A 70,174-nucleotide genomic window follows, 5' to 3' on the forward strand; every position below is an offset into this window, starting at 1 on the left:
TCTAAGTCCATGTAGATTATTGTGTTTAACTGTCATGTGGTGCTTTCCTCTTTAGTCCCCTAGTGCTGGACACTCAGGCTGCTTCCATCCTGTCCCTGCAGCAAACATCTTTGTATGGACTCTTCATCCACTTGTCTGAAGACCTCTCTGAAACCCATACTTGGGAGCCAGTTGGAAGGGTTGTAAACACATACCATTTTTCCTTGACCACATACTGGCAGTTGCCCTCCAGAATGGCAGCCCCTGCCCACATCCCCACAATCAGTGCATGAGATCCACCAACCCCTCCACACCCCTCAGCCAATCCTCAGCACTCCTCACATTGTTGATTCCTACCTCAAACAGATATGAAGTAACATCTCATTGTTAATACTTCCATTTCTCTGATAACCAGTGACTCTGTGCACCCCTTCTTAAATCTCTTGTGGTTGATCTCTGGGAATTCCTAGATTATATCTTTTTGTTTATTTTTTTCTTGGGTCACCTGTCATTTTGTTTGTTGATTTGCAGGAATTCCTTGTATATTCTAGATCTACATATATCTCTGAACCTCTCATCAGAATGTGAATTTGGTCCATGGTATCTTTTATTATATAGTAATTCTTCAATTTTGTTTGTATTTATCCTTTTTAATTTTGGTTTTATGGTTTGTATTTTTGAGATTTTAAGAATTCCTTATTGCCAGGTCACAAAAATGTTATCTTCTTTGTAGTTTTTTTTTTCTTTACTCAGGCTGGGAAGGGGGTGGACTGATGGGGACAGTTTGTAAATGGGTACAAAGTTACAGTTAGGGGGGAGGAATAGTTCTGATATTCTGCACAATAATGTATTATACATTTCAAAATAGCTGAAAGAGAGAATTTTGACAAAGATATGACAAATGTTGGAAATGATGGATATGCTATTAAATTTACAGTTTTATCTTTTAGTTATGGGGGGAGGCTCTACCCTGCATGTGGAGTAGAGGAGGATTTAATTCTTTTTGTTTCCATATTGCCAGTTGTCTGAACACCTCCACCAGACCATATATCCATTTTCCAGGAATGTGTGGAACCTCTTTACCAGATGCTAAAGTTGATGTATCTGACTGCAAGCTCTCTACTTTGTTCTATGGATCTATTTTCCTGTTCTTGTTGCAGTACCATATATTTTTTAAAAACTACTTTAAATACTATACCTTTGTAATAGGTCTTAATAATGGGTAGATTAGGCTCCTCTTCTTTGATACTTTTATTTTTATATTGACCCAGCCCCTGATGAACTTTAACCCTTCCAATTGGAATAAGATCATTGGGCTGGGGATCTAGCTTAGTTGCAACAGTGCTTGCCTCTAATGTGCAAAGCCTTGGGTTTGATCTCCTGCACCAAAAATAAATAAATAAATAAAGATAAAAATTGTCTAGCTTAAAAATCCAACTAGATTTTTATTGGATCACATTGAATATATACTGATTTAGAAAGAATTCACACCTTTATGTTAATAGGTCATGCCTCCCTAGCATGTGGGTGAATCTTATACATTCAGATAACCTTATTAACCCTTTAAGGATATTTGTTTCTGCTTTTGTTCAGTCATTTTATCATTTTAATAATGCTTTCTTTCAAATATATCAATACTTTAAAGAGTACACTTTTGAAAGGTGTATTTTGCTGAGAAATATTTCTAAAAACACCAGGTCAAGTTTTCTTCTAGTATTTTTGTAATTTTGATTTTCTAATGTTTAAACCTTTGATCCGTCTGGGATTCATTTTGTTGTAGGACAGAGGGGCAGAGGGCGGTGGCAAGAGGGTTTCATGGGGCAGCAGTAAGGCTGGGGGAGTTTTTCTGTTTGCTCCTTGGATAATTGTTTGGGGGTGGTTCCTTAGGGACGACCTGGCCCAGTTGCCCTTCCTGACCATGTGCATCAAGGAGAGTCTGCGGTTGCACCCCCCAGTCACAATCATCTCCCGCTGCTGTACCCGGGACGTTGCCCTCCCCGACGGCCGGGTCATCCCCAAAGGTGCCCACAACGGCAGGGGGAGGAGACTCCTGGGCACGGTGGTGGTCTCATGGGGCAGCACGGACCTCATCCTGATTGTCCCCTCTTTCCCTACAGGGAACGTCTGTGCTATCAGCATCTTTGGGATCCATCACAATCCATCGGTCTGGCCAGATCCTGAGGTGCTGCTCCTCCTCCCCATTCCTGGGGCCTGGTGATGGGGCGCGGACCTGACCTGGGACACCAGACTCTGTGCCTCTACTGCACCTGCCCGACTTCCCCCGGGGTGGCTGGTGTGCCCCCTCCCAGCAGCCCTCTCTTGCCCTGTCCCCAGGTCTATGACCCCTCGCGCTTCGACCCAGAAAGCCCCCAGAAGAGGTCACCTCTGGCTTTTATTCCCTTCTCGGCGGGGCCCAGGTGAGGGAAGCGGGCATGGAGGCGGGATGGGTGAGGGTGTGCAGAGGGGGCCTCGTCCGAACGCCCCATGCCTGATTGTGGGGCGCGTGCGTCGGGGCTCGAGGTTTGGAACGGGATCCCAGGAAAAGGGTGTGTGTGGCAGAGTCCCCTCCCTGCTGCTGGTGCGAGCTGGGGCAGGAGTCTGGGCCAGGCCCCGGGACATGGGGACGCCCACAGTGGTCCAGGCGCGTCAGCGTCCCTCGCTGCCCCTCAGCTTGATCTGGGTGGGTGGGTGGGAGGTCCCCCAGCTCGTAGCGGTGGGATGCCAGCCCAGATGGGGGATCCCGACACAGTGAGAGTCCCCACCCCGCCCGCAGGAACTGCATCGGGCAGACGTTCGCCATGAGCGAGATGAAGGTGGTGCTGGCGCTGACGCTGCTGCGCTTCCGCGTCCTGCCCGACGACACCGAGCCGCGCAGGAAGCCCGAGCTGATCCTGCGCGCCGAGGGCGGGCTCTGGCTGCGCCTGGAGCCGCTGAGCGCGGGTGCGGAGTGACCCTCAGAGAGCTGTCCTGGGACACAACACCCGCCCACCCACCTTTGCAGATTCCCGGGAATAAGATGGTGATCACCTGTGCTTGAACTTTACCGAGCGCCAGCAGGGGGCGCAGGGGGACAGAGGTGACGGGGCGCGTGGGTTGGGGGGAGGCGAGGCTGAGGTCTTTGAGCCCAAGACCGTGACAGCGTCCCTGGCTGACTACAGCGCCCCGCGCTGATGGCAGGTTCTCCCGTTGCTCAAATATGGATTTCATCGTGTGGACCAAAGGCAACCATGGGAGGTGTTTGAGCAGGAGAGGAACCAGGATTGAAGGCCGTGTTGAGACTCTTGTAATGTAGGCAATTAATAGTACTAACATTTCTGCCATCCTGACTTTATTCTGATCTTCTTAATACACCCAATCTTTTCTCACCTCAGGATTTTTACTGTTTCTATGGTTACTAAATTACTATGTTTATTAAACCTAACAAGCCTGGTTGTTTTACAGTGTGTCTGATCATTGTGGTATCTGTGCATCTATTACATTGCCTGTCGTTTTTGCTGATTTTCACTCATGGGGGCCCTGATTTTTGTGTTCCTGCTTATCTTCGCCTGGGTATTTGCTAACAGATTTGAAAGAATATTTGTAGAATTTGAAAAAGGCAGTTTTCTGTAGAGGTGTCCTTGGAGCCCTTGTGCTTGAGGATTATGTTAAACCAAGTTCCGGGCTTGTGGTGCCCAAGGTCACTGAGGCCATTTAAACACAAGCTGACCAAACACTTGTGTGGCTTCTTGGCTTCAATTTGCTCTCTCCCTGGGAGATGTAGATCATTAAGGTTCTTATGTGAGAAGAACCTTCTTAAAAATTCTCCTTCTTGTATTGCTCCTTGTCTTTGATTTTTTTTCCCTTTCATCACAAGATCATTAAAACAGAGCTTCATATTTTATTGTTTAGTTTTCGAAGCCCCAGTTCCTTTACCACCTAACAGTACCCCACCCCACTAGTATATTCTGAAGATTGAACAAGTTTACATGCACAACACAACTGAACCAAGCATCCACATCCACATCTCTTAAGCACCCACAGTCCATGAAAATTAGTTTTCTTCTTTCTCTCTTCTTTTTGGCATTACATTTTAGGTTTTGAAATGTTTTAAAGTCACACTGAGCCATATCCTCAGCCCAAAAGAGGAGTTTGAGTTTTGAAAAGTGTGGCTAGCATCTATTGGAGAAAACCATTGGAATATTCAGTCAGCTTTTTTTTTTTTTTTTTTTGGTGCTGGGGTTTGAACTCAGGGGTACTTAGCCACTGAACCACATCTTCAGCCCCTTTTAATGTTTTATTTAGATACAGGGTCTCCCTGAGTTGCTTAGGACCTTGACAAGTTGCTGAGTTTGGCTTTGAACTGGTGATCTTCCTTCCTCAGTCTTCCAAGCTGCTAGGATTACAGGCATGTGCCACCATGACTGGCAAGTTTCTAAATATCTATATTTTAAATCTGAGAAACTACAAGTTGGTCTGACAAGAGCCTGAAGCTTAGAACTGGAAAAAATATATAAATATATTTTTAAAATATTATATATATGATATTTATATATAGATATAAATATATTTATATAATATATAATACATAATATATTTATATATAAATATATAAATAAAAATATATCTATAAATAAATATATATATATATATATATATATATATATATATATAAACATATATATTTTAGAGAGGCACTACCAGGACTTCCATTTCATCTAGAAGTTCCAGGGAGTAAATGGAAGTGGCCCTGGGCTTGATTGAATAGTGACCGCAGAGCAGGGTTGAGGGTGAGGGGCCCGACGGGGCCTCCCCTTCAGCACCAGGGACAGCGGCTGCCTCACGACTGGCTCCTCTGTGTAGGGGTCTTCATCAGGACACAGTGCAAAGACTGAGTGCTTTTCAGGAGGCCACAGATCCAGGACCTGGGAGGATCACAGGCTGTAAAATAACAACTGACACTGAAAAATGAGGCGAAAAAAAATACATAGTGTAAGTGGAAAATCACAGTCGTTTTTCTTTGCCTGTAGCAGTCTCCATTCAAGTGCTTTTCATATTCCAGAACAATGCCTATCCATAGGGGAAAATCCTATAAGGAAATGGAAGGAATAAAATCACCTACAATCCACACATGTCTTAATAATCACTGCTTGTATTCTCACACATACTTCAAGTTTCTAACTATCTGAAATGTTTCACAGGTGAAAATTATATTTAAGTCTCACATTACATTTTCATGTCAGAACAAAATGGCTTCGGATATCACTGTCAATTAAAAGTCCAGTTACTCTTCATCCATTAGCTTTTGGGCTAAATATTTAATTTTTATAGAAACAGGTGAGAATATTTTCATGTAAGATATGGGTGTGGTTGGACATCTTCCACAGAATAACTGTGGCCTGGTAACTCCACCGACACTGAAGTTTTGTTCCTATTCACAGAAGTAGACGCTGTTGGGGGGGGGGGACAAGGTGATGCTGCAGCTCCCCCAGCTGAACGCCCAATTCACCTTCACTTCATTCTTAAGGATGATAGAGAACAAATCACTTGCTCAAGGTTATTCAGTGTGCAGCGAGGTGAATTTGGTCAGGTTCCTACAGAGATCACACCTCAACCTACAAGTGAAGACATTTTCAAAGTGGGTCTCAGCTCCAGGCATATTAGATACCCATGGAACCATTCCAGAATTAGTAGGTGAGACTCTGACAGATGGGGCCTCAAATTATCAATGTAATAGTTTTTATAAAAATTTAGTTTTTGCCTCACATGTGCTAGGCGAGTGCTCTACCACTTAGCCACCACCCTGGACCTCAAAGTAATACTTTTGACAGGAAACATTCACTCTTGTAAGAAATAAAATGCACAGTGTGAAATATTGGTTCTTCATCTGCCTGTCTCTTCATTTATGTAATATATTTTTAAAAAATTGCCTGCCAGTTTATTTATTCATCAATTCAAGTATGCTTGTTTTCATTTCTTTTTTATTGATTCTTTTTAGTTATATATCATGTTAATATTCATTTGGACATAATTACTAAAGCATGGAATAGAATTTTCTCTGATTTAGTCTGCAGTGCTTGCCCTGTCTTTCCACTCCTCCTTCTGCTGTTCCCTTCTCTCTACTGATCTTCTGCTATTAACTTACAACTTTAAAAAAAAAAATAGGAATTTGTGGCTATACACAGTGGTGAGATTCACTATGGTGTATTCATATATGTACCTGGGAAAGTTAGGTCGGATTCACCCCACTGTGTTTCCCTTATCCCATCCCTCCTCCCTCCCTCTCAATCCCCTCCTCTACTCCCTTGATCTTTGTTCTATTTTGATGGATCCCCCTGCCCCACTTTTCTTTTCCTTTTTCATCCCCTCAGTTTGGACTTGCTTTCACATATCAGAAAAAAAATGGCCTCTGACTTTCTGGGTCTAGCTCATTTCACTTAGCACAGTGGTCTCCAGTCCCATCCACTTACTGGCAAATGCCATAATTTCATATTCTTCATGGCCGAATGATACTCCATTGTGTGTTATACCACTTTTTCTCTAACCATTCATCTGTTGAAGGGCACCTTGATTGGTTCTATATCTTGGCTATTGTGAATTGTGCTGCTAGGAACATTGATGTGTGTCGTGTATTTAAAAAAATATTAAAATCAATTAAATAAAAAGAACACCTAATAAATTCTGAAAAAGTATTATAAAAGGAAAAAAGTGAACATTGATGTGTCTGCATCCCTGTAACATGCCAATTTTCGATCTTTTGGATATATACTGAGGAGTGAGATAGCTGGGTCATATGGTGGTTCCATTCCTAGTTGGGGTTTGTTTGTTTGTTTGTTCAGGAAGCACGGCTTTATTCTGCAATATGGAGGAAACATGCTTTGCCCACTTGCTCCAGACATAAATTGTTACCACTCAGGAACTGGCCAGCAATGCCCTTTGTGGACTCCTTGCAGGGTTCTAAAGACAAACCAGAGCCCCAAAATTCTTTCTTCCCATAAACACACCCATATCATTATTTACAGAATTTACTTTTATACTGGTTATCAAAAATTATACTAAAAATTTATCACTTAACTAACTTTATATTTTTTTCCCTCTTAAATTTCTTTGCTAAATGTCTTCACTATCCCGGTAACCTTCTGCTTCTTATTTTCTTGGTGTACACTGTGTCCTTAAAAGAAGCTCATGAAAACCTCTCAGGAGATGGAGATAAGAAACTTGCGTCTAGGGGCAAATTCAGGGAAGAGAGAATGTGCTTGAGATCTGGAAGGTGGAATCAGATTTCTCAGACTCCCACTGAAGTGGCCCCCTCCCTCCACAGAAAAGCCCTCTTCACCATGGCTGATTTTAGGACTGTCAGCAAAAGAGTCTCTGTGAAAGAGTCCAATGTAGATAAACTTCCTATTTTCGTGTTGCCCTGTTTACTTGGCCACTGGCCGAGAAGATACACCCCCTTATTAGTTTTTCAGAAACATATCCAGTATAGTACTTGAAAGAACGAACAAGGCTTCTCTCGTCATCAGAGCAAATGCCGGTTTGTTGAGGAACAGCTCTGCATATTTATAGAGCCAGGGGTGGTTTGACAGTTGGCATGGGGTGCTTTTTGATTGGAGGGTAAGGATCAGGTGAGCCAGCAGGGCTAGTCTGATTGGAGGGTAAGGATCAGGTGAGCCAGCAGGGCTAGTCTGATTGGTGGGTAAGGATCAGGTGAGCCAGCGGGGCTCCCCACTGGACGGCTCTTCTTGGGGGATGGGGAAGTTAGTCTTTGGAGGGTGGGGGGACACACTCCCAACAGTACTTTGTAGAAATGTGCAAACAAGGCCTCTGGCCTTGAGCTGGGCTTCACAGAGATGTCTACATTTTTTAAGATAAGTTACAAATGGGCTCCACGGTAACAGCTGGCAGGGGGAGGAAAGAAAGGGGACAAGAAGCTCTCCCCTTCTCAGGTGTTGAAGGGTTAACTTGCCCAGAACAGTGAAAGAAAAAGCTGCTTTTCTCTGAACTTCTGCAGACTGTGAACTTCTGAGCCCCTCCCCTTACATGCTGGGTATAAAACTCTGAAACTCCCTGAACTCGGGGTTCAGGGGATTGATTGATTACAGCAAAGGCTGTGCCCTCTGAACCTGGCTGCAGCCAAATAAAACTGTTTCCTGCCTCGTTTGTCCCTACAACAACAGAGCAGAGGGTGAAGTGAGGGAGAAAAGCGTGGCAGTCCTCACAAGAAACCAGAAGAGAAAGGAGCAACCGCAAATTCAGACTTCAGGGGTCTGAGGTCCAGAAAGCCCGGCACGCAGCCTAGACTGGAGAGTAAATCTGAGCAGAGTCACTCGAGGTGCCAAGAGATGTGCAGAAAACTCTTCCTAGTTTTTTGAGGAATCTCCATACTGCTTTACAGAAGCTTTACAGAGTGGTTGCACTAATTTGCAACAATGTATGAGTGCACCTTTTCCCCACATCCTCACCAATACTTATTATTACTTGTATTCTTGATACTTGTCATTCTGACTGGAGTGACATCTCAATATAGCTTTGATGTGCATTTCCCTAATTGCTAGAGATGTTGAACCTTTCTTTTCCTTTATTCTTCTTTTGAGAAGTGTCTGTTTAGTTCTTTTGCCCATTTATTAATTGGGTCATTTGTTTTTCTGATGCTAAGTTTTTATTTGTTTTTTTATTTTTTATATATTCTGGATATTAACATCCTGAGGAGCAGCCCATTCTTTAGGCTCTCTCTTCATGCTCTAAATTGTTTCTTTTGCTGTGCAGATTTGCTTCACTTTTAGATAAACGCTTTCTGGTATATTCTCCCATTGTGTACTTAGAAAAACAGTATATAATATATGAATACAGTTGCTCTTTGTTTCATCTTAAAATTGCACCAAAATGTTCAGATGTACAAGTTGCGTTACCGTCTTGCAGTTCTGAGTTTTGACAGTGCCCAGAGCCATGTAATCACAACTACCAGAGTCACCTTTGGTAGCAAAAAATCACCCACTGATCTATTCTCTCTGCCTGTAGTTTTGCTTTCTTCATGTGTTTGTACAGATGGGTTTGTACCGTGTGCAGCTTTAGAGTCTGGGTTGTTCATCAGCATATTGCATTCGAGAGTCACGTGTTGTATGTATCAAGCCTTTGTTTCTCTTTCAGTGCATGGAATGAGTTTCGTTCACCAGTTGAAGGACATGAGGGTTGTTTTCAGTGTGGGGTTATCGTCAATAAAGCTGCTATGTATATTGTGTATAGGTTTTCGTGTGAATCTGTTTTCATTGCTCTTGGAGAAGGATGACTCCTTCGTATTCTATGTGTATGTTTCACAATAGAATTTCTTTCAATGCTTTAACAGTGTCGGTGCCAATTTGAATTCCCATCAGTAATGGATGAGAGGTCTGACTGCTGCATGGATTCAGCAGCACTTGGTGGTATCAGTTTTTTCGAGCCATTCTATGGGTGTGCAGTGGAATATCACTGAGATTGTAATTTGCATTTCCTAAAGACTAATGGTGTTTAACATCTTTTCATGTACCTAGTTATTTGGTAGAGTGTCTATTCAAATGCTTTGTTTGCTTTCTTATTATTGGCATTTGGCGGGAGGGGGTTGCACTGGGGATTGAACCCAGAGGCACTTAACCACTGAGCCACATCCCCAGCCCTTTTTATTTTTAATTTTTTGAGACAACGTCTCTAAATTTGCTTCTAGCCTCACTAAATTGCTGAGGCTAGCTTTGAACTTGTGATTCTCCTGCCTCATCCTCCTGAGTCACTGGGATTATAAGCATGAGCCACCACACCTAGTTTATTTTTGGATTTTGAGAGCTCTTTATATATTTGCATTAATACACAAGTCCTTTGCCTGAGGTATAATTTATTCATCCTCTTCTTTCTGGCTTGTGGATTGTCTTCTCAGAATCATCCTTTATTCATGGGGTTTTAAAATTTTATAAAGTATAATTTATCAACTCTTTTATTTTTATGAATTATACTTAAGAATCCTTGCCTAAGCCAAGACCACAAAGTTTTACTCTTGTATTTTCTTCTATTAGTTTCTATAGTTTAAGATTTTGTATTTAATGCTATGTTATATTTTATGTAATTAAGGTTTGTATAAACTGAGGAATGATTTGATTTGTCCCATTGTTTATGGATATGTGGATAGCTCCAGTACCATGTGCTGAAAAATTTATTCTTTTTGCCTAAACTGGCCTTTAATGTTTGTGATTAAAATAAATTGGCTGATTTTCAGTGGATGCATTTCTGGAGTTTCTCTTCTGTTCCATTAATTTATGTGTCTAATTTTTTGCCCAGACTCATGATTACTGCAGTTTTATAGAACATCTTGAAAAGGCAAAGAGAATTCTTCAACTACAATTTTATTTTTAAATAATTTTTGGCTACTATATGCCTTTTGCATTTCATGTAAATTTCATAACCAGCTTGTCTGTTTCTATAGAGAGCCATGCTGGGATTTAATATTTTAAGAAGTCTGTCAGTTAAACTGAGGAGAATTAACTTCTTAAGAATTCATATGCAGGGCTGGGGCTGGGGCTCAGCGGTAGAGCGCTCTCCTAGTACGTGTGAGGCCCTAGGTTCAATCCTCAGCACCACCTAAAATAAAATAAAATAAAGGTATTGTGTCCAACTACAACAACAAAAAAGAAATATTAAAAAAAGAATGCATATGCATACTATATATTATATACATATATAGCACATATATGTATTATATATCATACATACACACACACATACACACACACACATATGTATGTATATATTGGTAGTGGGGATTGAACCCAGAGTCACTGTACTAATGAGCTACATCCCTAGCCCTTTAATTTTATTAATTATTATATTATTGTGCAGTACTGGAGATTTAACCCAGGGACACTCTACCACTGAGCTACACCCCCAGCCCTTTTAATTTTTTTATTCTGAGCCAGAGTCTTGCTAGGTTTCCTAGGCTGGTTGCTAACTTGTGATCCTGCCTCAGTCTCCCGAATGCTTGGATTACAGGGATGCACCACCTTGCTCAGTAACATCTTAACAGTATTGATCCTTCCCATCCACAAATGTTATTCTTCTATCCATTTATTTGGATCTTTTTGGATTTCTTTCATCACTGTATCAAAGTCTCCACCATAAATATCCTGTGGGTTTTTGTTAGATTTACACCTGTGTTAGTACACTTTTTCTGGTGTTTTAAAAAATGATAGTTTAAAATATTTGTATTCCATTTGTTATTCATGGCAGGACTTGGCTAACTTCTTTTCTTTAAAGGGCCACATAGTAAATATTTTAGGCCTTACATGTCCCCATCCGGCTTCTCCTCTTTCTACCCCTCCTCTTTCTCTTCTAACCCATTTAAAATTTAAAAACTATTCTTAGCTCATAGGCCACACAAAAAGGGGCCAAAGGTTTTTGTCCACAGGCCTTAGTGGTTTGACCCCTGGAATATAGAAATATAGAAACAGAATTGATTTTTGTATTTTGACCAGATATCTTTCTCATTAGAGTTGAAGTAATTGTAGTTCCTCAAAATCTCTCTCTCTCTCTCTCTCTCTCTCACAAACACACACACACACACACACACACACTCCACACACTCCTTCCCTGGTCCTCACTTTCCCAACAGCCAATACTCTATTTTTCTGCTTCACAATGTAGCCAACTCCTTCAAAGTGTCATCTACATTTGGTGTTAAATGTCTCTTTTTCTGCCTGTAATCTCAGCGGCTGGGGAGGCTGAGAAGGGAGGACCGTAGGTTCAAGGCCAGCCTCAGCAACTTGGTGAGGCCCTGTCTCAAAATAAAATATAAAAAAGGCGGGATGTCTCTTGTTAGTAAAGTGTCCCCAGGTTCAATCCCCAGTACAAAAAAAAAAAAAAAAGAATTTCCTTTCCCAGCCCAACAGGAGTCTTGGAGGTTCCACCAAGGACTATGCAGGTCAGTGAATGGAGTGATGAAGGGTGGTATGTGGGTCCCTGAGACTCTGGCACACCTGCCCCTGTAATCCCCCAAACTCACCCAGGCCTGGTCTTGTCACTGGCTGCTTAGGCCTCTTCCTCCTCTGAACGTGAGGAGGCTCCCTCTGCTGGGCCATTTGGGGACAACGTGCTCTAAGGAGTCTGATTCAGTGTGTGAGAATGTGAGAGACCATGTGTGTCTGTGACTGTGTGCAAGTGTATGTGTGGCTGTGTATTTGTGCAACTGTGAAAAAACATGCATTGGTGTGCACATGAGTGTATGTGAGGGTGCACACAATGGGTGTGCATGTTTTTGTGCCTCTTTGTGTATGTGTTTACACACTGTTGGTGTTTGAGTGTGTGTACATAGGTGAGTGTGTGAGCAATGGTGTCTGTTCACACCAGGCTGTGATTATGGCTGGAAACTGCTGAGAGAGCCCTGCCTGTCCCCAGGCCTGACCCTTGCAGAGCAGGCAGGACATTCTGGAGACACACTGCCCTTGAAGCACCCTGAGTACTGGTGGGTGGATATGGTGGATAGAGGGCTCCGCTCCCTCACTCTGGGGGGTCACTCAGGTGCTGTCTGCCTCCTGGAGCTTCCCAGCAGGACTGCGCCCTGCCATCCACAGTGGAAATGCTCCCTTCCCTTTCCATCCTACCTCCCCGGGATCACTGCCCAAAGAGACAATGCATAGTTGAATTCCTGTCTTGAGGTCACCTCTAAATAAAGTATTTGCACTTGAACCTTTGTGTCAGGATCTGCTTCTGGGGAACCCCAAATAAGACCTATATTGACTGACTCCTGCAACCCTCTTAGACCTATTCTTATGCTTTTTTTAACCAGGAGGAATAAGAGCCTCAGAGACAGGAAGTTACTTGCACAAGGCCACACAACTGGTAAGTGGCGTAGGCCAACTTTGACCTGGGCTTTCTGACCCCAAGCTAGGTGCTCACTGCTTTCCTAAAATCCTGAAAACACAGGGAGAGAGAGAGAGAGAGAGAGAGAGAGAGAGAGAGAGAGAGATATGAATGGGGGATTTTTATAGCCATCAATTTTCTGTTTTGGGTGCTGGAGGGACCCCAAACAGCTGGTGCCCATGTTCTATCAGAACAGTAATAATGGCAACCAGCTTGGTGCTGATCGCTTATCAGGGGGCATTGTTGTAGACTCTTTACACTTGTTTTAACTTATTTAATGTTTACAACACCTTGTCATTATCCCCAGATTTAAGGAGAAAAAACAGAGTCACGGAATAGTACAGAGATATGCTCCAAGTCACACAGCTGGTCCTGGTGTGGACAAAGCGGTCTGTCCCTTGACACCTTGTTCTTAACCGCGATGCTCTCTGGCTCCTCACAAGACACTGTGAGGGGTGCTGCTGTAGGACAGGCAAAACACAGTTTATAATTATATGAATAAGTACTTATAATTTAAAAGGCTTCATATAAGAAAAGGAAATAATTGGTAAGTCTCAGTGTTTGCAAGGCACATTCAATCTTTCCACTCCTCCTTCCCATTCTAACAGCTGGGTGGGATTTTCAGTGTTTCTGTGAACATATAAGCTTCTACACCCACATAGCTGGTCTGTTGAGGAGTCCCTTACCTTTGGGTGAAGTAGCCATCAGGCCCTGGCAGGGACCTCGAGTGGGCTAAACAAGGTGGATTAAGGAGGGGCCCTGCACAAGGGTGTGGGCAGGGTCAAAGGAAACCATGAGGTACAGCATAGCAACCTGGGGGCAGCATCAGCTGAGCGCCTGGCAAGGCCCAGGGACAGCCATTTCTGGAGTCAGTGGGAGTGACTGGCCAAAAGGGTAACTGGTTGGAAAGAGGAGGGCAGAGGGTGATGTCATTCTCCATCTTAGTCCATTTTCTGTTACTAATAGTGTTATATCAGAGACTGGCTAGGTTATAAAGAAAACAGGTTTATTTTGATGCAAGTTCTGGTCCAAGGTCAAGGGACTACATCTGGGTGATGGCCTTCTTGTTAGCAGAGTCCCTGTGCTGCACATGTATCCCATGTCAAGAAACAGTGCATGTGCATATGTTATAAATCCTCTGGGGGCTGGGGATGTAGCTCAGTTGGTAGAGTGCCTGCCTTGCACGCACAAGGCCCTGGGTTCAATCCCCAGCTCCAATAAATAGATAGATAGATAGATAGATAGATAGATAGATAGATAGATAGATAGATAAATCCTCTGGTCTCTCTGCCTCTTCTTACAAAGCCATTAGGATTCAACTATGGAGCCTTCACCCTGGTGACCTTATCTAATCCTAGTCACCTCTCAAAGGACCCACTTCTAAACACTGTAGTAGCATTAGGTTTCTATCCTGTGATATCCCCCAAATGGGGTTAGACCCCAACATAAGATTTGGAGGCAAGAGCCAGACCCAGACTATCACCCCCCGCCCCTCTGCCCACCTGCAGATGTCCCCACTGACAAAACCTCGTCTCCTTATTTGACCTGGAGGGCTGCAGGCAGGTGGATAGTAGCTCCTGTCTGTTGAAGCCTGTCACCTACACAGTGGCCCTGCAGAGGGGGTTCACTCAGCGCCTATGCCTTGGGTGGGTCCCCCTGCCCGCTGGCTAAGCAGACCCCCTGATGAGGAACAAAATTCTGTGTCTCCCCTGCAGACTCCATGGTAGTCCCCTCCTTTGGTTTTGGATGAAATAAACTTCTTTCCCTGCTCTTGGACGGCCTGTGGACCAGCAGGAGTTCCCCCGTTCTAGGGCTGGAGTGAGTTGGGCCAGCTCTAGAACTGGCACTCATCCAGGAGAGGATGGAATTGACCATCCTGAGTCCTGTGGATCCTTCTCTGTCTGAAGTTTATTTGCTCCTTTAAAAACCCTCCAAACCAGGGCTGGGGCTGGGGCTCAGTGGTAGAGCACCTGCGTAGCACATGTGAGGCTCTGGGTTCCATCCTCAGCACCACATAAAAATAAATAAATAAAGGTATTGTGTCCAACTACAAATAAAAATATATTAAAAAAAAAAAAAAACAACCCTCAAACTGGCTCATTTGCTCTCCTGGCCCCTCTGCCAAGACACTCACAGGCCCCACTAATGGATCTGTCCTGGATGAGTCTGCAGGGGCTCGTTGGTTTCATGAACTTTGTTTTGGTGAGTGAAACACAGCAACAACTGCTTCCACTTGAACATGGGGCCAGATTTCGTCACCACCTGGGCACAGCTGGTTCCGCTCCCCACAGACCCTTGGGGGAACTTGCCCCACATCTCTGTTTGTCTCACCAGGGCTGAGGAAGGAAGCAAGAATGGCTACACTTTTTTAGGCCATTTGTTTGTCCCAGCTGGTGCTCGGCTCTTCCACTCCTGACTTGGCCCTGATGCACAGACCACTCCTCCGTGGCATTCAGTTTCTGCTCAATGGTTGCTTCTTTTTTTCCCCCATATTTTTTATTGGTGCATTATAATTGTACATCATATTGGCAAATTATTTTGCATATTTGTACATACACGAATATTAACAATACAATTTGTCAATCTTTCCCCAGTATTTCCCCTTTCCCTCTCCCTCCCCGCCCCATGGTCTCTTTCCTCCACTTGACTGATCTCCCTTCAGTGTTCAGGAGACTCCTCCATGTTTCTTTTTTTTTTCTTTTTCTGTTATTTAATTAGTTTATTTATATGCGGCGCTGGGAATTGAACCCAGTGCCTTACACATGCTAGGCAAGTGTTCTTCCACTGAGCCACAACCCCAGCCATCCTCCATGTTTCTTTCCAGATATGAGAGACAACCCTTGACCTTCTGATTTTGGCTTGTTTTGCTTAACATAATCTCAAGTTTCATCCATTTTCCTGAAAAAAATCATAATCTCATTCTTCTTTATGACTGAATAAAACTCCATTTTGCTTATATGCCACATTTCTTTATCCATTCATCTACCAGTGGACATTTGGGCTGGACCATAGTTGGGCTATTGTGAATTGTGCTGCTATAAACATGGGTATGCAAAGGAGTTGTGTAGCTGGTCACATGGTGGTTTCATGTCTAGTATTTTGAAGAAACTTTGTACTGATTTCCATAGTGGTTGTACTCATTTACAATCCCATCAGCAGTGTAAAAATGTCCTTTTTTCTCCATATCATCTCCAGCATTTATTATTATTTTTTGTTTTCTTGATGACTGACTTTCTAACTGGAATGAGAGGAAACCTCAGTGTAGTTTTGACTTATATTTTCCTAGTCACTAAATATGTTGAAGGTTTTTCATATATTTTTTGGCCATTTGTAATTTCTTCTTTTGAGGAGTGTGTAGTTCATTTGCCCAGCTACTAATTGAGTTATTTGGTTTCCTCATGCTTTTTGAGTTCTTTATATAATCTATATATTAATCTTCTGTCAGAGGAGTAGCTACCCAAGATTTTCTCTCATTCTATGGGTTCTCTTTCACATTACTGTTTCCTCTTTAGTGCAATAGCTTTTTAACTTGATGTCATCCCATTTATTAACTCTTGGCATTTTCTCCCAAGCTTTAGGATTCCTACTGAGAAAGTCATTGCCTGTGCCTTCATGTTGGAGCACTGACCCTACATTTTCTTCTATGAGTTGCACAGTTTCTGGTCTAATTCCTAGGTTTCTTACCCATATTTGAATTGACTTTTGTGCAGGGCAAGAATCTAGTCTCATTCTTCTACATAGAAACAACCAGTTTTCCCAGAACCATTTGTTAAAAACGCTGTCTTGCTTCAGTCACTTAGCAAAATTAGATTAATTTCCAAGTATATTTTGAGGTTAGCATATATGGGATAGATTTCTTTCTCAGCAGATATTATTGGAGATTAAGCAAGTGATTGATTTATGCATGCTGGTATTGTATCCTGCTACTTTGCTGAATTTATCAGCTCTAGAAGTCTTTTGGGGGAGTTTTTTGGGTCTTGTAGATATAGGATCATGACATCAGCAAAAAAAAAAGGAGAATTTTGATTTCTTTTTCTATTTGTATCCTTTTAATTTCATTTTCTTGCCTGATTGCTCTTAGTTTCAAGAACTATATTTGAATAGAAGTGGTGAAAGTAGACATCCTTATCTTGTTCTTGATTTCAGAGAAAATGTTTTTGGTTTTTTTCTCCATTCAGTATGACGTTGATCTTGGGTTTTTCACATACAGTCTTTGCAATGTTGAGGTAAGTTCCCTCTAACCCTAGTTTCTCCAACATTTTTAACATGAATAGGTGCTGGATTTTATCTAATGCTTTTTCTCCATTTATTTAGACGATCATCTGATTTTTGTCCTTAACTCTATTTAGGTGGTGCATTACACTTATTGAGTTTTGTATGTTCAACAACCTTGCATTACTGGAATGAAACTCACTTGATAATGATATACTATCTTCCTAAAGTACTTTTTTATGTGGTTTGTCAATATTTTATGGAGAATTTTTTCATCTATGTTCATCAGGGATATTGGTTTGAAGATTTCTTTCCTTAATATGTCTTTGTCTGGTTTTGGTATCAGGATGATACTGGTTGTATAGAATGCATTTTGGAGTATTCCTTCCCCTTCTACTTCACAGAGTAGTTTGAAAAGGACTGGTGTTCGTTGTGCTTTAAAGATCTGTTAGAACTTGACTGAAAATTCATTTGGTCCTGGGTTTTTCTTTGTTGGAAGACTTTTAATTTCTGCCTGAATTTCCTTGCTTGATGTTGGTCTATTTAAGTTTTCCATATCCTCATGGTTCAATTTGAGCAGATCATGTGTCTCAAAATTTATCAATATATTCTAGATTTTCCACTTTATTGGAATATAAATTTTCAAAATGATCCTCTGGATTTCTGAAGTGTTTGTGGTACTTCTCCCCTTTCATCTCTAATTTTGTTGATTTGGAACTTCTCTTTTTCTCTCTTTTGGTTAGTTTGACTAAGGGTTTATCGATCTTAGTTTTATTTTCAAAGAATTAACTCTTTGTTGAATGAAACTTTTGTATTGTTTTATTTTCAATTTCATTCTGATCTTAATTATTTACTGTCTTCCACTAACTATGGAACTAGTACTTTCTTCTTTTTATAGGGCCTTGAGTTGTAACATTAGATTATTTATTTGATATCTTTATTTTTCTGATGTTAGAACTGCCTTCATACTGTACCAGAGATTTTGATATGTTATATCTATATTCTCATTTGTTTCCAAGAATTTTTTAATCTCTCTCCAATTTTGTCTATGATCCATTCCTCATTCAAAAGTGTATTATTAATCTCCAGGTGTTAAACATTGTTTCTTTTTAAAAAAAAAAATCTTGTCATTTCTAATGTCATTCCATTGTGATCTGATAGTCTGCAAGAAATTATCTCTCTTTTTCGTATTTCCTAAGACCACCTTGTGCCCAAAAATATGATCTATTTCAAAGAAAGTTCCATGTGCCACTGAGAAGGAAGTGAATTCAGTTGTTGGCAAATAAAATATTCTATATGTGTCTGTTAGGTCCATTTGAATACTAATATTTTTTAGTTCTGAAGAGTCCGTCTGGATGGCCTGTCTAATGGTAACAGAGATTTGTTGAAATCACCCAGAAATATTGTATTGTGTTCACTTGGATTCTTTATATTGAGAAAAGTTTGTTTTATGTACACAGGTGCACTGATGCTTGGGGCAAAAACATTTCAAAAATTATATCTTGTTGTTCAATGATTTCCGTAACCAGTATTAAATTACCTTCTTTGTTTCTTCTGATTAATTTTGACTTGAAATCTACTTTGTTTGATAGCTAGCCCTGCTTGCCTTTGGTCTTAATTTGCATGGTATATCTCTTCCCATCAATTCACTTACAGCCTATGAATGTCTTTGACTGTGAGATGAGACTCTTACAAGCAACATTTTGTTGGCTCTTATTTTTTAATCCATTCTGCCAATCTATGTCTTTTTTTAAATCTTTATTTTATTTATTTATTTTTGTATGTGGTGCTGAGGATCCAACCCGGTACCTCACGCATGCAAAGCAAGTGTTCAACCACTGAGCTACAACTCGAGCCCCAATCTATGTCTTTTGATTGCAGAGTTTAGACCACTTACATTTAGGGTTATTATAGAGAGATGATTTTTATTTCTTGCCATTTCAGTTTATTTCTAATGATAATTCAGAATTTATTCACCTTTGACTGTTCTTCTAGTGAGATTCACCCCTCTGTAGGCTCTGACTTTTAATTTTCATTTCTTCTGCATAAATATTTTATTTTTTTGTAGTACAAGCTTAGTGGTTATGAATTCTTGTAGTTTCTGCTTATCATGAAAGGCTTTTATTTTTAATTCTGAAGGACAGCTTTGCTTGTCCAAGATATTGTAATCTTGGTTGGCATCCGTTTTCTTTCAGGGCTTGGTATATATTATCTCAAGCTCTCATGACTTTTAGGGTTAAAACTGAGAAATCAGTTGAAATCTTTTTTTTTAATTGATTGATTTATTTTAATTAGGTATATATGATATCAGAATGCATTTTGATTCATTGTACACAATTGTAGCTCAACTTTACATATCTATGGTTGCACATGATGTGGTGTCACACCATATGTGCAGTCAAACATGTACCTAGGGTAATGATGTCCATTTCATTCCACCATCTTTCCTGCCCCATGCTACCTCCCTCCCCTCCCTCCCCTTTGCCCAATCAAAGTTCCTCCCTTTTTCCCATGTCTCCCCCGTCTCTGTTATGGTTCAACATCCCCTTATCAGAGAGAACATTTGGCCTTTAGTTTTTTGGGATTGGCTTACTTCTCTTAGCATGATATTCTCCAACTCCATCAATTTACCTGCAAATACCATAGTTTTATTCTCTTTTAATTGTGAGTAATAGTCCATTGTGTATTTATCCGTTCATCTATTGAAGGGCTTCTAGGTTGCTTCCACAGTTTAGCTACTGTGAATTGAGCTGCTATGAACATTTATGTGGCTGTGTTACTATAGTATGCTGATTTTAAGTCCTTTGAATATAGACCAAGGAATGGGATAGCTGGGTCAAATGGTGGCTCCATTCCAAGTTTTCTGAGGCTTTCCTGAGTGGTTGCTCCAATTTGCAGTCCCCCCAGCAATGTATGAGAGTGCCCTTCCCCCCACATCCTCACCAACATTTATTGTTGTCTGTATTCTTGATCACTGCCATTCTGTCTGGCGTGCATTGAAATCTTAGAGTAGTTTTGATTTGCATTTTTCTAATTATCAGAGATGTTGAACATTTTTTAATATATTTGTTGATCAAATGTATATCTCCTTCTGAGAAGTGTCTGTTCAGCTTCTTAGCCCATTTGTTGATTGGGTTGTTTTTTTTTGTTTTGTTTTTGTTTTTGGTTTTTTTGGTACCAAAAAAAAAAAAAAAAAAAAAAAAGACATAAGAGCTATTTATAATAATCCAAGGTGGAGAAATTTCTTATTGAGACTTCCTGATTTGGATTTCATTAGGACTGGGACCTTTAGAAGATGTCCACCAGCCTTGAGCTTTACCTCGGTTTCCCTGGGTATGGAGGTAGTGATCACCCCTGCTCACCTCTAACACCACCCTAGGAGGCTCTCTCTGATGTTCACTGTGTCTGGGTATCTATTAGCTTTCTGTTGGGTCATACAAGATGGTCTCTGATTGTCTGTGACTTAGCAGCCTGGCTATTCCCTATTAGGGGTATAGTCTTGTGCACCCTCCTGAAGAAAAGCTCCGCATATTCAGTTCTGTCAAATCCAGTGTGGGCTCTCTGTGTACATTTTGGGGTGTGCATGGTGCGGCAGTCTAAGGCAGAGGCATGGAAGTCTGTTTGATGTGGTGTTTGGTAGCCGAGGGGAGGAGAGCATAGGGTTGTTGCCCTCTGGAGTGCACAGGTCTAAGGTCAGGGCCTTGTATCTGGACACACTGGTTGGTGGCTGGCGTCTGTGGCATGCTCCTCTGTAAGCCCTTTTGTGGATGTACTGCCATTGTGTATGTGTGAATTTCTCCACAGGCTGCTTGGGGTTATCCTCAGGAAATGCCTTCTGTGGGCCCATATGTCTGAATGAGAATTGAGTCACCTGATAACTCTGGGACTCACAGCTATGGATCCTCCTGGAAAAACAGGGCACAGGAGCTACTTCCAGGTTGCTCCGGAGTTTCCACCGGTCATTTTGTCGGCTGAGGGCCTGAACCTGCATGCCTGGAGGCTGCTGTGCTGCATCTGCTGGCTGTTTCTGTTGGGAGTGGGGCACAGACAAAAAGCAGTGCAGCCTAGTGGTTAGTGGCACACAGTACGAAGCCAGGCCCCCTGACTCCACCAGCAGTGTGACTTTGGGCGAATCATCTAAATTTCTTTCAGCCTTATTCCCATTCATAAAGTGGGGGAGCGCTTACTATACCTAAAGGACTCAGTCAAGGCCTGTGACATGCAGGCAAATGTGGCAGTGGCCAGCAACCTGCTCTAGGCTGCCTGATGCTCCCAGGCACATAGTGCATCTTCAACTGCAGCCACAGGGCATCTTTATCCTGTCTCCAGGACTAGGGCTGTGGATCTAGCTGCACTGTCCCCTGGCCTTGACACAGATGGACCTGCCAACAGGTGAAGTCTTTCCCTGGGTGGTGTAGGGGACTCTGGAGAGGGCACACACTACCATACTTTGGGCTCTAGGAACAGAGAGCCACTGAGTGGGGGTACAGAGGGAGGTTTGGGGGTCTCCCTAACATCCTACCAGTGTCAGGAGATCGTCTCTTTCCCACATTCCTTCCCAGAAGCTCAATCCCTGAAGCCCCCCACCACCTGAGACCACCCGGCAGGGCAACCCTGGACAGGACACAGAGAGGGCCAGGAGGGGAGCCCCAGACCTGTTGGGTGAAAGCTTCTGAGTGCAGGAGGAGGGGACAGGTGATTCAAGTGTCTCAAGGTGTTTCTATTCTGGGGCCACCATATGGTCTGAGCTTCCACCATGTCTAAATGTCCCAATTAATAAAAGGGCATTGTTCTCAATTAATGGAGGTGAATCAGCCTGGAAGAGGGATTGGGCTTCAGGGTCTGGGTTCTTAGATACTGAGGAGAGGTTAGCAGGAAATCTTGGGCATTGTGATGCAGCTGAGCATCCGACACAAATCAGACACACTTTGTGTAGAATATGCACACAGTAGCCATGCTTTAAGCACTATAGATGGTGTGCAATAGGTGCCCTTTAAGTAGAGCACATAATATTCAGGAGGGATGTTTTCTGTAGAGTATTTCAGCACACAGTTGACATGCCTTATGTAGAGCAGGTGGCATTCAGTAGGCATGCTTTATGCTACGGGTACAGCAATAGACCCTGTGGAAAGTAAGTAGCATTCCGTGGGCATAGTTTATGCAGATCAAGTTGCATTTAGTAGGTCCCATTTATGTAGAGCTGCTGGCACACAGTAGTCTTGCCTTATGTAAAAGTAGAGCCTACAGTAGAAAGACTTGACCTACAGTCTTTTGCAGAGTACAGGACTGGCTTCAAGCAGGTGAGGCCATAATTGCCAGCCCCTTTCCTATACTCCATATGCCCCCTCTAATGTTCTCACCTGATACCCCAATTCCCATATAGAAAGACTGAGCCCAGGAGGGCTAGCACTCCACAATCAGAGCAAGGACGAGGGTCTCCTGGCTCTGCCCTCCCTTGCCTGGGCCCCATTACCTGAGGTCCCCTCTTAGCCCTTCTCTTCTCTCACCTTCCTGCTCCAAATGAGCCCAGCCCCAGGTGAGCTCTTTCAGCTGGTTTCCTTATCCCTGGAATCTGATCCAGGTAATGCTCGGCAGGGCTGGATTCTTTGTTGCTGCTCCTAGAAGTCAGGTCTCACTCCAGGCCTTGCGCTGGCTGGAAGCAGGACTTGAACTCTTGCCAGGCTATGCAGCTGGTCAGCCACAGGTCTCCATCTCTGAGCCTCCTTGTTTTTTCACTGAGCAATGGTGCGTGATGTTCCCGCAGTCCATGCTTGGAGAGGAGGTCTGGAGACCTTCTGGGGGAAGGCCTGGCCTGGCCCTGCTCTCCTGAACTCATAAATCCATCCTTCGACCTCCTGCACCCTGGCTTTGAAAGAGCAGGTGGGGCTGTAGACTTTATCACTCAGTCACCTTTTCTCACCCCCCACAACATGTTTTCTACTCAGGTAGGAGATGCCAAGTTCTAAGGACGTAGTGCCCGTGCCCGTGCCCGTGACCACAGAAGGGTTCCCCTTTGCACCCAGTTGGCTCCACCCCCACTCTTGGCTGCCTGCCCAGGCAGGCCTGCTGGGATTGGCTGGTCCAGCCCAGCCCAGCTCAGCCTCCCACAGATTCCTCCAGGTCATCAACCAGGGACAAAGAAATCCCAGAGGAGAGGAGAAGAGCCTGTTGGGGACAAGCTGCTCCTGACAAAAGGTGCCAGACTAGATTTGGTGGGACTGGAGGATCTTTACCTGATATGGGAAGGATGTTGCCCAGGGCTGGGGCAGCTCCAGGGAGCCAGCCAGCCTGGGAAACTGGTGGTTTCCGGGTAACAGTCCCCGGAAATTTGTCTATGACTCAGGAAGGTCTGGACTCTCATCAGTCTCTCTTCATTGTTCTCCTCCCATCTCCAATTTCTCCTCTTCCTCCTCCACCTTCGTCTCTGCTCTCCCTGATGCTTTCCCTGGGTTGCCCTCGCTCTTGCTCCCCTCTCTGAGCCCTCCTGCCCTTTTCACACCACTGTCCCTGCCCAGTGACCCTAGAGAAATCGTCTCTCCTGGGCCTCCGCAGCTCACCCTCTGTCCCCTCTTTCCTGCAGCATGCCACAGCTGAGCCTGTCCTGGCTGGGACTGGGGCCCACGGAAGCCTCTCCCTGGGTCCTCCTGCTGCTGGTGGGGGCCTCCTGGCTCCTGGCCCGCAGCCTGACCTGGATCTATGCTTTTTATGAAAAATCTCGTCGCCTCCAATGTTTCCCGCAGCCCCCCAAACGGAATTGGCTCTTGGGTCACGTGGGCATGGTGAGTGTGGCAGCAGGCTGGGTTGGGCTATAGGGGTGTATGGACTGCTGAGGGGTCAGGAATGGGGCTCAGGGAGCTGGGTGTCGGGTGGGCTAAGGTCTCGGACAGCAGAGAACAAGGAAGGCAGGTGCTCTGGGGTGTGCTCACCCCGGGATGGGCCGAGCCCCTCTTACCTCCTTGTTCCCGCGGCCTAGTCTTTGGGATTCATTTCTGGCCTGTCTTTGCCACGTTGGTGCATCCCTGAGGGGCTCCCAGGGTGGGCTACACGGAGTGAGGACCCCCTGGTGTTCCCGTATTCTCTGCTGCTGGACTTGAGTCCTCCACAGGGGTGCTGACCAGGTCTGCTCCTACCTGAACTATTTCTTTGTGTCTGCCCATCTATGGGCTTCGGGATGTTCACGGAAATGAGCAATCGCTTCCCGTGGACTAGCTCAGCCAAGAGGTGGGTCTGGGTTGCCTCCCACTTCTCCCTCCTGGGGCGCCTTCCTCTTATCTCTCTTCTCCCCTAAGATGAACCCATGGGCCCTGTTGCCCAACCCAGATTGAAGTTGGTTGCCACTTCCCTTTGCAGAAGCCTTCCTCGACCCCACCCATTACTCTAAACCTTGACCTTAGATCTGCCCTCCACTTTAGGGAGCTGTGCTCTGGCTGCTTCCCTTGTAAAGGGCACAGGTTTAGTGAGAGCATGCGCAGAATGATCTGCCAGAATGTGGGTAGCAGCAGGTGCTCATGGGTGGGAGAGTCCTGATGGAGAGATGGAGGTCACCTGACTTCTCTGTCTGCCCTGGGATGCACTGTTGGGACTCGGATAGGGTCTTGAGAGGGATGGGACAGGAGCGGCAGAGATTCCCTTCATCCTTACAAAATTGGGACATGTGTTCACTGCAGAAGGCAAACCACCTGCAGAGGCCGTAGGAAGCCCCTGTTGTGGCTCTTGGGATGGTTTATTAGGGTTCTCCAGAGAAAGAGAACGAAAGGACACGGACACACACACACACACACACACACACACACCACACACAAAGTCCTTCATCACTTAATCATGGGAACCCTACTGAGTAATTCGTCATGAGGCGATTTTGTCCTTTGCCTACACCGGGGGGTGGCCTCACACATACCTAGACGGTGTAGCCGTGCACACACCCAGGCTACGTGGTGTTGCCTGTTGTTCCTAGGTTCATGCCTGGGCAGCCTGTTACCTTTCTGAAAGCTGTAGGCAAGTGGAGCACAATACTAAGTATTTATGTATCTAAAAGTATTCGAACACAGAAAAAGAACAGTCAAAGTGCTGGGTGATAGCCGTTCTTCAAATTCTTCAGCTACACTGTAATTTTTTGTTGTTGTTGCTGTGTTCTAAGGATTGAACCCAGGGGTGCTTAACCACTGAGCCATATCCCCAGCCCCTTTTTTATATTTTATTTAGAGACAGGGTCTTGCTCAGTTGCTTACAGCCTCACTAAGTTCCTGAAGCTGAACTTGAACTCAAGATTCTCCTAATCCAGCCTCCTGAGTCACTGGGATTACAGGTGAAAACTACCACACCCAACAGCTGCACTGCAATCTTAAGGGACTACTATACACATGATTGTACTACACATACAGACATGCATATATATACGTACACACACATATATATAGACATTACGCAAACATAAATAAATACATATATCTGTGTACATATGTATATAAGATATGTGTGTATGTACGTATGCATGTGTGGTGTATATACGTACACACACACATATGTATGTATATTTAGAGAGAGAGAGAGAGAGAGAGAGAGAAGGGATTATTAGGGGAACTGGTTCATATATTATGAAGTCCAAGAAGTCTCACTACACACTATCAATGCTGGAGAACCAGGGAATGGTGGTGTCATTAGTTCAGTCTGAGCCTAAGGGCATAAAAACCTTGGGTGGAGATTGCTGATGTTAAGTTCTGAGTCCAAAGGTTTGAGAACTGAAGTTCTGATGTCCAGGGGCAGGAAAGAGTTCTCAGCTCCAAAGAGAGATCGAACCTGTCCTTTCCCTGCCTGCACGTCCTCTCTGGACCCTCAGGGGACCCACACTGGGGAGGGTGCGTCTTCAGTCTACCAATGCAGACGCCACTCTCCTCTGGAAATGACCCAACAGACACACCCAGAAATCATGTTTCAGGGGACATCTGACAAGCTGACACTTGACATCAACCATGTTAGGAGGTGACCACCCCTGCCTTGTTTTCAGATCCAACCCACAGAGCAGGGCTTGAAGGAAGTGTCGAAGCTGGTGGGCACCTATCCTCAGGGCTTTATGACATGGCTGGGCCCCATCATTCCCATCGTCACTCTGTGCCACCCCAACATCGTCCGATCTGTCCTCAGTGCCTCAGGTACCCATGCAGAACTCTTGGTGGTGGGCGCTATGACACATCTGAGTGCCCTCTACCTACAGGCTTCCGTGGGCCCCTGCCTCGCCCAGCCCCCTCTTCCCTCTTCCTCTCCGCCTTCTTCTTCTCTCTTTCGTGGGCTCCACAGACCCCATCTCACTGTCTTTTTCTTCCACTGTGGTCACCCCTCCACCCTAGTGTTCTCAGTGCCTCCAGAGTCCCAAGAGGCCTTCATCCAGGGCTCTTTCCTGGAGGGATCCCCTAGTTCAAGGAAATGGATCTGGACCAATAACCCCAACATTTTGTATGGGCTGGAGGGAGACAGATTGTGGCAGCTGGTGGACAGCAGGGTCTCTGCCAGGGCAGCTGGAGCCCTCCTAGAGGAGGAGCTACCAGAGCAGGGCAGGGGATGCGCCCAAGCCCCTCTGCCACTCCTGCCCCAGCCTTGCCCTTCTGCAGACCCAGAGCCACGAGGAGGGCTTGTGGCTGGAGGAGGAGCGTGGCTGCTATTTCCACCATACCCAACTCTGGTGGGTGGATTCCTTCTTGTGGCTTGTCCCCTGCATTTTCCCTGCCCTCCTGCTCCAGGCCCTAGGAGTCTTTCTTAGGAGACTCCACCCCAGCCTAGTTCATTCCCCCTGCCCCCTGCCCTTCCCATTCTTGGCTAGACCAAGTTGAGCAGGGGGAAAAGCAACGGCTCTGATACCAAAGTGCTTGGTGATTGGGGCAGGTCCCTGACTCTCTGGCTGCTCAAGTCTCTTTCAGTTGTGGATGGTGGAGACTCACTACGGTGTGCTCTAAGTCAGAGAGGGAATCTGTTTAGTGTAAAGTCCAGGGAGGCTGATCTTCAGGCTCAGTTAGATCCAGCTCTCAAATAATGTCCAGAGAGATCTGTCTGCTCTCTTGGCACCACTTTCCGTTCAAGGCAGGGCTTGAATGAAGAGCCCCCGGAAGTTCACTTCCATGAAAGAGCTCTTCATTCCCCCAGCATTCCCATCAATGACCCATTATTCACTTCAATTGTCCTGGCCTGAATCGGAGGGTAGATTTCCCATTTAATCACTGCAATTCTGATTGCCCAAGTCTTGGCAGGCCTGGGACCCCCAGTGTGATTGTTTGGGGGAACACAAAGCAGGTTAGTGGTTAAGCACTCAGGATATGGATTCAGACTCTGGTCACAGGCATGTGACTCACTGTCTGGAGGGCCATGAGCGTGTATGTGACTTTCTCATTCAGAGCCTCAATGCCTATCTGGGAAACTGAATGGAAGATGACCCAGGTGTGTAGTGTTTGGGATGCAAGAGGGGAAGGAGTATGTCTGTGACTGTAGCTGAGGGATCCAGACTGTTATGTGCAGAGGATGCGGGCAGAGAGCCCAGGCAGGGCTCAGCATGGAGGATGAGGACCTGCTGAGTGGGATTCCCTGCACTCCCGGTCCTGGTCTAGTGCTGTAGGTCCTTCTCTGGTAGCCCAGGGGAGTGTGCATCCGGTTCTGTTTGTTCTCCAGATCCGGGGCTCAGAAGAAGGTCTGCTGTACACGCAGGGTCTGGCGAGCACCTTTGGGGATGTGTGCTGCTGGTGGGTGGGGCCCTGGAACCCAGTGGTCCGCATCTTCCACCCCACCTGCATCAAGCCGGTGCTCTTTGCTCCAGGTAGACACTGGCATGACCCCAGCTGGCCTGCTGCCAAGGTCTCTGTGCTGCCTCCAGCTGTTGGGGGACCTAGTGCAAGCTGGAGGGGCTGCAGCCATGATGCTCCTGCCTCTGGCTCACCTGGACCCCCACCTGTCTAACCTCTGGTCATGGCTGCTCATGTCTGGAGCATGTCTATGTGAAATCTGCTGAATGGCCACAACTTGCCAATGTACATTTACTCCCGGATCCTGGTTACAGCTGGCTAATGTATGCCTGGTTACACCTGGATCCTTGCTGATGGTCCTGCCTAGGGCTCTGTTGTGGCCAAGGACCTTTGGGGCATGTCAGAGTCCGTGTGGTTTTGTCTGTGATTCTGTTGTAGATGATCTTTTCTTTCTGCTGGCCTCATCTGGGCCATGTGTGTGGTTTGTCTGGAGTCTGGGTCCCAGAGTCCCTTGGAGAAGAGACTGAGACCTAATTTGAGTGTTGTCTAAAGCAGGTCTTATTATCCAGGTCACATTGGATAACATGTGTTGGGTCACATCTGGGCCATATTTGGGATATGAATAGGACCATATTTCAGTTCTGTCTGTGGGGCACAGATGTCACGTTAGACCTTCTCTGGTTCATGTCAGAGGATGTTGTATATGTCTTGGCAGGTCATGTATGTTTTGCCCATGTCAGGACATAACAAGTGTCCCTGTCACATGTCTCGGGTCTATGTCAGGAGATATCAAATGGTGCTGGGTGGACAGGGTTTCCTATAAGTTCTGTGGAGTGTTGTGCTGTGCTAGAATGTTGTAGAACATGTTGGAGCTTGTAGGACTCACACCCAGGTATGCTGGTCTGTCTTGTGCCGTGTGTAGCTATTTCATGGCTCTGCTGCTGCAGCCTGGCCTGGTCCCCTCTAGCCTCCTCCCTCTTCCCTATTTCCTCTCCCCTGGAATCCTTCCTGCTATGCTGGTCTTAGAGTGGGGGAGTGCAAGCCCTGCCTGGGAGCCTCCACCTCCTCCCACAGTCCACCCGTTACCCCTCTCCATGGCCCTAATTGTTCTTGTTCACGTCAGCTGCGGTTGCACTGAAGGATGTGATCTTCTACAGCTTCCTGAAGCCCTGGCTGGGTAAGTAACTGCAGATGACAGGGCTTGGGGGAACCCTGGGTGCCAGGGTGAGGTGGTGCCCTTGCCCACTGCCCATGGCTGCCCTACCAGGGGATGGGCTCTTGCTGAGTTCTGGTGACAAATGGAACCACCATCGTCGCCTGCTGACACCTGCCTTCCATTTCAACATCCTGAAGCCCTATATGAAGATTTTCAATGACAGTACGAATGTCATGCATGTGAGTCTCTTGAACCTAGTGTCCAAAGTTGAACCTGGGTGGGAGAAGGGTCACAGACAGAGCCGATCTACAGATCTGGCTCTGATGAACCACTTTGAGACCATTGGTCTTTCTCTCTGTGCCTCGGTTTCCACATTAGTAAAATGGGAATAAAAATCTGTACTTAAAAGTTGTCCTAAATAATATAGTGGAGTTATGTCCCTGGTGCATGGTAGGTGCTCAGAAGGGGTTAGTTTCTATGCTTTTCTCACAGAAGGTCTGTAAAGCCACAGTGCTGATGAATTTGTTGTTAACAAGTCATTTCTGAACCCATTGGTTGAAAATCAATGAGGTTTAGAGTTGCTAACAAGGGTATAAGTCAGTAGGCTGGTTCTTCTAAATAAATTGGATGCAGATGGAATCACTCAAGGTATATGATCAGCTGTGGGTCAGGTAGGCAACTTTGATGACCCTGGGAAGATTCCCTCGCATGTTTAGGGGTTGACTGATGTAGAATGTCCTCATCTCGGACAACTGTACTCTTCTGCATGATTCTGTCCCTTCAGAAGATAATCTGGGGATCCAAGGCAGAGATAGGGTTCCATGGGTGTGAGAGGAGGCTGCAGTGTCTCTTGAAGTATAGGCTTCATTGAGCTATGACCTCATTTTAGTCACATTGTATGGGCCAAAGTCAGAATTCTATCACATAATCAAATGGGGGTAAAATAGATTCTCCTTCTTTTCTTGCTGAAAAATCACATTGCAAAAGATGTGGATTTAGGAAGTAGGGTAATGTTGGGGATGAGGTTTCTGTGAAGTGCTTAGGATTTTTCTTACTTGTAAGTTAATAAGTTAGCTTGTTATCAGTTCTTGGATTCTTCCAGAAGACATGAGATTCCTGGATCAGTGGCAAAGGGTAGTTGATTACTCATGACTCACCAAGCAACCTGTGCTTCTTGTTGCTTTAATCTTTGCTGCAAGCCACCGAATCCCATGGTGGTGATAAGGCTGGCTTCATTAGGTGCCTGCTCATTGATATAGTCCATTACACTAGATTTAGGGAATCTGCTTTAATAGCAAACAGAAACTAGCCTGAATCTCACCCAGAGGAGTCATTCCATCTTCCTTTGGGGTTATTTTCTACAAACATACCTTTGAGAAATGGTCCAGGCTAGGAACCTTGCATTCAGTATCTATGCATGACTCCTTCTCCCAATGTAAGAGATTTTTAAAAAATATTTTTAAAATCAATATATCTCTATGAAGATGAGGAAAGCTAACCCTGAAGACTCGATGTATACCAGAAATTATGCCATATGCCAATTGCTTAATACATATTGTCCAATTTATTTTCCACAACCATGAATAGCACAGGTTATTTTGCCCATGACAAATAATCATTCTGAGTGTGAGAGAAATTAGGGAGTTTGCTCAGGATCACCTAGCTAGTAAGTGAGCATGAATGGTGAAGCAGGGTTTTTAATCTCCGACAATCAGCCTTTGAAGCAGATCAGGTTAACTGTTGCTGAAGATTTGACATGTGGAACTTCGGAGAAGCAAACAGGTGATTAAAGGTGCACAGAGGCGGTGCTGGGACTTGGACTGATTGCCAGCCTTGGGCATTCATTTCTCAGTAGGAACAGCTTCTGCTCCTACTGAACATGATCCTCCCTGGGTTTGGGGGCCTTGGACAGAAGACCCTCAATGAGGCTGGCTCTGAAGAGTCCATCCTGGTAGGAGTAGTTGGGCAGGGGCTCTGGGAGCCAAGGCCAAGCCCCAGCCGTGTTCTCTTTTCTGGCCAGGCCAAGTGGCGGCGACTGGTCTCAGAGGGCAGCGCCTGTCTGGACATGTTTGAGCACATCAGCCTTATGACCTTGGACAGTCTGCAGAAATGCGTCTTCAGTTTCGACAGCAATTGTCAGGAGTGAGTCCTTTCCTAAGGTCTTGGAACCTAGGCCAGGGACTCAAGTGAGTCCGTGGGGGAGGGAGGGCTATGTGTAGGGGCCAGAGGAGGCTTCCAGGAGGTTGTGAGTTAGAACTGGCACTGAAGGACAGGGAAGGGGAGAGAGAAATTAGTTCTTCCAAGTAGGTGGAATTGTTTGAGTAAAGGTAAGGGGGCTCAGATGAGCAGAGTGTGTACAACAGGCAAGAAGGAGACTCTGTGGATGAGGATCAAGTGGCAGGAGTGGGTTGGTCTTAAGGAGATTGAAAGTCAGGCAAAGGAGTGTGAATTTTATCAGGAGGTTTTCAGGGAACCAATGAAGGTGTTTGAGCTGATGATGGGCATGATCAGAGCTGAACTCTGTGGGACTTCTCGTGTAGACAGTACCTGGAGTTGACACTGGGTGCAAGGAGGCTAGGGCAGGGGCTGCTTCTAGGACCAGTTAGAAGAGAACGATGTGTGAGCTGTGGACAGTATCAGGCAGGAAAGAGGACAGGACTGGATACTGAACAAAGGAGAGGAGCTTGATGTCCAGACTGTGCTCTGGGTTCCTTGGGGCATGAAGGTGGGTCACAGAGATGGGATGCAGAGAGAGAAGAGACAAAGGAAAGTCAACCTGATGGCCTATATCCACTGTGTATCTGAGAGGCCATGTGTTGCTGGATACTCACTTTTCCTGATGGGAGGTAGCTCCCAGCTGCTGGTGAGAAGTCCTCCTTGGGCATCAGTTATGTTGAGCTGTTGCCTCCTTTTATGTCCTCATCCTACAGGAAGCCCAGTGAATATATTGCTGCCATCTTGGAGCTCAGTGCCCTTGTGGTCAAAAGAAATGAGCAACTCCTCATGCACATGGACTTCCTGTACCTTCTCAGCCCCAGTGGGCAGCGCTTCCGTAAGGCCTGCCGCCTGGTGCATGACTTCACAGATGCTGTCATCCAGGAGCGGCGCCGCACCCTCCCTGATCACGGTATTAGTGACTTCCTCAAGGCCAAGGCTGAGTCCAAAACTTTGGACTTCATCGATGTGCTCCTGCTGACCAAGGTGAGCTTCTCAACAGGAGGACACTGGGAAGCCATAGGAGGTATCTGAGAAGGGAGGATCAAGCCAGAACTGAATAGGTCTTAGAGATAACTCTTGGATGCAGCCAGCAGGGGACTCCATAGTCTGAAACTGTGAAGGGCCTGATAATTTAATCTATTTGCAAGTTAAGAAGTTTGTATACTACATTTATATCTGTATCTATATCTATGTTGACAAATGCACCAAACACTTTGATCAGTTCCATAAGTGACTAAGTGACATACAAAATCCAGTTATTACAGTAATGGCACCCTGAGTAGGACTGTAGCAATGGTTCCCAATTCCCAACTCTTCCTTCCCCAGATGATGCAAGATTTTAATCTGTTTTGAAGCTTCAAATCTTGAGTTTTTAAGCTTATATAGGACAGGTGGCACAATTGCTCTTCTGGCAGGGTGGAGAGGGAGGGGACAAACTTTGTTCTGGAGAATAAACAAGTTATCTTCAGTGGAAAGGTAAAGTCAATTAGCCTGAGAACCAAATCCCTCTGGGGACTTAAGGTAAGATTCTCACTTGAGAGTGTGAGCAAATGTATTTGGAATGTTAAATGCTTAATGTCCAAGGTAAATTGCCATTTAATAATCCTCTAACCCAAGTTCCAGTAAGTAACCCTTTCTCAGAAATTCCTCATTATACAGAAATTATACAGAATATGAAAATATTCATGGATCATTTATTCTTCCTGCCAGGGACAAACTAGGAGGCAAGGAAGCCCAGCAGGATGACTGTGTGGTGGGGATTCAGATGATGGTGACCAACAGAGGTCTAGGGGTGCATGTGGCTTGGGTTTCTGGATGGAAGACAGATCTTTTTTTAAGGATTTTAGTTGTAGTCAAACACAATACCTTTATTTTATTTATTTATTTTCATGTGGTGCTGAGGATTGAACCCAGCGCCTACACATGGGCTAGGCTAGCCCTCTACCGCTGAGCCCCAGCCCCAGCCCCTGAAGTCAGATCTGTAGAGATTGTGTCAGTCACACTGAAGATCCTGCAGACCTGGTGTAATTTGGGGTGTGGGATGTCCTGTCTTCTCTCCAGGATGAAGATGGAAAAGAGTTGTCGGATGAGGATATAAGAGCAGAAGCTGACACCTTCATGTTTGAGGGTGAGGGCCCCAGTGCAGGACTACAGAGGGGGTGGAGGGTCTCTCCACCCCAGCGATGGGCTGGGTGGACCCTGGATCACTGCATTCTGTCCATTCTCCTCTTTCCCATCCTTCCTGGGACCTCAATGCTTGGGCGCTGTCCACCCTCTGGTGCTGAAGCAGCCCAGAGGCCCAAGGCTGCCTGACTGCCCCTCAGGCCATGACACCACGGCCAGTGGTCTCTCCTGGGCCCTGTACAACCTGGCAAAGCACCCGGAATACCAGGAGCGCTGCCGGAAGGAGGTGCAAGACCTGCTGAGGGACCGTGATCCTAAAGAGATTGAGTGGTGAGTGAGTCCTCAAGGCCCTCCCTGAGCCCCTCTCATGGGCCCTGCTCCCCAGGTGGGGATGGGTAAGATGCTTGTGATTTCATTATTGCTTTGTGGGAATAGGATCCAATTCAGAGGCAGGGCCTAGTACCCAACCTGACTAGCAAGGGTACATTTGCAGTATTTGGGGACAAATGATCTGAACTTATGGGAGATTCAGTGACACTGTGACAATCTGTGAGGGTAGAACAGGACTGTCAGCCATGGTCAGGAAATGGACTTCCCCTGCACTTCCTCTATTTTCTTTCAAATAGCACTTTTTCAAGGATCTTCACCTCCTAAAAGTTTGTTCTTCTCTTGTACGTAATTCTTAACTTCCTATCCAATCCAAGGATTCATAGGAGATACCTGGAAGTAAAAGTCATCTGTTGTACCCAGAGCACCTGCATCCTTCATTGGTGCAGCCTTCATTCAGAAAACAGGCCCACACTGTCTTCCCATCCCCCATTCTGTGCTCAGCCGGGCTCTGTGCTCTAGAGACCTGAGAAGGAAACAGTCCCGGGATCTCCTTCCAGGAGCTCTCAGATTGGTGGGCAAATGATCCCTGGTGGGGGACACTGCAAGCATACAAGGGTAGGAATGGGGTTGAGAGGAAGAGAAACAAGGCTAGAGGTAAAATAATGGTTTCAACTGAGCCCCTGAATGATTAGCAGAAGAATTTTCTTTTTCATCTGAGGAACAGTGCTCTAGGTCAAGAAGCAAGTCTTTACCAAAATGGGCGGTGCAGAGGGAGGAGGAGTAAAACAGAAGGGGGAGGGGAGAAGAGAGGTGAAGGTTTGTGTGTGAAGAGGAAAGGCTCAGATGGAAAAGGAAGAAGGTGGAAAGGAAGAGAGAGAAAGAGAGTACAGAGAAAGAGAAGGGGGGACTGAGAGACAGAGGGGGATGAAGAAGAGCTGTAGTGGGTACAGTGAGCTGGGTTTACTGGTGCACACCTGTAATCCCAGCTACCGGGGAGGCTGAGGTGGAGGATCAAGGTTTGGGGGCCAGACCTTGTCTTGAAACAACAAAAACAATGATAATAATAAAAAAACAAAATTGATACCCCCCACACACAATTAAATGTGTGTATTTTGTTTTTTACTTGTTTATATTTTTATTCTTCTCTATAGTATCAAGGACACTTATTTTCATGCAAACTATTGACTTCTTTACAGTGGTGTGGTTTTTTTTTTTTTTGATACTGTGTTTGAAGAAAAACTTCTAAAGATACCTAGTTACAGCTTCTCCAGTCCTTTCCTAATTGCTTTTCCAATTCTCAAATACTTGATCCATCTGGGGCTTATTTTATGAGAAGGAGAAAAGGTTTCACCCAGATGCGGGCAAACTCTGTTTTGCTCTCGGGATAATTTGGGGGTGGTGGTGGTTTTAGGGACGACCTGGCCCAGTTGCCCTTCCTGACCATGTGCATCAAGGAGAGTCTGCGGTTGCACCCCCCAGTTACAGTTATCTCCCGCTGCTGCACCCAGGACGTTGTGCTCCCCGACGGCCGGGTCATCCCCAAAGGTACCCACAAGGCAGGGGGAGGAGGCTCCTGGGCAGGAAAAGGGCTCCATCAGGCAGTTGGACCTTGTCCCTTCTCTCCCACAGGAGTCACCTGCCTCATCAGTATTTTCGGGACTCATCACAACCCAGCTGTGTGGCCGAACCCTGAGGTGCTGCCTGCCTTTCCCTCTTCCCATTCTTGTCCACTGTAGGGGTGGAGTGGCGTTTTGACCCCACCACACGCACCCCTGTCTCTCCCTGGGTGTGCTGGCAGACCCCACCCAGCAACTGTGTCTTGGTGGACCTCCCCTCCAGGTGTATGACCCCTTCCGCTTTGACCCAGAAAACGCCAAGGACAGGTCACCTCTAGCTTTTATTCCTTTCTCCGCGGGACCTAGGTAAGGAAAGCGGGAGTCTGAGATGGGGGAGGGGTGATGGCATCGGGACTTTCGGAAAGGGGGGAAGTTGCGGATGGTCAGATGCTGGTGTCTTTCCTGCCGCTCTTGTAGTTTGTGTGCTGAGGTTAGGAGAGTGGCTGTTGGGTGTGTCCCCAAAGAGGTCGGTCCAAAATGGGGCCCACTCACCGTGTGCTCAGAGCCTTCCCACCCCAGCTTCTAGGCTGAGTTGTGTGTGGGGGGCTTGGGCCAGGCTCTGGGGACAGGATCACCCACAACGGTCCAGGCACGTCAGCCCCCCTCGCTGCCCTTCAGGCTGTTCAGGGTCGGAAGGGGGATCCCGTCCTGGATGGGGGTCCCTGGCGCAGTAAGAGTCCCCACCCCGCCCGCAGGAACTGCATCGGGCAGACGTTCGCCATGAGCGAGATGAAGGTGGTGCTGGCGCTGACGCTGCTGCGCTTCCGCGTCCTGCCCGACGACACCGAGCCGCGCAGGAAGCCCGAGCTGATCCTGCGCGCCGAGGGCGGGCTCTGGCTGCGCGTGGAGCCGCTGAGCCCCGGCGCGTAGTGACCCACCGAGGCCGGTCCGGGGACCCCTCCATGCAGATCCCCCAAGCTACCTGGGCAGATACCAGCAATAAAACGGTTTCACCTGCGTTTGAGTCTCACCGAGCGTCAGCAGGGGGCGCTGGGGACGTCGGGCAACCAAAGTGGTGGCCTAGGTGCGGGAGGTGAGGCCCGACCCTCGCTGGCTCTGGCTGGCCTCACAGCCCCTGAGCACATGGTGGGAGTCTTGGGAGGGTTTGGAGCAGAAGGTGGACCTAGAGTAAGGGCAGGGTTGAGCCTCTGAGTCACAAACGCTCAGAACACTAAATATTTACCATCCTTATCTCTGTTCGCATCTCCTAATGTAGCCTGCATTTTCTCATCATGGGATTTTTTCACTGTTGCTGTGGCTACCAAATTACTAGGTTTATTAAAAATAGCAAACTCAGTTGTGTTTTCTTTGCTCCTGCTCCTTCCCACCATCTTCTGCTTTTCTTACTTTAAGAGACAGAATCTATGCAGAGCAATGTCTAACTCCTGGGCTCCAGCGCAAATCTTGCTTCATCCTCTGGATAGCCGGGTACCAGGCATGGGCCCGCGCTCTGAGCTGAGCATGACTAAGCATGGTTGTTTTATATGGTGTCTGATCATTGGAGTCGCTGTATTTTTATTGCCTGTTATTTTTGCTGATTTTTAAAAACCTTTTTATTGGGGTCACTTTTTATTGGCTGGTTATCTTTACCTTGATAGTGGCTGTCGTGTTTGAATAATTGCACAATGTGAAGTAAGCAGTGTTCTGTAGATTATGTGAAAGGAAGATCAAAGCTTGTGGTATCCAAGGTCATTAGGGCAGTTTAATTCACTCTGCAATCACACGTGAGGTCTCCTTCATTTCAGTTTACTCCCTGCCTAGAGACGTCCCCTGAGGTCCCACTTCTGTGAAGAGGATCTTGGAGATTTCAACCCCTCTTGTTTCACTCCTGGGTTTTGATTCTTTTCATCTCCTCATGAGCTTCCCATTTTCCTGACTTGAGAACAAAAGCCTACTTCATGTTCATTTCATTTATAGCTTTCTGCTTTCATCAGAATAATGCCTGCTTTTTTTTCCCCCTTGCTGGAAATGGAACCCTGGGTCTCGTGCATGTTAGGAAAGCCATTTCCTGTGAACTAAACCCCAGCCAGTTTTGTGATTCCTTTCTGTCTTTTCACATCACTTATTCACCTATGGAATTGGAAAAGCATCCAGCCTTAAAAGTTGTTTTAAAGCAGTGGGGAACTTAATCCAAACTTGGTCTGCAATTAATGGAAGCAGCTAGCTTACAGTGAGATTTTAAGTTGGCATGATCTTGTGATTATCCAATTTTTGGATATATTGGGATGATCATTTGCCATGACCTGCATGGCCAAACTCTAGAAACCAGCAAGGGGCCATGGGGTATTAATAAAGACACACAAACATTAAGAGAGAAAGCTGGGATCAGGTGAGACACTGACCTCTAGTTGAGAACAGTGACCCAGAGCTGGCTCAACATGTTTATTATATGGGTTTTTATCATCAAAAGATTATCTGTGGGAAAGTTCTGCAAAAGAGAGCAAAGTGGAGAGGACAGATGAACTTTGTGTTTGTAGCCTTTGGAGATTTTGATTGTGTTCCTGTGTTTAGGAAGGCGAGTGTACAGTGGATATTTTGGGAGTGTCTGGGGTGGACTGGTCAGGGACTGTGGATTGTTTATCCTGATCTCCATCTTTGCCCTCTTAGAATCATCAATGTTTTGCTAAGATGCATAGCATTCTGGAATATATAGATTACATTTGAATCACTTTCTTGAAGCTGGTTTGATTAAATGACTTTGTCCTGTCACATGTGGAAAAGTCAAAGGTTTTGTGATAATTCTGATAGCTTTCGCTAACAGAAAACTAGGACAGTCTGTCCCCATCTTCCACCTTCATCCTTTCTGCTGCTTGCAATATCGATGATGTAACTGGAGCCCCATCTCAGACCATGAGGACAAGGTCTACTTTCAGGAACAAGGGATAGATAGCTAGAGTCAATCTGGGCAGATGACCCTGAGTCCATGCTCGGGTCTGATTATTTGTGATCTGTACTCCCCCCACCCCAGATTCATAAGTTGAAGTCCAATACGGTGGCATGAAAAGGGAGGAATTTTGGAAGGTGATTATGTCATTATCCTTTATGAATTGGTATAGTTCCCTCTTTTGAATGAGCTCAGTGGGAGATTTCTTTACCCTTCCAACATGCAAGGAAACACACAGAAGTTCCATCTATGATGAGCAGGCCTTGTCCAAACACCAAAACTGTTAGCACCTTGTTCTTTCCAGCCTCCAGAACTGTGACTAGACATTTTTACTGTTTATGAATTCTCCAGCCTAAGATATTTATTTTGCTATGGCATCCCAGATGGACTAAGATAATTCCTTTCCTCTTGGGGTTATCCTATCAAGATCAGAATCCTAGTCTGCTACTTACTAGCTGTTTGGCTTGGGGGAAATTGTTTATCTCACTAAGGCTTCCTTCCTTACTACTTAATCACACCCCCTTTTGTTCTCTTTTGAAGATTTACAAGTCTGCATGTACAATATAACTGAGCCAATACCTTCTAAGCATTTGCAGTACATTGAGTCCAATTTTTTCCTTTCTTTATTTTTGCATCATGACTTTAAAGCTTAAATGTTTTAAAATCATAAAAGAAATATGTTTACATTTCTATATTTATTTCTTTATGGTACTTGGGATAGAACCCAAGACTTTGCACATGCTAGGGAAGTGCTCTTCCCCTGAGGTAACTTCCTAACCCCAAAGAGATGTTTGAGTTTTGGAAAACATGGCAACCTGATGTTGGAGGAAACCACTGGAACATTCAGTAGTTTCTAAATATCCACAGTTATGTCTGAGAAACTTTGGTCTGCTACTGGCTCCAATGTGAACTTAAAATTTGAAGATGCACAACCAGAAATCCCTTCTCCCTTAGATGTTGCAGGTAGTGGAAGTTACAGGGGTTTTGAATACAGTGGGAAGACAAAGGAGTGAGGTTATGGGTGGAATGGTGGGGGCTGAGGTGGGGGTAAGGGGGTGTCCACTTCAGCACCACGGACAGTAGCTTCCCCTGCCCTGGCTCCTCTCTCTGCCTGTAGGTGTCTCCCGCTGGACACAGGAGGCCACAGACTGGGTGGATGGGAGGACTACTGGCTGTAAAATTAGAGAGGAACACCAATGGCCAAGTGAGACCAAAATAAATAAATAAATAAATGCAGTATTAGAGGAAAGTCACCTTTATTTTTCTCTTTATTTATCTTGCAAGTCCTTTTCTTATTACAAAATGATATGTATCCATAGAAGAAAGTGTAAAAAATAAAATTCTACAATACCAACATATCTCAATAATCACTGTTAATATGCTCTCATCCAAAATCCCAATTTTAAATTATAAGAAATGTTTTACATGTGAAAATTAATCTTTGTCTAAATGTATTACATTTACATGTAAGCTCTGTTTAAAGATGCTCTGTACTGGCCATGAAGCCCATGAAAATGCGGTGCCAACCAGCATATCTGCCCTAGGCTGCCCGATGCTCCTAGGCACATAGTGGGTCTTCAGTGAGCTCAGTAACTGCAGACACTGGGGTGTCTTTCTCCTGTCTCCAAAACTATGGCTGGTTGATCCCGCTCTGGACTGTCCCCTGATCATGACATGGATGGACCTGCCGGCAGGTGAAGCCTTCCCCTTGGGTGGCATAGGAGATTCAGGGGAGGGTACACACCACTGTACTGCCCCATGACTCTAGGACCAGCCACATGAGTCTCCTAGCTATTGAGTGGAGGTGGTAGTCGTGGTGCAGAGGGAAATTTGGTATCTTCTTAGCATCCTACCAATGTCAGGAGACCATCTCTCTCCTGCTCTGCTATGAGCTGAATTCCTGAAGTTCTCACTTGAGGCAACCACAGAAGGAAATTATGGCCAGGATCCTGAGAGGGCCAAACACATGGTCTCTTGGGTGGCGTCTCCTAGCTGCAGGAGGGTGACCCAGGTGGTGATTAAAGGGCCTCAAGATGGAGCCACCACATTGCTGGAGATCCCACCAGTTAAAAATATCCCTGGATTAACACAAGGCATAATCTCCAATGGATGGGGACATAATCGTGCACACAGAGCCTTTGGCCCATCCTAGTCAAACTGCTAAAAACCAGAAGAGAAAAAGTCAGGATTATAGCCAGAAAGGAAAGAAACAGAAAAATGATACAAAATATGAAATTTTCCTAACAAGGGGTGTGGTCCTCGAGAGGTTCTTCATGCCCCTGAGCTCACTTCTCCAGGTTACTTGGTATTCTACAGTTTTCTTGAGAGCTGGGGATGGAATCCAGGGCCTGGCACATGCTGGGCAAGTGATCTACCACTGAGCCCCAACCTCAGCCCGCTACATTATTTTTTGAAATGGTAAAGAAATGGGTCCAAATGACTTTGGCCACATCTTCTGAGAAAAAAAAAATTGTAGAAGTGGCTCCTAACTTGTCATAGCCACTTCCTCTCTCACATGTACAAGCTCTTTACGAACAAATGTAACAGGAAACCTAGAGGGAAAAGGCATCAGCGATCTCCAAACTTACTCTAGGGAAGCTACGGATGTACCAATGCGGAGGGGAATGGAATGTGTGGCAGAAACTTGGAACAAAAAGGCCTCCCCTAGACAATGTGTCATCTCCCCAAGACGTGAACTGTGATAATGTCTCTAGAGTTCCTGGGGGCCTTGCAGAGCCAGGGAGGAAACATCTGATAGTGGACATTGCCTATCACAGGACGGGTGTGTCTCCAGACAACACCCAAGAGGTCGCCATAACTCCAAGGGCTGTGAGCGCAGCAGAGGACAGTGAGCTGCAGCCGTGGCTGAAGGGAGGCACTGTGGGTTGAGGCTGAACAGGACCTTATGCCAATGAAAGAACAACCTACGTGCACGCCCAGGGAGCCAGATGAATCAAGGGGCTTGGGCAGGAGTCATTTGTCCATCCAGATGTCCAGTGTACCCTTTAATGATTGACCACCAAGAAGGAGGGGGAAACTCGGGATCCCCATAATCTCATGATCACTCTGTCTAATCACTCTAGCAATGAGTGATTCAGACTCACCCAGAGAGGATGAAGTCCTACAGGATGGGTGTGTCTCCAGTAATACCCCGAGGGCTATGAGCCCAGCAGAGGAGAGTGAGTTTTTTTTTGGAGGCTGCAGCCATGGCTGAAGGGAGGCACTGTGGGTTGGAGGCTGAACAGGACCTTATGCCAATGGAAGAAAAACCCATGTGCAACACTCTGGGAACCAGGTGAGTCAAGGGGCTTGGGCAGGAGTCATTTTGTCCACCCAGACTATCCCAGTACTTTTCTGAGTGTGTAACTGACTTCTGCTCCTTCCATGGAATGGAGGCCTTGACCCTCCCAGCACTGACTGAGCACGCACATGCTGAGCCCTGCCCCATGCCCCACAGCGCAGCAGGATCCCCAGCTATCCCAGGATGAGCCTTGGAAGTTTGTCTGCCTGGCAGTGGTCCTGACCCTGCTTGTTGGTCATTATCCTTGGGGTGGACCTGGTCAGAGGTGAGGTGACCAGGCCATTAGTAATGGGCGATGGGAAAGAAACAGGGCCTGAGTCTGTAGTGTGTGGACAGGGGCCCCAGGAGCTGAGGTGGAGGTGGAGTAGGAAGGCATGGCTGGACTGTTTCTCTGGGAGGGTGTGTTTTGTTTTATTGTTGTTGCTGTCAACGTGGGGCCTTGTACACTCTAAGCAAGTACTTTCCCACTCAGCCACTCCTCCAATCCTGAGCATGAGCATCTTAGAAGAAAATGGTCTTCCTGAGCCTAGTCTGCAGGAGGTTAGTGGTGGGAAATGAAGGGACGAGTCACCTAAAGCTCTTTCTTTCCTCTCCCATCCAGTCTTGCTCTTTCTAAACCAGGTGAGAGATGAGCTGAAGCAACTAGACACCAAATGTGAGTGATGATTGAAATGGTGTGTGGCCCTCCCACTACGACCAGCCTTTAACCTGGGTCTGTTCATCTCACAGGGACCTGCCGTAGTCTGGCTGGGCACAAAATCACGAGCCACTCATTATTCCCGAACTCACACCGGCACTCTACAAGCACGTTCTGGGGAAAATCCACCAGCACTCTACATCCCAAATACTCTCTCAATCCCGGGAGAACTCAACGGGAACTCAAGGAGCAGGTGGGCGCCTGAGGCAGCAGGATATGCCCTATTCCCAGCAGGAATCACCTTAAACCTGGAACCGCCCTAAACCCCCATCCACCCTAAACCCTGATCCGCCCTAAACCCGGATCCGCCCTGGTCCTTGAGCAAGGTCACCTTTCATGCAAAGTCACTGCAAATGACCTGGGTCCAAGGCAAGCCCATTTCCACAATGGAGAGTCCTCCCTCTAAGCAACATGGGGTAGGCTGACAAAGAAATTGCCATGCGTCATTCTTACTTAGCTATGGCTCTCAGCAGAGACCGGCCAATGGTGGACACAAAAGAGACGCCATGTGGGGAGAAATGTTCCAGCAAGTGGAGGCTCTGCAGGCCAGGAATGGTAAGGAAGCCAGAGGCAGGGGTGGGTGGTGGGAAGAGAGCTGGGAGAAGGAGGTTGTTCTTTTTACATGGTTCACAGAGGTAGCTTCTGCAACAGATGACAGCGTGAGGGGCATTTTATGCAACCCAACTCACAGGCGAGGTTAGTTTCCACTTTGATCCACTATTTCTGTATCCTATCTTTGGGTAGTCTAGACAGGGAATGGACATATGCAAAGGCAATGTGCTTTTTTGCAATGTGCCAAGTGATAGACCCAGCATGATTTTCTCTTAAAATTAGGAGCCATCTCTCCACAAAGCCAGAAAAAGATAATTTCAGTTTTACTATAAATTACTGCAAATTCTGAACTTGCTTGGAATGCCTGCCCATGCCTTGAACTCACCCATGCCTGGCTCTCTGACCAGATAGCAGCCCTCTCTGAAATTTTAGTGACGCCTCATCAATCTTGGCCTTCCCTGGCCAGATTACGACCCTCTCTGAGGCTCTAATGACCTTCATAAATTCTGACATCAGGGCCAGCAAAAATGTAAACTAGCCTTTGTGTTATGCTCGTCAGAGTTTTATTATCTATAACCCCCTCCCCTTTATGTAACTTTCTGGGCTATAAAGCTGGGCTGCAAGAAAGCTGTGGGCAGTTTTGGGTGGGAGAGGCAGCCTGGCCGGTCGAAATAATAAGCTTGCTTTAATTTGATTTTAATTGGAGTCAGTGGTCTTTTCTTGTGTCCTGGTCTTACAAAGATAGCTCAGTCCCCACCTTCAAGTGGTCTCTTTGGGGGTTCAGAACCCTTAGCTCCAGGCAGTTCCCAGTGCGTTCAGCTCATCTGTTTCCAGTAACTGCTACAGGGATTTATATTCATCAGGTGTTCAATGAACTTACACACACACACACACTCACACACACACATACACACACACACTCTAAACATTTCTAAAACATTTAGGAAAGAGAGTAAGGCTCTCATATGACAAATTAAATGCCAATCATGCAAAGAAATGATTTCCTGAAACTCTGGCCCCAGAGTTCCTGAGGTATCTGTTCACTTATTCATTTGCATCACATAAATGCAAGAGTTTTCAGTAGGTCATTGTTAGAAAACAGGGATACTTAAGTGGGAGTATTTGACCCTCAGAGATGTATTGTATTGTATGCAAAATATCTGTAAGGGTCCGGCGAAGCGTCGGAAAAAGAGACCACCAAGTGACCACTCATGCAATTGGCAGAAGGGGATTTATTGATCTAGCATGCTAGGGCTCCATGCCCACTCAAGAAGGGAGAACAGCCCAGAGCCCCGAGCAGGGGCTGAGCACTGCTTAAGTACACTTTTTTTGGAAGGGCTGGGATTTTACATACATCACAGTCTCCTTTAACAAATCATTATACACCGAGGGAAAGTCAAACAACAATTCTTAGACTTGATTAGTACATACATTGGCGGGAACAGGTCAGGCTGGAGTGATAGGTCATTCCTAAGGAGGGGGTTACATTCAAACTGATTGGTCCAGGCCCTGCAAAGCCTACGTGACAAGCTGCACAGGGTCTTGAATGCTATAAATCAACTAAATAGCCAGTAGGGCATTGTCTTAACTGCCTCAGGAATTTAACCCAGGCTTTGCAGTTTAGAAGCAGGTTTACAATGCCTGGTCCTTTACCCTTTAACTTTTATGCTTTAACTTCAATTTCTTTTACCCTTACAATCTTGGTTGTCATACCTGTGTGTGGCTGGTATTTGCCTCTACTGGGTAGAGATAGGGATGTGGTTCATAGTCTGATGTGCAGCAAATATCAATAGTTCCAGGATGAAGAAGCTTTAGTATAATCTACAGCATGAAGGTTTTCTTCCCTTGGATGTCACCAGTGCCCCAGGGGGTGGGAGAAGAACTTCACCTGGGATCCTGGCAGGGAGAAGTCAATGGGAAAGGCTTATTGTGCCTGAGCTGTGCTCTGTGATCACAGGACTTGACTGATACTTGGATGTGTTTTCACAGCAACTGGAATGAAGCACTTTCTCATCTCCATTGCTGGCATACATGAGACATCTGGTCACTGATCCAGTTATTATGGTATTGAACTTTTCACCCGATATTGGATCTGAGAGAAGCCATAGATCTGCTGAGCTGCTTTCCCCTCCATCCTCAGTTTATCCTGGGGTGCAATCTCATTAACCACCCCCAGCTTCTCTCCAGGAAAGAAGTCTCCCTCAGCACCAGTCCTCCTGGGCCTGTCTTCTCTTCTTAAATTCTGCAGAGACACATAAAATGATACTGGGGTAAGACAGCGAGCACATATGACTTAGAGAACTTCTCATAGGAGAAAAATAACACAGTTTGTTCAGAAAATAAATGGTATAAACAAGTTGAGTGTGAGAATATTATAGAGTAAAATTGTCCTATGAAACAACTGAATTAATGTTTGGTTCTTGTTTGGATTTTGATGAGAAATGTTGTGTTTGAGGAAACAACAATATTTGAGTTCTCACTGGGTATCATGACATTTTAAGACTTTACTAACTTTTGGCAGGATGGTTAATTAATAGTAATAGTAATTAACTTAATGCAATATGAACTAACTAATAGTAGGGTAGTTACCTGTCAAAATGAATTGATTCTGGACTTCCAGTTTCTGGTCTGGCATGGAAGAAAGTAAGAGTGGCTACTCGAGCCTAACAATAAGTAAAAATGTGAATAAGCTGAAAAGGCAAACATTTAGATTTGTAAGAGGTCACAGGTCACAGGACATATTGCTGCGTCCACTCTCGAAAAGATAAACAGGCAAATCAAGAAAGCCGCCATTTACTGGGATGAAAAGTCCCCTGGGTGGCAACCTCTTAAATGCCAGAGCCAAGGGCAGGACATGTCCACTGTAATTGGAGAATGCTGGAAGCTCAGTGTGGACAGGAGCAGAGTTAAAATTCTGGCAGATCCAGTTATCAGCCACCTCTTTTGTGTACCAGGTTGTCACAGGACTGTAAATGGGAAGGGTGTGCTTCTGGCTGAGGGGGGGAAGAGGAGCCATTTGGAGGGATGCCCGTGCATCCTGCTCTTCCTACAAGGTCTGAGCTCTGGAAACTACTCAACTGCAGCCTAACCTGCTGGGTTTTGAAAAAAAATTAGTGCATAATCATTTTACATAATATTGGGGTTCTTTTTGACACAATTATAGAAGCATGGAATTTAATTTGCTCCATCACAACCCCAGTACTTCCCCTTCCTCTCCTCTCCTATCTTTTCTGGCTATTCTCCCAGTCTTTCTTCTATTTATTCATAATTGTTTAAAAAAAAATTAGTTCATTATAGATATACATGAAGGCGAGCTTCACTGTGGTATGCTCATGAATGTCATAGGGCTGGGTCAGTTTCACTCCCCCATTCCTCCCTTTTCCCCTCCCTCCCCCTTCCCCTCAATCCCCCTGGTCTGTTCTACTGATCTCCCTTCTATTTTCAGGGGATTCCCCTGTTTTCCTTTCTTATTTTTATCTAGCAACTGGGGTTTTAACAGAACTTAATGACCTCGGAGAATGAAAATACCCAACTCTAGTCAGTTTTAGCCATCCTGTTCTATCTGGTGTGTGTGTGTGTGTGTGTGTGTGTGTGTGTGTATGTGTGTGTGTTTTAGAGAAAGAGAAAGAGAGAGAGACAGCAGGGGGAGGGTTGGAGAAACTGAATAACACATGTGTTTGTCAGACTCCAGAGGAACCGGGTCACTCACAGGGATCACATGAGATCTAGTCATGGGGCCGTAGAACGTCCTGCTCCCCGACACCTCACCACCAATGACTAACAACTTGTTTGAAGCAGTTCCTTTTACCCAGTATGCCATTTTTGGCTATCATTAAAAAAAAAAATTATAAGAAATTCTACAAGACAAAAAAAAAAAAGTTTGAAGAGACCAAGAGAGAATCAAAAACACCCCAGCTATGGAAGGATTGTTGGAACAGTCAGACTTGGGATTTCAAACAATTATGGCTGGAACCCTTTACTCTTGGGATCCATCACAAGGCTTCCTCTCCGATGCTTAGGAGGCCAGATTTACTCTGTCATACAGGTTCTGGAAGCTCTATTGGGAGAATCCTGGGTGTCTTGGAAATCAGGAAGCAGGATGGAAATCAAAAAGTTAGCAATCCATCTGACATATGAACCAATTACTCTGTTCCTTGGTATTTATCCAAAAGACCTAAAATCAGCATACCCTAGAGATATAGACACATCAATGTTTATAGCAATAGCATGTTAAGGAACCAACCGAGATGCCTGTCAAGAGATGAATGGATAAAGAAAATGGGTTTGATCCTTAGCACCACATAAAATAAATAAATAAATAAATAAATGTATAAAAAAAATCTAAAAACAGAAAGTGTTACAAAATTCAGTATACCTCCTTAAGTAAATATAGGGTAAGTTACATAGTGCTTGAAATGGGGTTATGACCTTAAAAGAAGATATTCTATGCTATAGATATACAGGTAAAGTACCTAGGCCATTACAGGTAGAGTTAAAGAGCGCCATTGATTATAAAAGCAAATTAGTGGGAAGAGGTTATAAATGAAACGAAATAGACCAAATGGGGCTGGGGGTGTAGCTTAGTGAAGGAGCACTTGCCTGGCATGTGTGAGGCCCCAGGTTCAATCCTCAGTACTGCAAACAAAAAAGCAAACAAAGGTTGATAATTACTGACGCTGAGCTGTGGGAAAGTACCCGGGACTTGCAAACACTAGCAAGCAATCTACCATCCTCCTGCCTCTGACTCTTGAGCAACTGGGGTTATGGCTCCCTCTTTCTTTAGTTCTACATTGTCACCTTCTCAGAGAAGCCTTTTGTGCCCACCATTTCCAATATTGTTTTCCTGATTTTAAAATCACAACACTGTTTTTATTTCCTTTAAAATGTTGTCTTTTTTTTTTTTTTTTGGTACTAGGAATTGAACTCAGGGGTTCTCAACCACTGAGCCACATCCCCAGCCTATTTTGTATTTTATTTAGAGACAGGGTCTCACTGGGGGCTTAGTGCCTCAATAAGTTGCTGAGGCTGGCTTTGAACTCGTGATCTTCCTTTCTCAGCCTTCCAAGCCACTGGGGTTACAGGCGTGCACCACCGCGCCCAGCTTAGTTTTCTTTTCTTGTAACAAAATAAGCAAATTATAAGTTGAATAAACCTTCATTCTTGTAGAGAATGAAGGTTTATTCAACTTACAGTTTTGGAGGTTAAAAGATTGGGTGGCCCCATCTGTTTGGGTGGCCCCTTGGCTACATCATAACATTTTGGATGACATCATTGCCGAACATGCAAGAAGAGTGATCACATGGCGAGAAACAAAGACTGAGAGGGATTCAAGGTCCAGGCTTGCTCTTCTACAACTTTGTCTCCTGAGAAATAACTCACTCTGTGAAACCAGCATTAATCCCTTCTGAGAGCTATGCCCCCATTGACCTAACCACCTTCCACCAGTTCTCACCTATTAAAGGTCCCACCACCTCTTAATACTGCCACACTGGAGACATGAACCTTTGTGGGGACAAACCATATCCAACCACAACACACTCTGATACATAAGTGTAACTGTTCTATTCACTTACTCATATGCTTGTGAACTATTTTCTCCCTATAGTTTGCTTCACACTAGGAGGACAGGGACCTCATCCTGCTCACTCTGTGCTTGAATTCCCAGAGCAGAAAGCATAGAAACCGCTCAATGAGGTTCAATGAAAGGCATGCATGGAGGATGCTAAAAGAAGCTGTTGGTTGGCAAACACCCTCTAGGACTGAGATAATACTACCCAGCATTCATGGAGCATTTCCTAAGTGCCCGCAAGTTCACCTGCACCACATGGTGAGGCAGGGACTATTATTATTAGACTCCCTTTTTGCAGTAGGAGGCTTGGAGAGGTAAAGGTACTTCACCAAAGTCACAGGATTTTAGCCTGCATCTCTCCAGTGGGATTCAGTGCCCCGAGACACCAACCCATCCACTCTACTATACAAGTTTCCACATGCCTATTAATCTGCGTGTAAGGAGAGGAGAAATAGTTCACATCGGTAACCAGCTGGTCTCTTCCAGAAAACAAAAATGTCACCAGAGAATTCTATTGAAGTGATGCATGGTGTCATACCAGGCGTACCAGGCAATTAGTAGAAGTTTTCTGACCCTCCCATGTTCAGCTCTCAGTGCCCATTGGTCCAAGCCCCTGGGCATCCTTCCTTGAGGGCACATGAGAGATGAACCAGGTTAGCGCCTTGCCTTACATTAAAAAGCCCAGTGGAACATCCACCTGCACAACTCACCCAACTGGGGCCTTATCAATCCCCAGAAACCAATTCCAAGTTTTGTCAGTGAACACGCCATGGGATATTAAGGGACACCTGGGGACTTATTAAAAGTTGACATGCAATTCTCATCTCCCTTTACTTGTGTAAATTAAAAATTCCCTAATTATCATACACAGAGCTGCAGGCAGAAAAGTTTTGAAGCAGCTCAGAGCTAATGTGGCGACATTAGCAGCCCACTGTGGAGGGAGGATCCCCAGATGGTTTCTGATTAACAACCAGACAGGTAGATGAAAATTAGCGGTGGCCCTCTTTTCCCTCAAGACACAAAAGAGCGTCAAACAACCCAATGCCACCGAACAAACTTTAACCCCTCAGCATGCAAAGCTGTGCGGCCCCTGGGAATGTTCCATGCTAACAGCACAGACGGAGGTGGCCTCCAGGGTTGGGGGGGGCCACCAAAGCTTCTACATCCTCTGTTACCTCCCCCATCAAAATGCTCACCCTGTTGTTTAAATTCCTTCTCTAACACATACTCTTTTTTTTTTTTTTTTTTTTTTTTGAGAAAAAGGAAAAAGAAGGTTTATTGCTTTGCTAGTGAAGGAGAAACAGAGGGTACTCCTGTCCCAGAGGTTGTGATTCTGCCCATCAGCAGGAACAGGGGTGTTCCTTTTAAAGAGGCGTTTCAAAGGTTACATTCCATGGGATCTCTGTTGGAGTTGTAATTCACTTGTTAATTTGAGAGATAGTCATTTCTGAGACCTTCCTGTGCCATCCCCAAAGTCTGGATGACTTCATTCCTATGGTGGGTATGTACTCAGGGACAGGTAACTGCCTAGGATGGGGAACAAAAGTAATCCTGTTTCCCCTGAGATCAGGGGTGGGGAGAGAATAAGGAGGAGAAAGGAGAGAGGAAAAGAAAGAAACATGTCCGTTTTAAAAATAAGTTGTAGTGGCAGAGCAGCAAGGGCCACATTCAAAGCATGAAGTGGACACGGTTACATTTCCCCACTGTCAATTTTTATATTCCATTTCTGTGGAAAAAAGGGGGGTGACATCAAGCTGCTTCCTGCTGAAAGAGGACAAAGATGGGGGAAGCAACCCAAAGTCCTTGTTCTCTGTCAGGTGGGATGGGGACAGTTAAGGGCATTCAGCATCAGAGCAGTCCAGAAACCCACAGTGGCAGGTGGCAGGTGGCTGGACACGGCATACATAGGACAGGAATCACACTAAGACAATAACAAACAGGACAGCAAAGCATTGCCTTTTGGTAAACATTTATCACAAAAGCAATTAGTATTTCAGCCAGTCTCTGAAAACCATGAAGACAGTAAGTCATACTCATATCAGTGAAAATCAGATGGAGTTTATCAACAGGAAGTTAGAAAGATTTGTAAGCCTATGAGATCAGGCTCAAATCAACTCAGGACAAACTTGTGACTCTAGAGTTCTTGGTGCTCAGCATTATCACGCACATCCACACAAGAACCCTCCCTTTATAGCTTCAAGCTTCATTTACTTTAGGTAGGGCTACAGGTACCCTCTTTGCCTTCTAGATTGGTGGCCCTTGAGGGTAGGACCCCTCTGGGCCTGCTGAGCAGGGAGTTCCCACTGCCTGGCACTGCGGAGGTGCTCAGTACACACTTGCTGAGTAAACAAGAAAATGACTCTGTCATTACAACCTATGGGGAGTCTATGGGTTGCAAAATCCCTCTAAATTGTGGGCAACTGTGCTCCAATTTATCTGAAATGCATTTTTGAGATGTGGTTGACATCACTGAATCCACATACCCTCACATGTATCATAAGCAGTATCCTCCATGTAGGTGAATGTCATCCGTGGATTATCAGGATTTCCAGGAAGGTCCTTTGAATTTGAACCCCTGTTTGTCCTTTCCGGCATCTTGAGCTACTCCCTGCTCCTCACTGCCCGCGCACCCTGTCTATCATCTTTTCTTTTTCCTTGGGTGGGTAATCATCTTCCTACCTCAGGTCCTGTGCACATGCTCTCCCCTCTACCTGGCCCAGCCTTTCTTCTCCCTCCAGCCCTGGAGAAGAATGTGTCCGCTGAAATGCCACCTCCTCCATGAAGCCCTTCCCCACCAGCCTGCCCTTATCTCTGAGGGAGAGGTTGTCCAGTGTTTGTGTCACTGCGTTCCTCTCCCCACTCTCTCGTGTGAAATTCAGTTACTCCCCCTCCACCTTCTCCCTCCACTATAAAGTCCACAAGAGCAGGTATCATGTCTGCCCTGGCCATTGTGGGTCTCCAGCTCCTGGCTCAGGGATGTGCCCAGATGTTCCAGACACATCTGTTGAATGGGTGACAGCTGGGGCTGGGCCTCCTCTGAGTGGGAGGTAAGATATCTCATGCACAGGCTTGAGGTTCCAGGGGAGTCATCTCTGCCATAGGAAGCAGCTAGTGGGGCCGCCCTCTCTTCTCCCCACCATCAAGGACCAGATCAAGCATGAGGTTTCCTGCTTCTGTTTATTGCCAAGTAGATGCTGATCTCAGAAAGAGGAGACCATTTGAGCAAGACATTGACCTAGGCATGGAAGGGTGCTTCAGACTGAGTCCACAAATTTACTCTATAAATACTTAAATTTACCCTATAAATAAATTTACTCTATAAATACTTACGGACCATGGGCTATGTGCTAGAGATGAAAGATGATTAGGACTCAATTCTACCTCTGAGGGCTGCTGGACAAGGAAGGGCTATTAATCATACGTTGTCCAGATACTGCAAGATAACGGTGATAAAGATGTCAGAGTCCTGAGGTAGTCATCGCCCCCTTTCCTTCTCCGGAGCCCCTGCAGGTAAGAGGATACATAAAAAGAAACCATCCACAATTAAATTACCAAAACCATTAAAGAACATCTGCCAGATTTCTCCTATTTGGCATCAGATTAAACAAAGAGGGCTTTTCTCTCCCTAAATCAAGGGCAGGGTGCAGTGAAGGGAAGGAGGTGGGGTTTTTTCTTGAACGACAGATGGGTCTGATCCACCTTCTGTCTTTCTCCTGGACACAGGTTCTGTGCACAGTAGGGGCTGATGCACGTGCAGAGAGTGAGATGACTTAAACGTATTGTTCATCCACTGAATCAAACCCAGTGCAGATGTGCAGCAACAAAGCTTTCTTTTCCTATGTCCTGGCTCCATCTCTTGGCTGATTGTCCCTCTGATGTCCTTTCCTGGCTTAGGCTGTGCCAAGAAAATGCCTTATGAAAGAATATCTGGGGACCCAGTCTAATTCCTGCAAATTCTAAGTATTCTGCTCTTCTGGGAGGATGGAACTTAGAGAAAACCGTTTGCTGGGTCCTCAGCTCCTGCTGGCATTGCCCTCCCGAGGTGGCAGTCTCCAGACCCTTCCTGTCTTTTACTCCAAACCTGCTGGGAGCCATTAGCCAAGTAGGTATGACAATTTCCTTGCCAGAGTACCCCATGTTGCTTAGTGGAAGGACTCATGGAAATAGGACATTTTGCAGTGACATTGCATGTATGTGACCTTGCTCAAGGACCAAGGCGGATCCGGGTTTAGGGTGGTTCCAGGTTTAAGGTTATTCCTGCTGGGAATAGGGCGTATCCTGCTGCCTGAGTTCCCCTTGAGTTCTCACGGGATTCAGACAGTATTTTTTGGGAGACAGAAGCCCAGTGGGAGTGGATTTGGGCAGAGAACGTGGATTTCCCCAGAACGTGATTGTAGACGGCTGGTGTGAGTTCGGGAATAAAGAGTTGCTGTTTGAATCTACAAGCTGTGTGGTGGCTCGTGATTGTGTGCCCAGCCAGACTGCGGCACAAACCCATCATCATCTGTCCTCCCCTTCACAGTCCCAGAGTGATTATTCTAAGCTACCTAACAGCCCTTCACGGTCTGGCCCCAGCTGACTTCCCAGCCTACCCAAGTCCATTCTGGGTGCTTCTCTATGCTTTTGCTCATGCCAGTTCTACTGTTTCTTCTGTTGCATGCCTGGGACACCCTCCCTGGTACTGGATTCTCAGTACCTCTTGCTCATTCTTTAAAATTCAGCACAAGAAGGCGTAGTGGTGCATGCCTGAAATCCCAACGACACAGGAGGTTGAGACAGGAGGATCGCAAGTTCAAGGCCAGTCTCAGCAACTAAGTGGGGTCCCAAGCAACTTAGCAGATCCTGTCTCCAACTTTAAAAAATAAAATAAAATTCGGCACAAGGGCCACCTCCCCGTTCATCCTCCTGACCCATGGGCTCTCACAGCATCGTGCCCACATTATATTCTTACTGAATATTTCCTATACACAGAGACCATTCCAGGGATTGGAAACTCAGTATGGACCCAGGAAGATGCTCTCCCGGATACTAGGACGTAACAGTTGAGTGGGAGCTAGGGACTCATAACCAGGCAATGACAACACTGTGAGACAGGGGACTTCTAAGGGTACTAGGAGGCAGAGGGGCACCTGACCCAGGCAGAGTGGGGAAATCTTGGAAGACTTCCTGGAGGACGTGACATGCAACCTGAGACCAGTTGACAGAGGCACTTGGGTGCAGGGAACAGCGGAGGCACAGGGGTCGAAGTGAGAGAAAGCCTGGCCCATACAAGGACTTAAAAATGCTCTAGACTCATTTTAGAATAGAGGTTAAAAGTTGGGGGTTGCTGGAATTGGAGAAGAGAGTCTAGAGAGAAAATCAGAGAGGTTAAGAAGGAGCAGACAGTAACTTGTGGACTGCATGGGCACGTGGAGCCATGGAAGGTTCTAAGCAGAGGAAGATTGTAATCTGGTTTGTTCAGCAGGAACCTAGGGTGAGAGATGAAGCAAGGAGAGTAGGAAGGGGGCTCTAATGGGCTGTGTAGGGTCCTCCAGGAAACTCATGTCCATCTGGAACCTCAGAATATGGCCTCCTTTGTAAATGCAGGCTTTGTGGGTGTTCTTAGTAGAGATCTTGAGATGAAACTCTCCTGGGTTGAGGGTGGGCCTATAAGGGGACAAGGGACAGGGAGGAATGCAATATGAACACAGAGACAGATGTTGAGCCATCTGTCCACAAAGCAAGAAGCTGCCAAAGGTTGCTGGCAGAAGCCAGGGGACAAGTTGGGAGTCATTCCTCCTCGGAGACCCCAGAGGGAAGCCAGCACCTTGGTTTGGGATTTTGGGCCCCAGAACAGGATGAATTCAATTGTTTTACAGTAGTTTGTGGTTATTTCCTATGACAAACCTAACAATCAAATGCAGGTCTCATGCTGCCTTCCAGGTTACAAGTGTCACCATCACCTTACACAGCAACCAGCAGGCTTTGGCAGTCCTCTAAACACTTGAGCTCCGTTTTGGTCCAAGAACCAGACAAGCCCAGAAGTCAAGGAAATCCCACCCAAGCTTCCAGGCTACAGGATCAGGCCTGGCACTGTGTCCTCCTCTCCTCTCCAGTCCTGCCCTGCACTGCGTGGTAGCACCTGAGAGTCCTGCTCTGGCCACTTGTGCTTCCCACAGGCCTGGCTCAGCCAAGTCCCTGCCACCTTTATAGACTCAGTAGTCCGACCCTGGACTTCCTGACCCGGCGGGCCCTTGCCTGGTTCCTGATCCAGAACCATGGAGCCAGGGAAAGTCAAAGGAAGCGGTTTGGAAGTTTGGGCCTCCTCTGGGAGAGGGTTTGCACACTCTAGTCCTTCCCAGGGAGGGAAGGAGCCCGGGGTTGGAGGACAAGGGGCGGGTCCAGGCCTCATTTTAAAATTCCTTCTCTGCCCCAGGACCTATTTCAATCCTGTCCAAACTTGGGCACTTTGTCACTCCCATCCGTCGGCCTAACAGTCCCATCTGGGGCCTCAGAAGAACCAGACTCAAAGCTGAGCACAGGGGACTGGTGCGCAGGGTCCTGGGGGGCGGGAGTGCACCCCGCCCTGGGATCCCCTGAGATTCTTTTGGAAGGCGACGCTGGAGACCACAGGGATAAAGCGAGGACGCAGCCTCTCGCCCTGCCCACTCCCCTTTCCAGGCTTGCTGTGCGGGCGCGGCCGGCCGGGTGTCCCCCACCTCCCCGCTACTCCACGAGTGTTTGTCCCAGGCTGTCTTCTGGGGAGGTGACTGAAGCGAGGGATCCGGGAAAGGGCTGAGGGTGAACGGAGTTTTGGGGTGGGAGGAGGATCTTGGACCTAAAGGCAGACGAAGGAGGCTCCAGGCGAGCAGGGCCCGGCGGGGAGGGTCCTCATCCCAGAGTCCTGCACCCACGATCACTGTGCACTTGTCCACGCAGGTCGTAGGGTGAAATTTGCGAGTGAGGGACACCGACCGGCGCTCGCCCATCGCCCGCATGCTTCTGCTGTGCCGTACTGTGAGTGTGCATATTAGTGTTCCACCCCAGGGTGCAGACTTATGGACTCTGCAATTGTGCATCCATCTCCACGGGCGGGTTCTAGACATCTGTGTAAAAGCTCGGGTCTGAACACAGCTTGTGTGCACGCACACACTTTGTGCATGTTTGGTTTAAGTAACGGAGCCTACAGCGCCTGCGCAAGTGATAGTGGGAAGTTGGAGGCAGGTATGTGGAGGAGTGGGTATGAGATCTCTGGCACCGTGCCCCAATCTGCAGACACAGGGGGCTGCCCACCCCGAGGAGAGCTTTCCAGCGGAGCCTCCCGCACTGCTCTCAAACGCGCCAGGTTGAGGCTCAGGCTGCCCTGAGCAGGAGAAGGGAAGCTGAGCCCAGTTAGAGGAGTGGGTACCCGTCCCTTAGCCCTGGATCAGCCAGCAGCACCTTGAGACCCTTCTTCCTTGCTGTGGACAGGCTGGGCAGTGAACACAGAGGAGAGTCAGGAGTAGACTGAGGGAGGCCCATTTTGCTTTTAAATATTTTGATGTAAATTTCACACAACATAGAATTCACCATTTCCAAGGGCACAAATTCAGTGGCATCTAAAACATTCGCAATGTGCAATCATCACCTCTCTCTAGTTCTAAAATATTTTCATCACTCCAGAAGATACCAGTAGCCCCCACTTCTCCTTCCCCATGCACCAGGCTCTGGTAATGTGGACTCTCTCTGTCTCTATGAACTTGTCTGTTCTGGACTTTTCCTATTAAGAATCAGATCCTTTTTGTCTGGATTCTTTCAGTTAGTATGTTTTCAGGGTTCATCTTGTTGCAGTATGTAGTTCATTTTAAAAATTCAGGTGAAATTCATTGAACATAAAGTTAATTATTAAGCATTTTAAAATGTAAAATTCAGCTGAATAGGGTGGCACACACCTATAATCTCAGTGACTTGTGAGATTGAGGCAGGAGGATGGAGGTCAGCCCAGGTAACTTTGCAAGATTCTGCCTCAAAGTAAAAATAAAAGGGGGGAGTGGACAGGGCTGGCTTGGGATGTAGCTCAGTGGCCTGGGTCCAATCCCCAGTGCCACACACACACACACACACACACCCCACATACACACTCATTCATACGAAGCCTACAATTCTTTGGCAGTTAGTACATTCACAGTGTTGAACAACCCCCACCTCTATTTAGTTCCAAGGCACTTTCACAACTCATACCCACTGTTAGTCACTCCCTATTCTACCCTGCCCTCATTCCTTGCCAATCACAAATCTGCTTTCTTTCCCTGCTGATTTACCTATTCTGGACATCTCAAATAAATAGAGTCACATACTCCATGGAATTTTTGTGTCTGATTTCTTTCCCTTATCGTCATATTTTCAAGGGTCCTCCACATTGTAGCACGGATCATGCTCCTCCCCTTCATAGTGCTGCATGATATTCCATTGTATGAGTGGACTGCTTTTTGTCTATCCACGTGTCAATCCATTTTGCATTTTAAAATAAATTTTGTATTTTGCATCAGGTCTGTTTGCAGCCTGGAGAAAAGAGAGAAGGAGAGGAGCCATAGCAGAGAGAAGGAATCCTGTTAGAGTGGGTGCAGGATGCGGAACTTCCCTCACTGAGAACAGATATTACTTGTTGCTGCTCAGGGAAGGAGATGGAGTGCCATTGAACAGGGTCCAAAGAGCCCCCCACCCCTTGAGGGGTAGGCAATAGGACCTCAATTCAGCCTGGGCTTGTTCTTGACTTCCTTAGCTGAAAAGAATCCCAGGATACATCAAAAGCAAGGTACAAGCAAAGATTTATTATTTAAAGACAGTAAAATGTACATACCCCAAAGGCAGAGTGTGGGTGCCCCTTTCTTCTCAGAGAAGAGAAGATGAGTGATGCAGAAGATTGAGGTCTCTGATTTTCTGGGAAGCAGGTGCTCAGGCAAGCTTCTTTGAAGATCCAATCCCATGATAATCATTTGATATTTGGGGTTCAGAATTTTTTTTTTTTTGGTTAAGCAATCTATCCATAAATCAATTGTGGGCACATTGTGTAAGTCTTTAAATCTGTTGACATTTAAATTGACTACGTTTTTATTCTAGTTGACCTGTTATAAGGATATGCTGGAGATTTTGTTCATCTATCTAGAGGGACAAGCGTGGCTAGTCATGCTCAATGATGGGAGTGTCCATCCACTGAGGGTTTCTTTTTCCTCTCTTCCTGAGAACCCACCTATCGTAAGAGAACCCATCACTGAGTCTTGTTTTGTTTCTGCACTAAGCAGGAGGCTGAGGATGGGAAGTTCAAGGATAGGGAGAGGGGAGGAGACTCAGAGAATAATATTGGCAAGTGCCTGGAGATAGAGGGCTCCGCTGGGGCCAGACAACATGACTCCGTGGTGATGCCATCCTTTTGGGCAACTCACAAGTTATACCAAACGGCGGTGATGACAGCTAAGTGCTTCTTGTGCATCAACTCATTTAAGCATCAACTTAAGTAATGGCTCTGAGATAAAGACTATTAGTTCATTTTCCAGGTGAGTAATGAGTCTCAGAGAGGGCAAGCAACCTGTTCCAAGTCTCACAGCTAGTAAGCAGTGGTGTCGAGAATTAAACAGACCCTACATCCTTTCTGTGACACAGGGAAGAGATGACTTCCAACTAATGGGGGCAATTAGAGAGTGACTTTGTCTTAACCCTTGTGGGATTTGTACTCATAATGATGGGGGGAAGGGTAGAGAAACTGGAACAAAGAAATGCATGGTGGGATAGGAGTGTATGAGGCTAACATAGTAATAATCGTGTAATAATTATTATCAGTAGCAGTTCTTATGTGTTGAATCCTTACTAGGACCTGTACAAGCACTGTATGTATGATCTTTTTGGGGGGAGGGCAGTACCAGGGATTGAACTCAGGGGCACTTGACCACTGTGCCACATCGCCAGCTCTATTTTGTATTTTATTTAGAGACAGAGTCTCACTGAGTTGCTTAGGGCTTCGCTAAATTGCTGAGGCTGGCTTTGAACTCAAGATCCTCCTGTCTCAGCTCCAGAGCTGCTGGGATTACAGGTGTGCCCCACTGCACCTGGCAAGATGTATAATCATACTTAAGCCTCAACAAATTTAAAAAATAATGACTAACTGTGGCTTAGATGGGCGAATTACCCTCTTCAGGAAGTCTCCCCAGGTAGGACCCGTTAAAGACCCTGTGCTCCTATCCACGGCTTTTTCTTCCCTCTCTCCTCCCCCAGGTGCAACCACAATGCCGGGGCTAAACTACACCTGGGCGTCTGAGTTCATCCTCATCGGCTTCTCCACCTTCCCACAGCAGCTTCTGCCGGTCTTCTTCCTGCTCTTCCTGCTCATGTACCTCTTCACGCTGCTGGGCAACCTGCTCATCATGGCCACCATCTGGGGCGAGCGCAGCCTCCACACCCCCATGTACCTCTTCCTGTGCGCCCTCTCCATCTCCGAGATCCTCTACACCTTGGCCATCATCCCCCGCATGCTGGCTGACCTGCTCTCCGCCCACCGCTCCATCGCCTTCCTGGCCTGTGCCAGCCAGATGTTCTTCTCCTTCACATTTGGCTTCACCCACTCCTTGCTGCTCACCGTCATGGGCTATGACCGCTATGTGGCCATCGGCCACCCGCTGCGCTACAACGTGCTCATGAGCCCCCGTGCCTGTGCCTGCCTGGTGGCCTGGTCCTGGGCGGGTGGCTTGGCGGTGGGACTGGTGGTGACAACATCTATTTTCCACCTCACTTTCTGTGGACCCAATGAGATCCAGCATTTCTTATGTCATGTGCCACCTCTGTTGAAGTTGGCCTGTGGGAATAATGTACCAACTACTGCCCTTGGTGTGGGCCTGGTGTGCATCACGGCCCTGCTGGGCTGCTTCCTCCTCATCCTCCTCTCCTATGCCTTCATCGTGGCTGCCATCTTGAGAATACCATCTGCTGAGGGGCGGCACAAGGCCTTCTCCACCTGTGCCTCCCACCTTATTGTGGTGATCGTGCACTACGGCTTTGCCTCTGTCATCTACCTCAAGCCCAAGGGTCCCCACTCTCAGGAAGGCGATACCCTCATGGCCACCACCTACACGGTCCTCACACCCTTTCTCAGCCCCATCATCTTTAGCTTAAGGAACAAGGAGCTGAAGAACGCCATGAAGAAGACCTTCCTCAGGAAATTTTATTCCTCAAGCACCTGAGTAGCCAGCGTCGAAGTGTTGGGAGAATTCAGTACAAAGAGGATCATGCCCTTATCTATAAATGGAGTTAATAAGAGGTACTTTGGGGCTGGGGATGTAGCTCAGTTGGTAGAGTGCTTGCCTCACATGCACAAGGCCCTGGGTTCAATCCCCAGCACCACACACACACACACACACAATAATAATAATAATAATAATAATAATAATAATAATAATATATATGTACTTTTTAAGACTGGTGTAAAGAGTTGTGTATATCACATAGGTGTTGCTCAATAAATATTTAAAACTTTTCTTCATCTTTATGAGTTCTTATATTAGTTCTGTTTTTATTGAGATGTGACAGATTTATCAGGATATAATTCAAATTCCATATGGTTTATCCATTAAAGTGCATATTTCAACGGTTTTAGTACATTTGGAATTAGGCAACCTGCACCACAAACTATTTTAGAAAAATTTCATCACCCCCCAAAAAGAAACTCACCATTAGCAGTCACTCCCCATTTCTCCTAATCCCTTTGTCCTCAGCCCCAGGCAGCCACCAATCTACTTTCTGTACCAATTTGTTCATCCCAGACATTTACTATGACTCATAAATTAAATCACAGTCTTTTCAACTGGATTATTTTACTGAGCATAATATTTCCGAGGTTCTCCCATGTTGTAGCATGTGTCAGTCTTCATTCCCTTTAATCAAATGATCTTCCATTGTACGGATATAATACACTCTGTTTATCCATTCATCATTGATGGATATTTCAGCATTTCTAATTTTTTTTTGCTCTTTTTAATAATGCTGCTACACATGATTATGTATAAGTTTTTGTTGGAATATATGTTTTTACATTCCTTGAATATATACTTAGGGGTAGAATTCCTGGACCAAATGGCATCTCTGTGTTTAACTTAGAAACTGCTAGACTATATCCCAAAGTCTGCACCATTTTACGTTACCACTAGCAATGCCCTAGGGTTCCAATTTCTTTTCAACCTTGCCAATTCTTGTTGTTATCTTTCTTTTTCACCAGCCATCTTATCAGGTGTGAAGCGGTATCTCACTGTGGTTTTGATTTGCATTTCCCTAATGAATAAGGATGTTGTGCATCTTATTATGTGCTTTTGCACCTTTCTATATCTTTTTAAGGGAATATTTTTCTACATAACCATCTTTAATAGGATTGTTTTTTCTTTTTGTTGAATTGCAAGAATGTTTGTATTTTCTAGTTAACAAGTCTGTTATCAGATATGTGATTTTCAAATATTTGCTCACGGGCTGGGGATGTGGCTCAAGCGGTAGCGCACTCGCTTGCCATGCAAGGTGCGCTGGGTTCGATCCTCAGTACCACATAAAAATAAAATAAAGATGTTGTGTCCACTGAAAACTTAAAAATAAATAAATTCTCTCTCTCTCTCTTTAAAAAAAATTTGCTCACATTCTACAGGTTGTCTTTTTACTTTGTTTTGGTTTTTTTTTTTTTCAGCCCAAAGGATTTTGATTTTGATGATATCAATTGATCTATTTTTTTTTTTTTGGTTGTCTGTGCTTTTGATGCCATTTGTGTAAGAAACTAACTTCATGAACACCTAAAGTCATCTAATAGGATTTTTATAGTTTTAGCTCTTACACATAGGTCTTTGATCCATTTTGAGGTAGTTTGGGATCTGATATGGGGTTGGAGGCTAATCTTAATTTTAGCAGTACTCAATATTGTTCCTTGAAACTGACTATATCTGTAAACTGCCATCTGTGACCCAGGCCTATGATTATATAATTTTTTAAAGAATGTGGAAATCATCACACACATACACTTGGATTATACATTATTCATATTGAAATAGGAAACAAAACTTTATTGCTGAATATTAGGTTGTTGTCCCTGCTGCTGTATGGCAAGAGTCAAAAAAGCCACTCTCTGAATACATATTGTATATGTATTCCAGACATTGTATATTGAGTAGTATACTATGTCTGTTTTTTTCATAAACCATCTCTTTATTGCTAAAGACCTGTGAAGGAAAAGAAAGATAATTGTGCCAGATGAAATAGCTTGGCAATACAATTGCTTACTGACTTTGAAAGAGATTGAGTCATAAGAAAGATTTGTTTCTGCTTTGAGCATTGGCTATTGAGGAGTAGGTGGTAGAGAAAAGGCAGAGATTTTCTTTTTAAAAACTTTTAAATTGACATTGTTTTGCATGTGATTCTGGGACTGAATGTGAAGTGGCACCCCCTTTCTCCACAGAAAAGCCCTCTTCACCATGGCTAATTTTAGGACTGTCTGCAAAAGAGTCCAATGTAGATAAACTTCCTATTTTCGTGTTGCCCTGTTTTACTTGGCCACTCCAGGTGCTGGACACCCCCTTACTAGTTTTTCACAAACATATCCAGTACAGTACTTTGTAGAACTCTGCAAACAAGGCCTCTGGCCTTGAGCTGGGCTTCACAGAGATGTTTACATTTTTAAGATAAGTTACAATTAGGCTCCATGGTAACAGCTGGCAGGGGGAGGAAAGAAAGGGGAGAAGAAGCTCTCCCCATCTCAGGTGTTGTCCTTGAAGAGTTAACATGCCCAGAACAGTGAAAGAAAAAGCTACTTTTATGTGAACTTCTGCAGACTGTGAACTTCTGAGCCCCTCCCCTTACGTGCTGGATATAAAACTCTGAAACTACCTGAACTCAGGGTTCAGGGGATTGACTGATTACAGCAAAAGCTGTGCCCTCTGAACCTGGCTGCAGCCAAATAAAACTGTTTCCTGCTGTATTTGGTGTCTTGCCTTGTTTGTCCCTACAACAAATGTACATAAAAATCCTGTGGAAATTTAAATTTATGTTCAGACACAAACAGATTAGACATGGTCAAATCATGGTAAAAGCACTTCATCTCTTCAAATACCATCATTTCTATTTGTTGGAAATCTTCAAATTCTCCTCTAGTTACATTGAAATGTTTAAGATATTATTGTAGACTTTAGTTTTCCTGTTGTGCTGCAGAACTTTGGAACTAATTGCTCCTATGTATCTGTAGTTTGGTAACTGATGAAAACTTTTTTTTAGTTGTTTGAGTTCCTTAAGTTTTTCTAGATATTAATCCCTTGATGGATGAACAGTTTTCAAATATTCCTTCCTTTCTGAAAATTGTCTTTACTCTGTTGATTATTTCTTTGATGTGTAGATAATGCCATTTACTTCCTTGCTTTTATTGCCTTTTGAGGTCTATTTAAAAAAAAAAATCTTTGCCCAAGCCAATGTCCAGAGGTAGTCCCCTATGTTTTCTTCTAGTTTCATATCTTACATTAAGTCTCTAATCCATGTGTTGATTTATGTATATGGTGAGCAGTCTGGTTTAATTATTATGCTTATGGATATCAATTTCCCTAGCACCATTTATTGAAGAGACTGTCTTCCCTAGTACGCGTTTGGCACCTTTGTAAAAATAAGTTGGCTGTAAATATATGGATTTATTTCTGGGTTATCTATGAAGTTTTTTTTAATGTCAGTAACATGCTTTTTTTTTTTTTTTGTTTCCACAGCTTTGTAGTATATTTTAAAATCTGGTATTGTAATTCTTTCACTTTTCTTCTTTGTGTTCAGGATTGCTTTAGTTATTTGAGAATTTTATTTTTGGTTCTGTATGAATTTTAGGAATGTTTTTCTATTTCTGTGAAGAATGTCATTGGCGCTTTGATAGAAAATGCATTGAGTCTGTATATTTCTTTGGACAGTATGGACAATTTAACAATATTAATTCTTTGAATCCGTAAACACAGAGAATATTTTTCTATTTTTTTTGTGTCCTCTTCAATTTCTTTCATCAGTGTTGTATGGTTTTCATTATAGAGATTTTTTGCATGCATGGCTGACTAGTTCTAGGTACTTTTTCATTAGCTATTGTAAATAAAAATTTTAAAATTTCTTTTCAGATAATTTACTATTGGCATACAAAAAGGCTACTGATTTTTGCATATTCATTTTGTATCCTGCAACTTTCCTGAATTTATTGAACAGATCTGACTTTTGGGTGGAGATTTTAGGTTTTTCTATACATAACATTATGTTGTCTACAATTAAGGAAATTTGATTACCTCCTTTTCAATTTGGGTGACTTTGTTTCTTTTGTATAATTGCTCTAGCTAGGACTTCAAGTACTATGTTGAATAAAAGTGGGCGCCTTGTGTTAGAGAAGAGTTTTAAACTTTTCCCTGTTCATTATGATATTTGAGATCTGATTTAAAGATGGATTTCTCCGAGAGATTTGTTTGTGCTTCAGCCAGTCTCCCTGAAGGACAGGATGAATCTGAGATAACTTAAATTACTTTTAAGATTTTTGGGTGCCCAAGAAACCATTATTTCCTTCTGGAAACCTGCATTTATAGTTCCAAATTCTCTCTAGAAGTAATTCCTTCCTCAACTCAGTGCAGAAACTTGATCATCATTTTTCTTTGAATTCCCCTTATAGCAGAATTCCTTGCTCCTAGTGTACTCTTGCATTGATGATTCCTTGCTTTATGGGGAGGAAGATCTCTACTGACACTTTCCAATCTGTCTGTGTCAGGGTTTGTTCATTTCCTGTACTCTACAGACCTTGGAAACTGAAATGTAGGCTCATTTACATCAGCTCATTCCTGGTTAAAGCTGACTCTGTTTAACTCCTGAGCTCCTGTCTCTATCCAAATACTGGCCTGAGAACATTTCATTTCCTTCCCAAGTCGTCAATATTTACAAGAACATGAGTTTTATATTTTCTTATTCTTTATAGCTTTTCACAGTGGGAGGCATGACCCACATATGTAACTCACCATAGAGCTAGAAAAATAAGTCATATTGAATTTTGCAGGTGCCACTTCACTGTTTTCTTGATAGAGTACATGATGAAGTAAGCGAATCTCAGGGGTATAAAACTCTTAAAAGACTATGTATAACTAATTGATATAATATGATATAATTTGAATCTTAAATGTCCCCCAAAGGTTCCTGTTTTGATGGCTTGTTCCCCAGGCAATGGCACTATTGGGAAGTGTGGCACCTTTGGGTGGTGAAGCACAGTGGAAGGAAGTTAGGTCACTGGGGTGGGGGTGCCTTTAAGGGGATTTTGAGATTTCAGCTTCTCCCTCCCTCCCTCCCTCCCTTCTCTCCTTCCTTCTTTCCTTCCTTCCCCCTCTCTCTTTCTTTCTTCTACCTGACCATCATGAAATAAACAGGTCTCCTCTTTTTTGCTCTCCTGCCATGATGTACTGCGCCACCAATAGTCCATGGACTGAAACCTCCGAAACTGTGAGCCAAAATAAAGCTTTCCTCCTTATAAATTGTTCATCTCAGCTATTTGGTCATAGTCCTGGAAAGCTAACTAACATGATTCTTGGTTGGTAGGAAAGATAAATCCATATTCAGGACACATTTAAATTCCAAGCCCCTTCTATGGTAGTAGGCATCCAAACAATCAACCTTGCACCAAGGTTGTTGTATTCCGGGATCAGCACTGGTCTCTACAATTAGTTGGTAAAGCATTTGGCAATGGCAGCATCCAGACCAGCCTTGGTGAGGGATCACCCATCTCGTGCTCCATTCCTGATGTCATCCCTGTGTGGCTCAGCAGGGCAAAGACAAAAAGATACTCTGTCTTTTAAATTAAATCAGCAGATATAATCCATTACTACATTTTCTCAAGATAGACCAGAACTTGTCTTCATGGGAAAGGACTTGATAGCATGAATTGTTTAACATTCTTTCATCCTAAGTTTACCTGGTAATTAGGGTGGCCATCTGTTTTGGTTAGTTGCATTTAAACATTGACTCTCCACAACAAGCAACAGTTATAGTTAAGACAAAGAAAGCACTTAAGCTAACCTCCCATGGAAGATAGGGCCCTATCTTCTTTGGATGTTTACATTTCAAACAAGTGGCTCCCAGAGTCTTAAGAAAAACATTCCTGAGTTCTAATGCTGGCAAGAGGCTTATTAGCTTGTTAAAAGATTCATGTATATATTGAAGGACAGAGGAAGAATTTACAGATATAAGTTCTAAGAAAAAGCGGGGGGGGGGGAATGTTCCTTTCTCTTAGACAACAGGGAAAACTTAATCTTATTTTTTTTTACCCCTACACTGAGATGAGACCTACTGATAACCAGATAAGGGGTCTATTGCCACTTGATTATTGAGAGCACTTCTGCAGTGATCCTTCACTGGGAGCAAATTGTTCTCACATTCTTGGTGCAATAGCTCTTTGTTATCAGTCCTAAAATCTGGCTCCTTCCAAGTCATCTGCTGGATGGATAGCTACTACCTATGAATCAGTATAGGTACATATATCTATAAATCTAGCCTTCCAGGCAAACACTAATTGAAGTAATACTCAATATGAAGGCTTCTCTACCTTGCTGCCCTGCAGGGTCATCGTTCCATAAAGATGTCACTTGGTAGCTTCTCCTAGCCAATGCTCACTCGTGGAGAATCAACTGTAAACTCAGACCCATCATTCTCTACAGTCATTATTCAATGAACCACAGGTTTAAGGGTTCAGTCCCACAAGTGGGGCACTCTTGAGAAATGTGTCAGAAAAATTGGGTGCTCAGAGAACCCGCACTTCTTTCCATCTTGGCTACAAAGTCAGGTTCCCACACTCTCTTCCTCACTTTGTGCTTGATAATTTGCTAGAATGATCCACAGGACCCAAGAAAACACTTCCCTTACTATTATCAATGCTTTATAAAAGATACGACCCAGGAATAGCTAAATGGGAGGGGTGCGTAGGGCAAGGTATGGGAGAAGGGGATATGTGGAACTTCCAAGTCCTATTTGGGGGTGTCAACCTTCCAGCATCTCTATGTGTTCACCAACACAGAGGTTCTCCACGCCCCATCATTTAGGAGTTTTATGCAAGTTTCATTCTGTAGGCATGATTGATTAAATCATCTGTCACTGGGGATTGGCTCCATCCTCAGAGATCTAGAGAGTAGGCTCAAATTTCCAACCTTCTTTGACAATTAAAAACAACTAAGTTAAACAACTAAGAAGTTCCACTCCATGGACTTTCCTGGTGAACTGACTAGCCTCCGTCCTTGAGCTGTGTGTATTTTATTAACACACAAAAGCAGTCTCATTTCTCCAGGGATGAACCTGGGACCTGGAATGAAGGAAGATACAATATAGAAGTCCTCTTTAAGAGCACTTCTGCTTTCCAAGATTTTGGTTATTCTTGGTTAAACTTGGGACAAAAAAATATTAAGAGGAAAATGATACAGGATCACTAGAGGCAGATGATTCTCTCTCCTTCTGCCCCTCCTCAAACCCTTTCTCTTTCTCAGTGCTAGACGTGGCGCCCAGGACTTTGCACATTCAAGGCAAGCACTCTAAGCTACACATCTAGCCTGAACTTTTCTATCTTGATCACTGAACCAGCTCAGACAGTGAATTGATAGTAGCTTAACTTAGCTCACAATGCCTATGTGATTCACCTCACTTCATCTCATCACGCATGCGTTGTACCATCTCGTGTCATCCCAAGAAGTGCGTGTGTGTAGGGCTCCCGCAGAGGAGCTGTGGTGTGTGGGGTCCCCCTCCCTCCTTTCTCCCCAGAGAGGATCTGATTCCCCCTGAGTTTTCTAAATATCTGGAAGCAAGGCCTCAAATCCACGACCCTGTCTTCTCAGCATAGCTCTTCCTAGGTTTCTCAGTCCATTTTTAGTTGCTCATAACTCAACACCACAGTCTGGGTAATTTATAGGCGGAGTAGAGTATAACAAGCTAGAGAAAGAAAGGAATCACCTTCACATAACCTTTATTACATTATAATGTAAAATTTTGTTATTGTCTTATTGTTTTTATCTCTTACTGTACCTAATTTACAAATTAAACTTTATCACAGCGTGCACATATAGAGAAAAACATAGTATATATGGGGTTTGATACTGAGATTTAGGACATCCACTAGAGTTCTTGGAATGTATCTCCTGCGGGTAAAGGAGGACTGCTGTAGTATTCTGTGTGTGCTCTGTGTGTATTCTGTGTGAGCAGATGGTGTGACCTGGTTAGAAAGAACAGAAGCAAATAAAATGGACAGGGTACTCACCCAAGATACCACAGTCTATTCTCGAAGAAAGTCTCAAATCGATAACTTTAAATAGAGGGATTGAGAGAGCCTCAAGTGACTTCAAGAAGGGTCTAGTCAGACTGTTTGAAAAGGAAAGTTATTTATTCAATGCTTGTGACCCCATTTCCAGGACGAGAAGCGGGAAAGACCCACAGAGTTCAGTAAGAAGCAGGCGCCAGCTCTGGAAAGGAGGAACGAGTTCTGCTTTTCCCGGGGTGAGGCCAGGCTTGTGCCCCAGAAGGCCACCTGGGCTAGCAAGGGCTGTGGCTGGAATCTGTCACTTGGGCTCCACTCAGACACGTAAGGGTCGCTGTCTCTTGAGGGTCCGGGGCGGGTCCTGGATCACTAGTCAATCAGGGCCTCTGGGGCGGGGCTGTACGAACTGTCCAATCAGGAGCGCCGGCAAGAGGCTGGGGAGACGGCCTGAACCTTGGGGGATCGTTTATGCGCAGCCGCAGTAGGGGTCTGGCCACCGCTCCCGGGAGAGGCGCCTAGCGGCTCAGCCTTTGTTGCGCTGTGACCTCCGCTGACCTCAGGAGCAGTCTGCAGGACGCCGCGAATCCTCGGAAGCAGAGAAATGGTGAGTGTGGGAGGCGGAGGGGGAAGGAGGGGCCGGCTGGACCCGCGGAACCCGCAGCGGGGACCCGTGTTCTCCGCCTCTGCTCGGGAGGCCGACCGCGGCTGGCGCCGCTGGGCTCTCGGTCCCTCCGCCCCGTGGGGGCTGGGCCGGCAGCCGGGACCCTCTCTGGACAGCCCTGCGTCTGCCCAGACGGTGGCGGCGGGAGGCGTGGGGTGTGTGTGTGTGTGTGTGTGTGCGCGCGCGTGCGTGTGTGTAGGGCTCCCGCAGAGGAGCTGTGGTGTGTGGGGTCCCCCTCCCTCCTTTCTCCCCAGAGAGGATCTGATTCCCCCTGAGTTTTCTAAATATCTGGAAGCAAGGCCTCAAATCCACGACCCTGTCTTCTCAGCATAGCTCTTCCTAGGTTTCTCAGTCCATTTTTAGTTGCTCATAACTCAACACCACAGTCTGGGTAATTTATAAAGAAAAGCTTATTTTTAGTTCATGGTTCTAGTCCAGAGTTGAGAGGTGCCATCTGGTTGTTTGCTGGCAGAGCTGGAATAGGCACAGGGCATCACATGTCCAGAGAAAGGAAGTGCCAGAGAGACTTAGCCAAACTGGCTAAGTTTAAAATAACCCATTAATCCATTAATCCATGGATGCATTAATCCATTCATGAGGGTAGGGCTTACTCACCTCTTAAAGGTCCTGCTTGTTGATATCTCATAACGGAGCAGATGGATGCCCATGGCAGGGAGGAGTCTCTTGATATACCCTCATTTATGTGGTTAAGCCTTTTTTTTTCCCTAACCAGGTCTTTATTCCTTGAAAACATATTGGTTAGCCCACTTTGTTAGCACCATATTGTTAGCACCAACAATATCAGATGTTGGTGCTGAGGGGACAAGATAGAAATAATTCCTGCCCCCTGGATTCCTTGTGAAGGGATAAAACTATCCCAAAGGACTAGGAAAACCCACCCCAATAAGGTGGTGCCATTTCCTTTCCTTTCCTGAAAGGGAAAATGCACTTTGGGCACACAGCAGGGAAGTCTGTTATCCCTTGGAGGGTGGATATTGAGCATGTCAGCAGGATGGGAGGTGAGGGGAAATGTCCTGTGTGGTAGGCTGGATCGATTGAACACCAGCACTGACACTCCCTAGCCTTGTCATTTAGGAAAGATTTACTTCTTTGAGCCTCAGTTTTTCAGTGGAACTTGAGTGATAAGACAAAATATATCCAAAGAAGCAAGAAAGAGGTGATTTCAGAAAAAAAATTAAATATCTAGCCTTATCCTTTCTTTTAAAAATTTTTATTAACCTTTGTTCTTCTCCATATTGTGTGTAGTACATTTCCCAGATCTGGTCTTATCTTTTGGTTGACTTCAAATGGGATAATAACACTTAGCCTTGAGAATGCTGCTAGGGATGAGAATCTCAGAGCATAGGGAAAAATCACTGTTCCACAGTGGCTGCAGAGAAATAAAGACAATTCCACCAGAAGGTATGGTAGGTAGATTAGTGGATGACAAGGACTCACCAAAACTTGAGTTTGTCTCCATTCCTGGGTGAGGAGCTTGGGACAGTGGACAATGAACACTGTTCTCTTTTCTGGTACTTAGACTTAAGAGGCAACATCCAGAAATATTCAAATATAATTAATGCTAGCTAATTTGTTGCCATGGAAATGATAATTAAGTTACATTGTAATTGTCTAAAGGGATAGTCACTTGTGCTTTTGCAGTTGAGCTATGATGGATAAGTGCCTTAGAATTCTTTACCTCCTATATATATAAACAAAGCCTAAGTGATTTTAATAGATTCCTCAAACACTGGGTATTTTCTCCCTTAAAAGTAAGTGAATAGTGTTGGTCAAGGAGGAGTTCCATGCCCGGTGACTTCATGTTAAGGCCAATGTTGAGTCTGCAAATGGAAGTCAGGGAAGGCCCAGTTGTTTATTCCTAGGAACCTGCCTTGCTGGTGTGTGACAATGCAGAGCCCTTGGTACTGAGAGAAACTGAAAAAACAAAATAATCCCCACTGTTATGTTTAACTATAGTGCACTCATAAAAACATTTTTTAAAAAAGTCATCTACCATTTTAAAAAAGATACGTGGGTATCTTTCT

At 45.2% G+C, this 70,174-nt stretch overlaps 4 protein-coding genes, 2 long non-coding RNA genes and 1 other non-coding gene across 18 annotated transcripts in view; 6 read left to right on the forward strand and 1 right to left on the reverse strand.

The window, feature by feature from the left end:
• LOC107145297 (cytochrome P450 4F3-like) overlaps positions 1-3,417 on the forward strand; it is a 23,080-nt gene extending 19,663 nt beyond the window's left edge. For all 9 annotated transcript variants that reach the window (XM_048794978.1, XM_048794974.1, XM_048794975.1 and 6 more), the window contains 5 exons: positions 1,867-2,000; positions 2,097-2,161; positions 2,314-2,396; positions 2,753-3,055; positions 3,157-3,417. In XM_048794978.1, the coding sequence (XP_048650935.1) occupies positions 1,867-2,000; positions 2,097-2,161; positions 2,314-2,396; positions 2,753-2,930 (460 nt within the window). In that variant the 3' untranslated portion in view covers positions 2,931-3,055; positions 3,157-3,417. The remainder of the gene's footprint in view (positions 1-1,866; positions 2,001-2,096; positions 2,162-2,313; positions 2,397-2,752; positions 3,056-3,156) is intronic.
• A 16,849-nt stretch (positions 3,418-20,266) lies between these two features.
• LOC125613729 lies at positions 20,267-24,242 on the reverse strand. The gene is made up of 3 exons (XR_007344283.1): positions 23,996-24,242; positions 22,551-22,909; positions 20,267-21,070 (listed from the first exon to the last, which is right to left on the reverse strand). It is a non-coding gene; the product is annotated as an uncharacterized LOC125613729 (long non-coding RNA).
• On the forward strand, positions 23,092-36,168 carry LOC107145300 (cytochrome P450 4F3). 4 transcript variants are annotated; one of them, XM_015489188.2, is made up of 13 exons: positions 23,092-23,238; positions 23,624-23,822; positions 26,048-26,192; positions 28,891-28,944; positions 29,035-29,162; positions 30,944-31,065; positions 31,854-32,124; positions 33,202-33,268; positions 33,465-33,594; positions 35,006-35,139; positions 35,224-35,288; positions 35,434-35,516; positions 35,906-36,168. In XM_015489188.2, the coding sequence occupies exons 2-13, from the start codon at positions 23,625-23,627 to the stop codon at positions 36,078-36,080; spliced, it is 1,572 nt and encodes a 523-aa protein (XP_015344674.1). In that variant the 5' UTR covers positions 23,092-23,238; position 23,624; the 3' UTR covers positions 36,081-36,168. The 4 variants fall into 4 exon arrangements, with proteins under 4 accessions (XP_015344674.1, XP_015344676.1, XP_015344675.1 ...); XM_015489190.2 differs by lacking the exon at positions 26,048-26,192 and adding an exon at positions 27,697-27,841; XM_015489189.2 differs by lacking the exon at positions 23,092-23,238 and adding an exon at positions 23,249-23,390.
• Positions 36,169-42,232: 6,064 nt separating this feature from the next.
• On the forward strand, positions 42,233-45,026 carry LOC125613728. The gene is made up of 3 exons (XR_007344282.1): positions 42,233-42,285; positions 42,566-42,647; positions 44,634-45,026. It is a non-coding gene; the product is annotated as an uncharacterized LOC125613728 (long non-coding RNA).
• A 13,425-nt stretch (positions 45,027-58,451) lies between these two features.
• Positions 58,452-59,459, forward strand: LOC107145587 (olfactory receptor 10H2). Its single transcript, XM_015489607.2, has one exon. The coding sequence runs from the start codon at positions 58,452-58,454 to the stop codon at positions 59,400-59,402; it is 951 nt and encodes a 316-aa protein (XP_015345093.1). The 3' UTR covers positions 59,403-59,459.
• Positions 59,460-59,492: 33 nt separating this feature from the next.
• Positions 59,493-59,566, forward strand: Trnav-cac. The gene has a single exon. It is a non-coding gene; the product is annotated as a tRNA-Val (tRNA).
• An 8,359-nt stretch (positions 59,567-67,925) lies between these two features.
• Positions 67,926-70,174, forward strand: part of LOC107145303 (zinc finger protein 709-like) — a 7,954-nt gene continuing 5,705 nt past the window's right edge. Inside the window, exon 1 of the mRNA XM_015489192.2 lies at positions 67,926-68,072. Coding sequence (XP_015344678.1) covers positions 68,070-68,072 — 3 coding nt within the window. The 5' untranslated portion in view covers positions 67,926-68,069. The remainder of the gene's footprint in view (positions 68,073-70,174) is intronic.

Source organism: Marmota marmota, unplaced genomic scaffold, assembly GCF_001458135.2.
Source record: "Marmota marmota marmota unplaced genomic scaffold, marMar, whole genome shotgun sequence".
Classification (NCBI taxonomy): Eukaryota; Metazoa; Chordata; class Mammalia; order Rodentia; family Sciuridae; genus Marmota; species Marmota marmota.

Coding starts and splice junctions, on each gene's coding strand:
- LOC107145587 (XM_015489607.2), top strand. CDS start 58,452: ATGCCGGGGCTAAACTACACCTGGGCGTCTGAGTTCATCCTCATCGGC.
- LOC107145300 (XM_015489188.2), top strand. CDS start 23,625: ATGCCACAGCTGAGCCTGTCCTGGCTGGGACTGGGGCCCACGGAAGCC. Junction 29,163..30,943: donor ACAGTACGAATGTCATGCAT/GTGAGTCTCTTG, acceptor TTTTCTGGCCAG/GCCAAGTGGCGGCGACTGGT. Junction 32,125..33,201: donor ATGTGCTCCTGCTGACCAAG/GTGAGCTTCTCA, acceptor TCTTCTCTCCAG/GATGAAGATGGAAAAGAGTT.